The sequence below is a fragment of the Camelina sativa genome, chromosome 12 (genome assembly GCF_030686135.1).
Source record: "Camelina sativa cultivar CO46 ecotype springtype chromosome 12, ASM3068613v1".
Classification (NCBI taxonomy): domain Eukaryota; kingdom Viridiplantae; phylum Streptophyta; class Magnoliopsida; order Brassicales; family Brassicaceae; genus Camelina; species Camelina sativa.
In genome coordinates, this window is record NC_141891.1 from 41054184 (window position 1) to 41126272 (window position 72089).

General features: G+C 37.7%; 2 protein-coding genes and 1 pseudogene across 5 annotated transcripts; 1 reads left to right on the forward strand and 2 right to left on the reverse strand.

Annotated features, from left to right (window-relative positions):
* Positions 1–3702: 3702 nt before the first annotated feature.
* Positions 3703–4513, reverse strand: LOC147933423 (uncharacterized). Its single transcript, XM_087477450.1, has 2 exons — positions 4311–4513; positions 3703–4051 (listed from the first exon to the last, which is right to left on the reverse strand). Exons 1-2 carry the CDS (start codon positions 4511–4513, stop codon positions 3703–3705), a joined length of 552 nt encoding a protein of 183 aa, XP_087333576.1.
* Positions 4514–7815: 3302 nt separating this feature from the next.
* LOC147933424 (expansin-A25-like) lies at positions 7816–8950 on the forward strand (annotated as a pseudogene).
* A 40036-nt stretch (positions 8951–48986) lies between these two features.
* LOC147933425 (putative plastid-lipid-associated protein 9, chloroplastic) lies at positions 48987–51011 on the reverse strand. 4 transcript variants are annotated; one of them, XR_015574357.1, is made up of 6 exons: positions 50875–51011; positions 50557–50705; positions 50178–50460; positions 49806–50020; positions 49339–49431; positions 48987–49203 (listed from the first exon to the last, which is right to left on the reverse strand). XR_015574357.1 is itself a non-coding variant. In XM_087478160.1 (3 exons), the coding sequence occupies exons 1-3, from the start codon at positions 50637–50639 to the stop codon at positions 49886–49888; spliced, it is 501 nt and encodes a 166-aa protein (XP_087334286.1). In that variant the 5' UTR covers positions 50640–50847; the 3' UTR covers positions 49624–49885. The 4 variants fall into 4 exon arrangements, 1 of the variants encoding a protein (XP_087334286.1); XR_015574358.1 differs by lacking the exon at positions 50875–51011 and adding an exon at positions 50790–50838; XR_015574359.1 differs by lacking the exon at positions 50875–51011 and having other exon boundaries at positions 50178–50448; positions 50557–50849.
* Positions 51012–72089: the final 21078 nt, after the last annotated feature.

Below are 72089 nucleotides of genomic sequence, written 5' to 3' on the forward strand. Positions count from 1 at the left end.
CTTTTGTAGTTCATGTATGAAGAATAACTTAGGTAAAATGTGCTTCGTCCGATCTTCCTTGATGTAACCTTCCTTGAGCTGTGCGATTCAGGCGGTATTGTCCTCATACAATACAGTGTGTTCCTTGTCATCGGCCATGCCACAATCTGACCTGATATGTTGAGTCATCGATCTCAACCAAACACACTCACGGCTGGCTTCATGCATTGCTAAAATCTCTGCATGATTAGATGATGTAGCTGCAATGGTCTGCTTCATCGAACGCCATGAAATTGATGTACCACTGTACGTAAACACATAGCCGGTCTGAGACCTTGCATAATGTGGATCCGATAGATAACCTGCATCAGCAAAACCAACTAAACCTTCTTTGTTATAGTTAGTATAATATAAACCCAAATCAGTCGTTCCTTGTAGGTAATGTAATACATGTTTGATACCGTTCCAGTGCATTTGGGTCGGACAGGAACTAAATCTTGCTAGGAGGTTCACGGCAAAACAAATGTCTGGTCTAGTGTGGCTAACCAAGAACATTAACGCTCCTATAGCACTGAGGTATGGCACTTCCGGACCGAGAACTTCTTCATCATCCTTATTTGGACCGAATGGATCTTTATCCAAATCAATGCTCCTTACAACCATTGGGCTAGTCAATGGGTGAGACTGGTTCATATTAAACCTCTTGAGTACCTTTTCAGTATATGTCATTTGATGCACAAGGATTCCATCATTTATGTACTCAAGCTGCAATCCCAAACAGAACTTAGTTTTACCTAGGTCTTTCATTTCAAACTCTTTCTTGAGATATTCAACTGTTTGGGCGATTTCTCCAGAGGTTCCTAGGATATTCAAATCATCCACATACACTGCTATGATTACAAACCCTTTGTTTGCAAACTTCTTTATAAAAATACATGGACTGATGGGATCATTCTTATAGCCTTCCTTGGCTAGGTACTCACTTAGCCTATTGTACCACATACGCCCACTTTGTTTCAATTCATAAAGGGATTTGTTTAGCGTTATGCAGTATTGTTCTCGAGAACCACTCTTATCTTTGAGCTTAATACCCTCTGGTAATCTCATATAAATTTCATTATCCAGTGGACCATATAAGTATGCGGTTACAACATCCATTAACCGCAAATCCAGTTTTTCTTTTATAACCAGACTTATTAGAAATCTAAAAGTCGTTGCATCCATCACAGGGGAGTATGTCTCCTCATAATCTATTCCTGGTCGTTGTGAGAATCCTTGTGCTACAAGTCGTGCCTTATATCTCATGATTTCATTATTCTCATTTCTCTTCCTTACAAAGACCCACTTATGTCCAACTGGCTTTATATCGAATGGTGTCCTTAAGATCGGACCAAACACAATCCTTTTCTTTAATGAATTCAACTTCACGTCAATGGCATCTTTCCATTTTAACCAATCTCTACTCTGAGTGCATTCTAATATAGATGTGGGTTCATGATCCTCATTTATTTCAAGTGCTAGCTTGTATGCAAATATTTCATCGGTGTCGACATCTTTACGGTTCCATTGTTTTCCAGACATGATATTAATTGATTGAGATTTCATTATTATCAATACCTTGAGAACCTTGAGGTTCAGCGTCCCAAACCTCATTTGGTACCTTAAGATTTGCCGCGGCCATGTCTATAATTTCTTTAAACTCGGATTTATTTGCACCTTTCTTAGATTTCTGAGGGTTCTTATCTTTGGAACCTAATGGTCTGCCATGTTTCAAACGTGCCTTAGACTCTGTAGCAACTTGATTGTGTTCCTTTTGAACATCAATACGTACTGGTGCATTACAAGCTGGAATGTACGATTTTGTTACTCTCTTTGGGTCAGCAAAGGAATCTGGCAATTGATTAGCTAGCGTTTGCAAATGTATAATGTTTTGGACCTCTGCATCACATGCTAGAGTCCGAGGATCTTGCCAATTTAAAGATGTTTGATTCCATGATATTTCCTTAACCAGCTTGTTTGTCTCTCCACCCAACATAGGAAATTCGGATTCAACAAACTGACAATCCGCGTATCTAGCCTTAAATAGATGACCCGTAGTTGGCTCAAAATACTTAATAATGGTGGGAGAATCATATCCAACATATATTCCCATCCTCCTTTGAGGTCCCATCTTTGTTCTCTGTGATGGAGCAATTGGTACATAAACGGCATACCCGAATGTCTTGAGATGGGATATGTCTGGCTCATGACCCGTTAATAATTGGGATGGCGAATATTTATGCTCACTAGATGGCCTGATGCGTATAAGCTCTGCTGCATGTAATACTGCGTGTCCCCAAGCCGACACAGGAAGTTTCGACCTCATGAGTAATGGTCGAGCAATTAATTGAATTTATTTAATGAAGGATTCAGCTAATCCATTCTGTGTATGTACATGTGCCACGGGATGTTCCACACTTACCCCCATGGACATACAATAATCATTAAACGCTTGGGATGTAAATTCACCAGCATTATCTAGACGTATGGTTTTAAGTGGAAAATATCTTTAGTTACTTTGACTGGTGATAGCCTTATAATGAGTTTCCCTTGTGTACATGCTACACACATGAGATTTTTGGGATAACTCGTCTCTCTTTAAGAGTGTGCCCATTTGACTTCATAATTAGTTGACGCATCATGTTAGAACCCGGATGGCCAAGCCGGTCATGCCATAGAGTGAATTGTTCATTGAACATTTTATTCATTGCCAAATTAGCCTCTATCATATTAATCTTAGCATGGTAAAGACCAGTGGCTAGTGCAGTTATAGACTCTAGGATTCTCTTAGATCCTTGGGTGATCTCAGTAATATATAGGAACTCTTTGTTTCCTTCACCCTTTGTTTCAACATGGAAACCATTCAAACGAATGTCCTTAAAACTTAATAAGCTTCTCTTTGAGCTGGGTGAATATAAGGCATCACTTATTTCAAGATGTGTGTCTAGCCGTAGCCTTCAATTAAACTTGTTATACCCGCTATTGTGCTAATATTGGCATTTTTCAAAATGAGATTTTGCAAAATATCTCTTATCATTTAAAATTGTGTGGCTTGATCCACTATCCACCACAATTATATTCTTGTCCTCAGCCATTTCTTAATATGGACAAGAATTATGTCTTAGACACAAAAGCATAACAAATGCATATTTTAAGGTAATAATATAATTGAATTTAAACCAAAATTATAATCCAATAAAATTCAAAGTCATAAAACATAGAAATTAAATCAATACAACATTTGAGTTTAATTATCAACTTTTAGGCAATCAAAAGTCTCATAATCCAATTGGTCATCATTCTCATGGTCAGTGGCGGACCCAGGAGAAAATTTTACCCAGGTCAAAAAAAAAATTAAAAGCTAGTTAAATAGAAAAAAGAGACAATTGGTGTAGTAAGGGGGAGTTGAACCGAGGTTTGGGGGGTCAATCTATTAAGGGAAAACCAATTATGCTACTGAAATTTTACAATTTTACATGCAAAACAATACTATTTCAACATTTTACCCGGTCAGTTGACCCACCTAAACTCTACATGGATCCGCCACTGCTCATGGTCGAAATCTCCTTCACCATCAAGATGAATCAGGTTAGCTTCTAGATTCTTTTTCAAACTCTCTTGATAGAGATCAATAAGATGCTTAGATGTCCGGCATGTCTTAGCCCAATGATTCGACATTCCACATCAATGACAAAACGATTTAGTCTTATGTTGCGGTTTGAAGATTCCACGGCCTCTACCACGACCACGACCGAAGTCGGATCGGTTCCAACGGCCATAACCACCAAGTCCTCTTCCACCACGGCCACGGCCATGATGCTTGTCTCTATGGCCGTAGTTGGACTCTTTAGTATCCTTGGGATCTTTAGGCTCTTTCTTAGTCATGTCAACCCTGTGGGCTTCTAGTAATGGATTCGATCCAGGAGGCCTCACAGCACTGTTCATCAACAATAGCTCATTTTTTTGCTCAGCAAGTAGCAAAAAAAGAGATGAGACTTGCATATGTCTTAAAACCCTTTTCACGATACTGTTGCTGAATCAGTATGTTATTAGTGTGAAAGGTTGAGAATGTCTTCTCTAGCAAGTCTTCCTCAGTCACCTCAGTACCACATAACTTCAAAATCGAGACTATCTTAAATAGCTCTGAGTTATACTCATCCACAGATTTAAAATCCTGGATCCTTAAGTTTTTCCAATCAAATTGAGCCTTTGGTAGGAGCACCATCTTTTGGTGTTCATATCTGTTTTTCAACTCTGTCCAAAGGTCAAGAGGATCTTCAATAGTAAGTTACTGGTTCTTGAGACTCTCAGCAAGATGATGGCGTATATGCATAATCGCCTTATACTTATTCTTTTCAGAACAGTCATTATCATCCTCAATGCATTTGCATAGGTCTTTTGATTTTAAGTTGATCTTAGTTTCCAATGCCCATTGCAAGTAATTGTCTCCAGAGACATTAAGGGCAGCATATTGGAGATTGTTGAGCTTTGCCATCTACACAATGCAAAACATGTATCATCCGATCATTAGCATGCGGTATTTGAGACCGAACCATGCCATCGAATTAAACTTAGGCCATGCGGTATTTGAGACCGAAACATGCCTTGCCTTTATACATAATTTCGTGGTTTAACATGCATGAAAACAACAATCCTAGATAAACATATGAACAAGCATGCAAAGTTTTCCTTCTATTAAGTTTTTTCCTTTTTCTCTAGATTGAATTTCCTTTTCTAGTTAGGAATAAGACAAAAGTTTTTAGGAAATATTTTCTAGGTTTTTAGGATAATGTCTAGAATTAATTTGGTAGTTATCCTAATTTTGTGTTTTGATTTTTCATGCAAAACATAGAACAATTCCGATTTTAAGATCTTAGTTTTTAGGGTTTTGATTTCTAGCAAAACAATCAATGAATAATCGGATTCTAACAACTTAGAACAATCAGTTAAATATTTTCATCTTTTAGATTCGAATTTAGGTTTCTAGTTCTTAGGTTTTCATGCAATCAAAATCAAGCAATCAATCAACAATAACAACCGGATTTTAATCATGGTATATTCAGATTAATTTGCAAACAATCTAAGCAACCCTAAACCTCATAGCAATCGATTTTAAATTTTTAGGGTTTTAGGTTTTCAAGGCTTATGAACTTGTTTGTTGATTTTTTACTTGTAGATTTTAGGGTTCTTAATAGATTAAGGTCATATTCGATTATATGTGTCCAATAAAGTTCGATTGTTTTACCTTAACACCGTTTGGGGTTTGACTGGTATTGATCAGGGAGCTAAAGACCTCGGATTTCACTTTGAACTTGACCACAAACTAGAAACGAACCTCAGGCTGATCTCGAACAAGCAACGATCACAAACAGGAGCTGACTACGAACGCGGATTGATCACGAACTGGTCACAAACAGGAACCGATCGCCGAGAGTTGAACGAACAAAGGATGTGGAGCGGCGGTTTAGGGTTTAGGGATTTTCTCAGTGGAGTTTAGGGCAAACTCTTGCTGATAACGTATTGTGAAACTAGAGATACTCGAAGGATGTATTCTCTTATTATTATTCATTATGTTCGATAATCATACATATATATAGTGAAGGACAAAGCCTTATTACTTTAGGAAACACTAAACCGACTTAGTACAAAGGAGGTGGCTGAAGGGCCTTATGGACTTGGACAATAAGTGGGCCGGTTATGGAGATCCATCCTAAGTGATTTACAACAGATTTATGTTTTTCTAATTTAACTATGTTTGTTGTCAGCTTGTGTTTGATTAGCTTATTTATCCAACCATTAGGTTGATGACCTTCTCCTCTTTATCTCCTTCTGAGATTCTACAAATGGTAACAATTATGTTTGCACAAAAAAAAGGACTATGACCAACTAATCAAGGTTGAGAAATTAGAAAAGAATTAATTTGACATAATTAAATAAATAATTGAAAATTATAAGCACGTGAATATATGAATCTCAAAAAATTCAAAGATATATATATAAATTAAATAAAAATATCTAAAACTACTACAATAAATTTTAAAATACAGTATTAGAGAAAGAACATGCATATATTAATCTTCCATTTTTTTGGGTCAACATATTAATCTTACCTATTCCAAACTGAAAAATGAGAAAGTAGAACAATAAGGAAAATTTGTCTTCCCATTTAAAAAAGTTCACCAATTGAACAAAGTTGAACATAATATTTTTGAATAAATTATTTTGTTAGATGAATAATATGAGACGGTCTATGTTTATATAAAACTGATTATTTACAAAATTTAGAATTAATAATTAAATGTATATTTTCCTTAATCTCAATTCTATTTTTTTTTTGAATTAATAACTTAAAATTAAAAATAAGTAAATAATGTTATAATTTCGAATTTTATGAAATATTTTTATATATATATATATAATCTTCTTATAATTATTTTTAAAAAACTTTTAATTTTTGTAATTTTTTTGATAATTATCTTTTTACATTATTAATATTCTTTAGAACAAAGTTTTTTTTTGTTGTAATCTCAAATCCCTCTTATTAAATATTAACTTTTACACATGTCAAAATCTTAGATTGATATAAACTTCATACATGTCAAAATCTTGTTAATGGCTAACTTTCAAAACCCAATTTTATATAATAAGATATAATCTATTTTGTAACTAACTTATAATAATTATATAGTCTAAAAAAAAGATTGTGTACTTATGTTTTATTATATAGGAGATAATTGACAATCCAAACAAAATTATTTTTAACTAAACAAAACAAACAAAATATAAAAATAAATAAAAATAAATATGTTATTATTTTTTTGAAAAATTATTCTGTTGTATTTCGTGGGTTAAAATCTAGTTAATGGCAATTGTTTAAATCGTCTTTGACTCGAATTGATATTTATGCTGGAAAGTATCATAGACAATAAATTAGAGAGTAACTAAAAGAATAACTTATCATTGAATAAACCATTGATAAGTTATTCTTTTAGAGAGTAATAAAAGATTCTGTTTGATTTGATTAAATGCATATTAGCATATGATTTTCTGTAGATATATTCCTTTTACGTTTATTTCGGCATTAATTTGGTGCGAGTTAATAATCGATTTTTGTATTGATTTTAAGCAGGATACGATATTACGATTAGTCAAATCGGGTTTCAATTTTTGATTTAAAACCGATTCGAAAATTAAAAATATAAACACAAAATCCAAAAATGTTAATATAGATTTAAAATACAAAGGGGGCAATGTTTTCACTTCACACGATGCACAGACTCAAAGTTCAATACATGACATTTTACAACCTATTAATTAACATTTTTACTCAAAATACAAAGAAGACCATGGTTTAACTTCGCCGGATTGCAAAATTGACTAAGACTTTATTCACTCTACATTTTATGATTTATCACAACCTATTAACATCTTATCATTTTATTCAAAATACAAAGACAACAATGTTTTCACTTATAAATCATTTTATTCAAAATACAGATTGACTACATAAACTTCAAAGTCTTCAATACATTTAAAAAGATTTTAACAAGTCCAAATTTCATGACTTTTTACAACCTATTATTATTAGCATCTTACAGACAAAAATGATTTTGTCATTTCTCTGGATGCGGCAGATTGACTACATTAATTTCGATACATTTGGAATGATTTTTAGAGATATGACAAAAATCAGTACTATTTCTTTACTTATATAGACCCACCCATATTGTTCCCACCAACATTCATCATCAATTAAAGTTAAAGTGAAAAGGTTATCATAAACGAGGTACACTAATCATGAAACTCTTAGAGAAAATGAAATATGTAGAATGTTTTATGATAATAACGATCACATGGTTCGTGTCCATGAGTCTTGGTGACATTGGTGATGTAGCCAAAGCACTCGGCAACCCAACCAACGGACTCGACACTTCTTGGTATGATGCACGAGCCACATTTTACGGTGATATTCATGGTGGAGGCACTCAACGTAAGTTAAAATATACTCCTTCTGTTTTTATTTAGTTGTTGTTTTACGACTTAAATTTTGTTTATAATAGTTGTCGTTATAGATTTCTAATGCAGATGTTTGGTGAATATTTTAATTTAAAAGTTTTGACCATTTAAAAAATTATAAAATATATTAATAAGGGCAAAACATAAAATTTAATATTTTCTTAATTTTTGTGGAAAACCTACAAGTAAAATGAACCAGAGAAAGTAATATATAATGTCGAACTAATTCTTGAATTGATATTTTTTTCAAAGCCATAATTATTACATAATAGTATAATACATACTCACTATTCTTCCTTATACATTCTATAGAGGGAGCTTGTGGATACGGGGATCTAAACAAACAAGGCTATGGTCTAGCCACAGCAGCATTGAGCACGGCACTCTTCAACAACGGGTATACATGCGGGGCTTGTTATGAGATCACATGTGCAAAGGATCCACAATGGTGTTTGCCCGGATCCATCAAGATCACGGCAACAAATTTCTGTCGATCAGATTACACCAAATCTAGAGACATTTGGTGTAACCCACCACAAAAACACTTTGATCTCTCCCAACCAATGTTGCCAAATACAAAGCCGGGGTTGTCCCGGTTAGATACAGACGTGTTCCTTGTGCGAAAACTGGTGGTGTAAAATTTGAAATCAAAGGAAACCCGAATTTCTTAACAATCTTTTCATACAATGTAGGTGGAGCCGGAGATATTAAGTTCATGCAAATTAAGGGAACCAGGACCAGATGGATAACAATGAGCAAGAACTGGGGACAAAACTGGACCACTGGTGTTGTACTGACCGGTCAGGGTTTATCATTGAGGATTACGACAAGTGATGGGGTTTCAAAAGATTTTACTAACGTGATTCCATCGAATTGGGAATTTGGTCAAACTTTTGATGGGAAATTTAACTTTTAGAAGAAATTATATGTATACTAGGTACATTCCCGTGCGTTGCACTGTTTGTTGTTAGTTATTTTTAAAAATTTTTGTTTTTATAAATTGAATAATTTTAACTCATTTTCTTTTTGTTTATCATATTTAAAAATGAACATTCTCTTTTATTATTATTATTACTATTTTTATGTGTTTTTGTATTTTGGAATTTGTACCTTTTTCATTACCTTTTATTTAAATATATATAAATATATTTGCTCACCCTTTTTGAAATGATCAAAGAAGTAAAAACCAGTTTCGCATTTTGAAATAATTTTATTATTCATGATTGTTTTGTTAGATTTAAAATGTATTAAAGCTTATTGTTGTTTTGTGATTTAACCAGCTTGCAATAGATTCATGATGAAATTTGTGGTGTAAAATCTGTCAAATTTGATTAATATTTGAAAAATGTTTTTGTCGAAATAGTTATTATTCATAAAAGATTGCAAATATTCACATCATATCACTACTACACATACAAATCTTCTTACTATACCATTATAAATTAAACATGTTTACTTTTGGAATACAGCAACTAAGTCATTCTCTTTTCGTAATAATTAAATATAATTTGTCTATATAAATAATTTTGGGAGTTGACTATGTATAAAAATATACTTTTATGTGGTTGGAAAAAAATATACTTTTATGTATTTCAATGTCATTCATTCATCTTATGTGTTCTGCAAAGAAATTAACAAAATAATCATATTTACTTTAAAAAATCAATCGTTATAAAAATACACACTATATATACAAAGAGTTTAAAACATGGCAAAACATGACGACACACACACACACATATATATATATATATATATATATTTGTTCTATCCTAATTAATATTTAATAGCTAATAATAACTTTTTGAGAAGAGGTACTATATTTTGTAAGTATGATATTAGAACACTAATTATATAGGTGATGACCTTTATTTTTGTTTGGAAGATTTTGTTGATAATTTGGGATGTAGTTCAATATCAAATTTAGTTTAAACGTAAATAAATCTTAAGCCCAAATATATGCTTGTGGATATTTAAAAATAAATGTATTCTCCTAATTTGTATTTGGAATGTAATACTTATTTGCAATAGTTTTGGAAGTTAAAATTAAAAGTAGTCATAAAAGTTTGAGCTGAAGGTTTGCATTAAGAATTAATTTAAATAGAGTGATAATTTAATATTTAAGCCTGATAGGACGGATAGTAGGCTTGTTTTGTGTGGTATGAGTGTGCGTAAAGCTTAGATATCTTCTTGAAGCTCACATATAAGAATACAATACAAAGATATGAGGAATTGTTTTATTATTTTTTGAGTAATATAAAAACACTTTTGTTAATTATTGGCGTTTATATTAAAATCCAGGAAAAAACAAAACATCAAATAAAAAGCAGAACAAAGCTGATAAGAAAAGAGGTTTAAAAATTGAATCCCCTTGTGTATTTTCAATGAGAGAGTGCTATGTACATCATCTTCCACGGCACGATCAGACTGTTGGCTACTCACCAAACTCTCATCAGATTCTTCCATAACAACTTTTGGTTATTTTTTGGTGATATTTTAGAAGCAAAAATAGGGATTAGCTGATGGAAGCAGTTGAATATAAGATAATGTAATCTACATATAAAATATTTATCTATGTTTTTTTTTTTTCGGTAAGACAAGCCAATTCATCTATCTATGTTAAATATATGACTAATCACCTAATAGAACGTTGGTTTTTGAGCTATTGGGATTCAAAACTGGATGTGTTGCTCATGTTGTAGGAGAGTTTAGATATTACTACAGTTTATGAAAATCTTTGGTAATTTAGTTTGGAAATAGGAAGATGGTAGGCTTTAGTTAAGCAATAGATGCTATTAGAAAAAAAAAATTAAAATCTAGGCTAGCTGTATATACACGAGTTCTTTATAATATGGGTTCATTTAGTGGTAATATGTGGATTTTGAAATATGGACAAATGACCTGTAAGATTTTATAGGTTCATTTTGAGAATGTTTGTTTTTGGGACAATAGAGATGGATCTTCAAAAAAAAAAAGTAAGATACATATAATATAGTCTCTAAAATTAAAATCAATAATTAAGCTTTTAAAATAATATTTAATTTGTTTTTTAACACATACAACAATAACCAACCAACCAACCAACAAAAAAAAACACAAAAATGTATAATATCTAAGATGAAGTGAAAGAGAATGAGAGAATGAAAAATGAGTATTTATAGGATAGCAAGTGATGAGAGTTACAATTTAGAAACTAAAAAATATGGGAGTTAATTCTAATTTATTGTGTGTTGAATAAAATTGAGTGGAGAAATAAAGTTAATGTATATTTATTTTATTTCAGTTTTAATATTAAAGTGTGAGTTAAATGTATATGATTAAATGTGTTTTATTTATTGTTTTGTTTGAATCTTTTTAGCTTTATATTAAAGGGTGAGTTAAATTTAAATGACTGAATGTGTTTTATTTATGGTTTAATTGGAAATGTTTTTTTTCAGTTTTCTATTAAATTGTGAGTTAAATGTATAAGATAAAATGTGTTTTACTTATGGCTTAATTGAAATTATCGTTTTAGTTTTATATTAAAGTTTAATTTTAATGTGTATGATTATATGTCTTATTTTTGGATTAATTGAAAATATATATTTTTAGTTTTACATTTAAAGTGTGAGTTATATTTATTTGATTAAATATGTTTTATTGGTAGTTTAGTTAAATTTCTGGTGAATAAGGTTTTCGGACAGGTGTCAGTTTTACAGTAGCCACATGTCAAGCTGTGGAAGAAAGTTTTAGGAGGTATCCTACTTTATTATATAAGAAAGTTTAATTTTAAAGTGTATGATTAAATGTCTTATTTATGGATTAATTGAATATATATTTTTTAGTTTTATATTTAAAGTGTGAGTTATATGTATTTGATTAAATGTGCCACGTGGTAGATAGATAGAACTTCTTAAAAGGTGTAACCCTACTTTATTATATTAGATTGTTACTTGTGGCTTACAAATAGGAGGTGTATGGGTTAGAAAATTTTAAATAAATGATTTTCTTTTTATGTTACTTAATTTCGTTTGAACTTAAAAATTTGTTAACGAGAATCCGTAATGAACCCACCCAAAAAGTTAAACCGAACTGAACCAAGATTTGTTTATAAATCATTTGGTTTCATTATATTAAACAAACCAAATAAAACTTAATATATAATTATTTTCTATTTTTCAAATCTAGATAAAATCGAATTAAATCATTGTAATAAATAAATAAATAACACAAACAAAAATTACATCAAATTGATCTGTAACCAAATCGAATTAGAAAGAGTTTTGTATATGATGTCACTTTTTACTTTGCACACAAAAAAAAAAACCTTTTACCAATGAGGAATTGGCAAAAGTAACCAAGAAAAAAACAAAAATTAAGTATCTAACTACACTAACCATACACTTACTATATTTCCTATATAAACTACATTATATACTATATTACCAGGAAAATGGTCATTTCATATCCGTACATACTCTGAAAGTGCGAATTGCTACCTATACAAATAAGGAGTGCCAATTTATACATGTACCCTAAGACATTTCAAATTTCATACCTATACTCACAACATTGAGCCAATTTCACAGTCCATGTTAACGGAATTAAGTCAACTGTTAGAGATGCTGACTCAGAATCTACATGTGTATTGACTGTCATTGAAAATACAAAATGACGTCGTTTTGTTTTCTTGGAAAAAAAATTGTAGAATATCCACACACTTGAGGTTCGAACCCACAACCTCTTCCTTGTTAAGCATAGGACTTAACCAGTTTATCTCACAACAACTCTCAAAAGAATCATACAAAGTTATTGATATAAACCTAAGGTAGCATCCATCGAAATCGAAAAAAACTGTAGAAATCCTCACCCCCGCGGATCATACCCGCATCCTCAGATACAGCCAGTATAGGACTTAACCAACTGAACCCACAACAATACTCGGTTATAACACACAAATTTATCTTTATAAACCTATAAGGTATCTAAGTCCCAATTAAATGAATTTGAATTGGGGGAAAAATAAAAATCCTAGGGTTCTTCTTCTATCAAATATAACTGATAAATATATAAATTTATATTTAAATTATAAATTTATAATTTATAACTGAGAATTAAATATAAATTCATAAATTAAATATAACTGAGAATATATTTATAAATGATCAGTTAAATGAAATGTTTAAAGTTGAAAGTTTAAGGTTTAAGGTTTATAAATATTTCATTTCATTTTTAAATATAAATTAATTTAATTTAAATATAAATATATTCTCAATTATATTTAATTTATAAATTTATATTTAATTCTCAGTTATAAATTATAAATTTATAAATTTAACAGTTATACAAATTTATCTTTATTTCTCAGTTATATTTAATTTATAATTTATAACTGAGAATTAAATATAAATTTATATTTTATAGTTTCAATTAATTTAATTTATAAATTTAAATTTATAAATATATTCTCAGTTATATTTAATTTATAAATTTATATTTAATTCTCAGTTATAAATTACAAATTTATAATTTAAATATAAATTTATAAATTTATCAGTTATATTTGAGAGAAGAAGAAGAACTCTAGGATTTTTATTTTTCCCCCAATTCAAATTCATTTAATTGGGACTTAGATACTTTATAGGTTTATCAAGGTAAATTTGTGTGTTATAACCGAGTATTGTTGTGGGATCAGTTGGTTAAGTCCTATGCTGTCTGTATCCGAGAACGTGGGTTCGACCCGCGGGAGTGGGGATTTCCACAATTATTTTCGATTTCGATGGATGCTACCTGAGGTTTATATCAATAAGTTTGTATGATTCTTTCGAGAATTGTTGTGGGATAAACTGGTTAAGTCCTATGCTCAACACGGAAAAGGTCGTGCGTTCGAATCATCAGTGTGTGGATATTCCACAATTTTTTTCGAAGAAAACAAAACGACGTCGTTTTTGCATTCTCGATGGCAGTCAATACACACGTGGACTCTGAGTCAGCATCTCTAACGGTTGACTTAAATCTGTTAACTTGGACTGTGAAATTGGCTCAATTTTGTGAGTATAGGTATGAAATTTGAAATGTCTTAGGGTACATGTATAAATTGGCACTCCTTATTTGTACAGGTAGCAATTCGCACTTTCGAAGTGCGTACGGGTATGAAATGGCCCTTTTCCCCTATATTACCCCCACCCCTACCACCACAACTACTCTCCCCCTCTTACCACCACCATCCCACCTCCTTACCACAACTACTCTCCCCCTCTTACTACCACCATCCCATCTCCTTACCACCACCATCCTCACCCTCATACCAGCACCTCTAGCCGCCGGGATGATGGACCTCCGGCCACCGACACTACCGCCGTCACCGGTCGCTAGACCACTGCCAGAGAACCGCCGGAAACCGTCGGATCAATGCTGGAGAACTGCCAGAGAACCGCTGGACCACTGCCGGACTAACGCCGGAGAACTGCCGGACCACCGCCGGACCATCGGCGGACCACCGCCGGACCACCGTCCACCACCACCGCCGTCAATCCCTATCCACCACTACCCTTAACCCACAAAACCCAAAACTGTAATTTACTCTACCCTTGATCCAGATTTTCTAATTTTTTCAAATATATGGTTATATTATCTGTTAATTTTTTTTTAGGTTATTCAGCAAATTCACCCTTTACCAATCCGGAAAAAAAAATGTCCAGCTGAATCAAAACCCTTTTTTTTTGTTAGAATCAAGAGGTTTAGAGAATTGTTCTTTTGTTATTCCTTTATTCCATAATCATATATATAGTAATACAATATTAAGATTTTAGGTTATATACTAAGTCTACTAGTGGGTCGATAATGGGCATCCACATAATACAATATATTCATAATACTATCTCTTGGATGATCATTATAAAAATGTAGTATCAAATGTGCATGTAAAATGCTGACTCATTAAAAACCTTACCAAGAATAACCTATGGGAAAAACTATGGTTAAGGGAAAAAGAGTGCGGAGCGCTTTTACTCCCCCTCATGAATACATCACTTGAAATCTTTGAGATAACCGATCTAATATAATGAAGTAGCTTCTTGAAAGTAGTTCTGAGAAATGCCTTGGTAAATGGTTCGTCAAATCTTCACTTGAACGAGTCTGTAGTAAACGTGTATCGCCATTCTTCTATTGGTCCTGAGTCTCGCAAGTTAGTCATCTTTATAATTATCTTTGTTTCTTACGATATCATCAATGTAAGTCAAAGACTTTGAAGATGATAGTCTTTCACCATTAGAATCATAATTAATCTCTTCAGATATTTATCTTCCGCGTGTTCTTTGTTGTCTCGTTAAAAAATCTTTCATAGAAATACTCCATGGAAAAAAAACCATGATAAGCAAAAAAGAGTACAATCTTCCAAACAATCATCTTATACATATGAGTTATTCATACGGTCTCTTTCAACTCTTCTTCTTAGTATGGTACTATATGACCATTTTCTACGTAAGAGTACATTCCGATTTACGTAAGCAAAAAAACTACAATCTTCCAAACAATCATCTTATACTTTCTCTTTCAACATTTGTTTCATCACATGTCAAATTTGTAACCTCAAGAAATTTCATGAAATATCTGATCTTATACAATCCGATTTTTCCATATTTCAGAAGTAATATTTCATCATTGTTTATTTCTTAATATATTCCTTGGTATGTTAAATCTCTACCAAAGATCAGATAATATTTTCATCATCAACATAGTTTGCACTTCTTTCTTGTAACTTTCATTTAACAAGAACGACTTGTAAGTGAAATAGAGACAAGAGACACACAAATTTTTCTTTTGACGAGGTTCAGCAAATGCCTACGTCTTCAAACTTTGTTGAAAATACTTCTTGAACATAATTACAGTTAGTGTTCAATCTCGGATTTACACATTTCTAAGATCTTCTCTTAGCTTATTTCTGATCTATTTTCAACTCACTATGAAATCCCTTAGATCAACAACAATGATCTATACCTAGGATTTTTTCAAAGAGATAAACTCTCAACCTTTTCTCCCCAAAGAATTTTCTCGCGAAAAGTTCTTGAGAGCTATAAAATATTGCTTTTAGCAATAATCAGTTTAAGGGAAACTTCTGACAGTCTGAAAACCTTCTGACTAGATTGAATCAAGTCTTGCTCATATTGTCAAACTCATAAGGGATCTAAATAGTTGCTTCCACCAAAAGATAGTACATCTCTCATAAATATTTTCTGAGAATCATTGTACTACTACATGTACTTTATCTCTCATACATATCCACTTATGTTTCACTAGTTTTTTACACATTCAAGTGTAGGGACTATTAGTCGAAAAACTTTCTCTTCTCTTCTCTTCAAGAGACTTTAACTATTTTTCTAGTGACTTCTTTCTATGTTTGGCCAATCATTCTTTAATAAAAACTCCTCTATTAAAAACGGATTAACGATCCTCAATTTTCATCCATAACATCGTCAACTGTAATACTGCATGCAAACATATTTATGATGTTGATTTGCTTTTTAGTTCCTTTTCATTCTAGACATGACTCAACTTGTTGAGATTTCTTTCATTATTATTCTCATGTACCTGAATCTCTTTCTTACTCATGTCTAAGTCTCTAGATCTCTTCTAGAGATTTTTCATAACTCTCTGCTTCCTAGGTGTAACACCCGTAAACAAAAACTGTGCGTTTTGGGGGAGGGTGTCGATCGACACCATGGTGGTGTCGGTCGACACCAACGTTATCTGGTTCGATCAGATTGATATAATCATCGATTTTGGTCGGTTTGGTTTAGGGAAAACCACAGAACCAGACTATTAAGTGAGAAAAACGACCTAGGTCGTGTTTTGGTGTTAGTCTTGCCGTTTTTAGAGAAAACAAAGAGAGAAAATTGTTCTTGAGGTTCTAGAGAGAGATTGTGAGATTTCAAGGCTTTGTGGGTGAGATCTTGCTGTGGGAGTGAGGATTCAAGGATAGGAACGTGTGGGAAACTTGCTGGGAGTCTGGATTCGTTCATTGTTGGTCAGAATCTTCCTGCAGAGAGGTGAGTGCATGACCATGGCTGATCTAAGCCTGTGATTCCTTGTTCTTGCTTGTTTGTTGCTGTGTTTGTGTGTTTTTCTTGCTGGGATTGGTTGCTACAGGTTCCTACGGAGGTATATGGCTTGGCTTTTGAGTATTGGACGATTTGGTGGAGTTTGGGAGCAAAATTCGACTCTCGGCTTCGAGTGGATCGCGGTTGCAGAGGGAGTGTCGATCGACACAAGTGAAGCAGCATCGATCGAAACTGTGGGGTAGTGTCGGTCGACACCAAGAGCTAGTGTCGATCGACACTTGGCTGGTGTTGGTCGATACCTCCCTTCCAGCGAGTTGATGTTCGTTTTCCTGGTTTGTATGCTTTGTTTGTTGATTGTTTGGAACATTGGAATCACTGTTTCTTGTGTGTATAGCCCAGTAGATGAGAGGATTGCCTCACTGAGTGTTTATAAAATACTCATGCATCTCAATTTGTGTTTGTGGTGCAGGTAAAGGCAAAGTGTGATCGTGGAATCAAGGCATTGAAGAGGAGGATGTTCTATGGACTCGATTGGTTGTTGTCTGGCATTGCTAGGTTGCTAGAGTTGGGTCATTAGAAACATTGCTAGGTTGATGGTTCTATGTTTCCTGTTGGTTGATTATTGGATATTGTTTAAGTTGTAATGTTGGTTTTATTATTGGATATTGGTTTTGTTATTTCCACTGTTGTTTGTGATTGTGGTTATGTGGCTAGTGGTTATGGAACCACTAGTTGTAGTTTATTTATTATTATTATTATTATTATTATTATTATTATTTATTATTTAAAAAAAACTCAATTTGTGGCAACTTGTCTTGTGGGAAGGTTGTTAAAGGGTGGGGACCAGGATTCGAGAAACGCCTGGCGCACCAATAACCTACTGGTGGATTGGGATATCCACAGTGATGGGCTAGGATCGATGCCCTGCAGGGCCAGCTTGGGGTCCGTTGGGGCGGCTAGCAGTGAAGCTAGTGGGCCAGCAGTGAGGCTAGTGGGGTCCATGGGACGGGTTGTTACAATAAAAATTGATTTTTAAATTGGGTCATGTATTACATCTTAGACCTTTTTAACTTTGAGATTTGGGAGACTATAACACATTAATATCAAATTGTGTTCCCATAAACAATAGTATATATATATTCTTCCTGAGCTTTAAATACTTTTCTACTACTTCTTAATATTGTAATAGAATAGTGAAAATTGTCTCACACTAGCTTTTTTCATGAGATAGGTACCTCTTGTACTTATTATTCACTTCTAGTCGAAGAACTAGACGAAGTTGATCGCCACTTTATATATCTTATCCACATTCATGGCCACTTTTATAGCAACTTTCGCAATGACCTTTTTCTCTTTTATAACATAAATTCATATTCATTTCAGTGAATAAACAAGTCAATCGGATGTGATTATTCATCAACATCTCATAATTTTACTAAGTCAAAATAACAAGATTATAATATATTATTTTTAAAATATTTTTCACTATATTATGTCTACATGAAAACAATATTTTGTGACTAATAAAATATATATTTCTAATATGTTTCTATCAATGATACATTTCTATATTATATCAACTTGAAAGTAATTATGAATTTAAATACTTCTAATTAATTTTTTTAAAGATTGTTCCAAAGAATTAGCGGATATTATAAAATCAAATATTAGATCTTGAAACCCTTATAAAAATTAATATTTTAAAATATATGATCAAATAATATAATTTATGAATAAAATAATCTTATAATCATCACTAGTTGTAACATCCGCGAACCAATTTTTTTAAGGTTTTGGTGTGGGTGTCGATCGACACCCTTGGTGTATCGATCGACACCATGTTTTCTGGTTTGGTCCGGTTCGTTTTAATTGCTGTTTGGATCGGTTTGGTTCAAGGAAAAATCCCTAAATCGTGTTATAAGTGGAGAAGCGACAAATTTAAGGGTTTTAGGGTGTCTTGTCGCCATTTTCAGAGATAGAGAGAGAGGAGAGAGCCTATTGTCGTTTGAAGGAGATTAAAGGAGAAAGATCAGAATCGTTAGGGTTTGGGAGGAAACAGTTTCGGCATATCAAATCGTTCTCAAAGGTAACGAAATTTGGTAGATTTATTTCCAAGTCTTTCATCGTCATTCGCCTTTTTACAGAAGTAGATTTGGATTTAAACTCGATGAGTTATTGGCAGTTTCGTGAGACACGTTTTCTCAGACGTGAGTTGGGACCATCGGAGATTGTAACTGAGATCGTGGTCTCGTGTGGTGCCTGATCGTGCTGAAATTTTGTGGGAAGCTTCGTGACGTATAGGGGTAGCTTTTCACCGGAGCGATTTGATAGTTAACGGTTGGGTTTTATTTTAGGGTTTCGTCTTTGAGACTGTTCTTTTCTGATGTTTCTGTCCAGTTTTGTTATAAGTCGTTTTTGGTTGTGTGGCTTATTGTAGGGCGTTTCTGGGCTGTTTCAGACGTTAGGAGGGTCTCAAATGGTTTTATTGGTTGTTATAATCAGTTGATAAGGTGAGTGCATGACCATGGCTTATCTAAGCCTGAGAATCCTTTGTTGTTCTTGCTTGATTGGTGGTGCTTTGTGGTGTTGTTCTTGCTTGATTGGTTGTGTTAGTGGTGTTGTTCTTGCTTGTGGTGGTTGTGTTATGGTTCATATAGGTTCCTGAAGGTTTTGGGTGAGGTTGGAATGGATTGGAGATGATTGGAAACGGAGGTTCGTCGTTCGGATTCGTGCAGTTCGCGTTTGCGAAGTGAGTGTCGATCGACACCAGTTAGGTGTCGGTCGACACCATGTTTGGTCAGTGTCGATCGACACCTCTCTGGTGTCGGTCGACACCAAGTTGCTTGTTTCGTGATTTTTCCTGGTTTGTTTGTGTTTGGTTGTCATTTGTTAAGCATTGGAATCTCAGTTGCTTGTGTGTATAGCCCAGTAGATGGGAGGATTGCCTCACTAAGTATTTGTGATAATACTTACGCATCTCAATTGTTGTTTGTGGTGTGCAGGTTTGTGACGTGGAATCATGGCAATGAGGAGGAGGATGATCTAGGGTCTCGTTTGTGTGTTATTGGATTTGTTGGTTATGTTGTTAGAACCTTGGTTAGTGTTATGTTAGGTTGCCGGATAGAATGGTTAGGAATGTTATTGTATTGATGATGTTGTTGGTTTTGTATTATTGGAATGTTTCCGCTGTGCTTAATGTTATTGCTGGTTTAATGTTGAGTTGTGGTTTAGGTTGGTTAATTAAGTAGTATGGGATGCTTAATTATATATTGTTTTCAATTATTAAAAAAAAAAAAGGGGTCGGGTTGTTTCATTTTGGTAGCAGAGCCTTTACGGTTCTAGGATGGTTAAATGGATGGTTAGAGCGGTTAGGAATTTAATTGGGTGAATTATTTTCCTTTTGCTTGATGCATGATGTTGTGTGATGGAATTGATTATGAGTAGTTAGTAAATTTGTCTGTGGTATGGAGTCCTAGTATCATCCTCTTCGAGCCTTCAATGAGATTCCACGGTGAGTTATTGTTATGTTTCTTTGTGTGGTATTAATTTGTTTTCTGCTTGTTAGCCTCTGTTCTTGGAAGATCAGTGGTTAAGGTGTTTTAGTAGTTGGGCGTGGACGGGGACGTGGTCGTGGTCATTGTCGGGCGGGTCCCGAGGCCAGCGAGTGTGTGGTCCAGAGTTCCACGAGGAGGTACGTCAGAGGGTCACAAGCGTATCAGGAGGGACCAGAGGGGATTAGCCGGTGAGCGTGCCGGGGGTGCTGGGAACCCAGGTGTGGGGTTGCAGCAGGTGGAGCCCAGGGTCAAGATGATCGCTTGGCGGATCTGTTGGCGTGCTGTTGGAGCGGTTACCGAGAGGTGTACCAGTGTAGGCTCCAGTTGTGCCGCATGTGGCGGGGTGCAGTCGAGGGCTGCGGATGTTGAGGACTTTCCACCTTATGTTAAGAGGATGGAGCGGTTGTAGATTACCGGTATGAGATTATTCTCAAGAGGTATCAGGCCTAGAGAGGCGGATAGGTGGACATATGCAGTTGGAGCAGATATTTCTCTGCTTGGTGGTTAATCCAGTTGGATATAAGTTGAGTGGGTAGGTGTAACATTGCAATGTTATACTCGGACCACAGGAGGTAGTTGTGTCGAGAGATGTTTATAGTCGTTAAGGATTGTTGCTCCTGAGGGGATGGTGATTCCCCTGAATACCGATAGCTCGAGGGGCTGAGGGCTCCGAGAGTGGCAGAGGGGATGTTGTTCTCCTGAGGGGATGAGTAGTTCCCCTGATACCGAGATCTTGAGGATTGTGGGCCAAGAGTGAGACGGTATAACTCGAAGACGCTGGTCTGAGAGTGAGATCGGTATGACTCGAAGGTTACGACCTAAGAGTGGAAGAGTTGGGAGCAAGCAATTCCTAGGACGTGAGTATAAACATAACGATTGAATGTAGACCTTGAGAGATTGACGGTGGTTTAATCTTGGGTTTTGGATGTATTGACCTTTGGGACAAGGTTTTATGACCATAGCGGTTATGAATATTTGGCTGTGCGCCAGGATTGTGAGGCCGGTGGTGCCGGAGTCCCGGGAAGGGGAGTTACAACAGGATTGAGCCGGGAGAGGCATGTTTGCCAGATACATAAGTTCACGAAAAGCCTTCATGGCAGGATAAACTAATCGTTGTAACGATGCTGGACGAAGTTCATTGGAGATGGACAGGGTTGCTAGATCCAAGGTTTTGGTAAGCTTGTTGGAGGGAATAAGTCAGGTGGTTTGAGTTAGCTGCCTGCAAAGCATTTGACGCGGTGAATCAGAATATGCGAACGTATGGTACTTGTTTGTTTTATTACGCTCGTATTGATGATTTACTGTGGAGAATTGCCAAGTGGAAAAGCTATTTCTGGAATAAGTTATCTTGGGGAAGTTTCCCTAAGTGGCAATTTACTAGAGGTTCTTGGACGAACAAGAGGGTTGATATTTATGTGGCGGCGAGTTGATGTCGGCATACTTGAGTATTTGTTTAGTTGAGCTGAGGAAGCAACTAGAGGATTTATGGAGCAAGGGATTTATACGTTCTAGTGTATCACCGTGGAGAGCACTGGTGTTATTTATTAAGAAGAAGGATGGGAGTTTCCGCTTGTGCATTGACTAATGGGGTTTGAACCGGGTCACTGTCAAGAACAAGTACCCTCTTCCCAGGATTGATGAGTTGTTGAATCAGCTGGGAGGTGCTACTCGGTTCTCTAAGGTGGATCTGGCGTCGGGTTATCATCAGATACCGATAGATGAGGCAGATGTGAGGATGACTGCTTTCAGGACGAGGTATGGGCACTACGAATTTGTGGTGATGCCTTTCGGATTGACTAACGCGCCAGCAGCGTTTATAAGATTGATGAACAGTGTGTTTCAGGAGTTTATGGATGTATCTGTCATCATTTTCATCGACGATATCCTGGTTTATTCTAAGAGTCCTGAGGAGCATGCAGTGCATTTGAGGGCAGTTATGGAGAAGCTGCGGGAGCAGAAGTTGTTTGCTAAGTGGAGCAAGTACAGTTTTTAGCAGCGTGAGATGGGCTTTCTGGGTCACATTGTTTCTGCATAGTGAGTTTCTGTAGATCCGGAGAAGATTCAGGCTATCAGGGATTGGCTTAGACAACAGAATGTCACTAAGATCAGGAGTTTCCTTGGTTTGACAGGTTACTCCAGGACCATGAGATGTAGTCTCTGGTAGGAGAGGTCAGTGCGTTGAGCTTGTGCGTGGTTTCTCGAGAACCATTGGGTTAGGAGGCGGCTTATGGAGCGGATCTTCTGAGCAGGGTGTGGTTGGCTCAGGAAAAGGATTTGGGGCCGGTGCAGAGTGAGGAGCTATGCTACGAGAGCGGAGCTGGTTGAGGTTGCAGCTGGGATAGAGGATGACTTGAGGACACAGTTGGTGGTGGTCAGTTCAGCGGCACAGACAGAGAAGACATTGGAGCAGGGCATTCCAAGCAAGGATAGGCAGTCGGAGCAAAGGCGTAAGAGGAGGCGGGAAGAGACGACAGTGGCAAACCAGGGTGGCCAGGGAGGTTTTGGGCGCGGGAGCATGGATCACGTGTCGGCAAGCGGGCCCAGGGGAGGTGATTCGCAGGAGTACCGTCGAGTGTGTTATCATTGCGGGGAGGAAGGGCATATCAGGCCTTTCTGTCCTAAGAGGAGGCAGATGATGGAGGTTGCGGCGCAGCCGAAGGGAGGACCGGGTGTCCATTCCGGCGCTTAGTTTTAGCTTTTGTTTTCTTTCGTTCATGATGTATTTTCATTTGGAGTTGTAAAAGTTGGAGTTATTTGGTTTTGGGATTGTGAAACCAGTGGAAAGGAAATAGCTCGGGAATTCTATAAATGGAAAGTTTCCATAAATAGAAGGTTGCTACAAATGGAAAGTTTCCGTAAATAGAATGTCATTATAAATGGAAAGTGTTATAGGAGTCAGAGCTTTTCTATTTTTGAAAAGTGTATGGAAATACCTTGAGGGTAGGGTGTTCCAGGGTGACCGGGTGGTGGTCATGGTGGTGTTCGGGTTATGAGTTTTCGTGAAGGCGCAATGCTAAAAGAGGAAAGTTTCTAAAAGTAGAAGTTTCTAGAAATGGAAAGTGCTGAGGTAGATCTAGTCGGGAGATACTCGTTGACATCAGACTTGTTTGCTCAAGATTGTGTGAGCCCAACTCATGTGATACCGATAGCTCGATGGACTTTGTGGCCAGAGAGTGGGAGTGGTATGTCTGCTTAGGATGACGATCCGAGAGCGCGCTTTAGGGTGACGACCCAAGAGCGGGATATTTGAGACTCCCTGGATACCGTAGCTGTGAGCCGTGGCTCGGCAGTAAGCCGGTATGTCTCGAGGGTTGCGACCCGAGAGCGGGGGGAGTGGGCGTGTGAGACTCCCTGGATACCGTAGCTGTAGGCTATGGCCTGGCAGTGAGCCGGTATGACTCGAAGGTTGCGACCTGAGAGCGGGGGGAGTGTGAGTGACTTCCTGGATGCCGTAGCTTAAGGTGGTTAGCCTGATAGCGAGCCGGCATGATTCGTTGGTTGCGACCACGGACGGGGGAAGCACTGAGTTGTGAGCAAATAATGTCTAGGATGTGAGTATATTGACTAGAGGGAGACCTCATGGTTTAGTCGGAGGTGTGCGGGCTGTTGAAACAGTGCACGAGAAACCTTGGCTGATGGTATTTAGTCCGATCGGGGACATGCGGGCCGTGTTGACGGTGGCACGGAGGTCCTTGACAGTTGGACGGTTTTGCGGGATTCGAGGATGAATCCTTGTTGGTGGGGGAGAATTGTAACATCCGCGAACCAATTTTTTTAAGGTTTTGGTGTGGGTGTCGACCGACACCCTTGGTGTATCGATCGACACCATGTTTTATGGTTTGGTACGGTTCGTTTTAATTGCTGTTTGGTTCGGTTTGGTTCAAGGAAAATCCCTAAATCGTGTTATAAGTGGAGAAGCGACAAATTAAGGGTTTTAGGGTGTCTTGTCGCCGTTTTCAGAGATAGAGAGAGAGGAGAGAGCCTATTGTGGTGTGAAGGAGATTAAAGGAGAAAGATCAGAATCGTTAGGGTTTGGGAGGAAACAGTTTCGGCATATCAAATCGTTCTCAAAGGTAATGAAATTTGGTAGGTTTATTCCCAAGTCTTTCATCGTCATTCGCCTTTTTACAGAAGTAGATTTGGATTTAAACTCGATGAGTTATTGGCAGTTTCGTGAGACACGTTTTCTCAGACGCGAGTTGGGACCATCGGAGATTGTAACTGAGATCGTGGTCTTGTGTGGTGCCTGATCGTGCTGAAATTTTGTGGGAAGCTTCGCGACGTCTAGGGGTAGCTTTTCACCAGTGCGATTTGATATTTAACGGTTGGTTTTTATTTTAGGGTTTCGTCTTTGAGACTGTTCTTTTCTGATGTTTCTGTCCAGTGGCCTCGGGACCCGCCCGACAATGACCACGACCACGTCCCCATCCACGCCCAACTACTCAAACACCTTAACCACTGATCTTCCAAGAACAGAGGCTAACAAGCAGAAAACAATGTGACCCAGAGTTCCACGAGGAGGTACGTCAGAGGGTCACAAGCGTATCAGGAGGGACCAGAGGGGATTAGCCTGTGAGCGTGCCGGGGGTGCTGGGAACCCAGGTGTGGAGTTGCAGCAGGTGGAGCCCAGGGTCAAGATGATCGCTTGGCGGATCTGTTGGCGTGCTGTTGGAGCGGTTACCGAGAGGTGTACCAGTGTAGGCTCCAGTTGTGCCGCATGTGGCGGGGTGCAGTCGAGGGCTGCGGATGTTGAGAACTTTCCACCTTATGTTAAGAGGATGGAGCGGTTGTAGATGACCGGTATGAGATTATTCTCAAGAGGTATCGGGCCTAGAGAGGCGGATAGGTGGACATATGCAGTTGGAGCAGATATTTCTCTGCTTGGTGGTTAATCCAGTTGGATATAAGTTGAGTGGGTAGGTGTAACATTGCAATGTTATACTCGGACCACAGGAGGTAGTTGTGTCGAGAGATGTTTATAGTCGTTAAGGATTGTTGCTCCTGAGGGGATGGTGATTCCCCTGAATACCGATAGCTCGAGGGGCTGAGGGCTCCGAGAGTGGCAGAGGGGATGTTGTTCTCCTGAGGGGATGAGTAGTTCCCCTGATACCGAGATCTTGAGGATGGTGGGCCAAGAGTGAGACGGTATAACTCGAAGACGCTGGTCTGAGAGTGAGATCGGTATGACTCGAAGGTTGCGACCTAAGAGTGGAAGAGTTGGGAGCAAGCAATTCCTAGGACGTGAGTATAAACATAACGATTGAATGTAGACCTTGAGAGATTGACGGTGGTTTAATCTCGGGTTTTGGATGTGTTGACCTTTGGGACAAGGTTTTATGACCATAGCGGTTATGAATGTTTGGCTGTGCGCCAGGATTGTGAGGCCGGTGGTGCCGGAGTCCCGGGAAGGGGAGTTACAACAGGATTGAGCCGGGAGAGGCATGTTTGCCAGATACATAAGTTCACGAAAAGCCTTCATGGCAGGATAAACTAATCGTTGTAACGATGTTGGATGAAGTTCATTGGAGATGGACAGGGTTGCTAGATCCAAGGTTTTGGTAAGCTTGTTGGAGGGAATAAGTCAAGTGGTTTGAGTTAGCTGCCTGCAAAGCATTTGACGCGGTGAATCAGAATATGCGAACGTATGGTACTTGTTTGTTTTATTACGCTCGTATTGATGATTTACTGTGGAGAATTGCCAAGTGGAAAAGCTATTTCTGGAATAAGTTATCTTGGGGAAGTTTCCCTAAGTGGCAATTTACTAGAGGTTCTTGGACGAACAAGAGGGTTGATAGTTAGGTAGCGGCGAGTTGATGTCGGCATACTTGAGTATTTGTTTAGTTGAGCTGAGGAAGCAACTAGAGGATTTATGGAGCAAGGGATTTATACGTTCTAGTGTATCACCGTGGGGAGCACTGGTGTTATTTATTAAGAAGAAGGATGGGAGTTTCCGTTTGTGCATTGACTAATGGGGTTTGAACCGGGTCACTGTCAAGAACAAGTACCCTCTTCCCAGGATTGATGAGTTGTTGAATCAGCTGGGAGGTGCTACTCGGTTCTCTAAGATGGATCTGGCGTCGGGTTATCATCAGATACCGATAGATGAGGCAGATGTGAGGAAGACTGCTTTCAGAACGAGGTATGGGCACTACAAGTTTGTGGTGATGCCTTTCGGATTGACTAACGCGCCAGCAACATTTATAAGATTGATGAACAGTGTGTTTCAGGAGTTTCTGGATGTATCTGTCATCATTTTCATCGACGATATCCTGGTTTATTCTAAGAGTCCTGAGGAGCATGAAGTGCATTTGAGGGCAGTTATGGAGAAGCTGCGGGAGCAGAAGTTGTTTGCTAAGTGGAGCAAGTACAGTTTTTAGCAGCGTGAGATGGGCTTTCTGGGGTCTCGTTTGTGTGTTATTGGATTTGTTGGTTATGTTGTTAGAACCTTGGTTAGTGTTATGTTAGGTTGCCGGATAGAATGGTTAGGAATGTTATTGTATTGATGATGTTGTTGGTTTTGTATTATTGGTATGTTTCCGCTGTGCTTAATGTTATTGCTGGTTTAATGTTGAGTTGTGGTTTAGGTTGGTTAATTAAGTAGTATGGGATGCTTAATTATATATTGTTTTCAATTATTAAAAAAAAAAAAGGGGTCGGGTTGTTTCATTCTGATACCAAAATGAAACAACCCTTCCCGTTTTTTTTTTTTAATACCTTAACTTACTAGTGGTCCCATACCCACTAACATCCTAACAACAATCAATACCCGCGGAATAACCAAATAAAACAAATTCCATTAAACCAAAAGAATTCCAACAACAATAATCCAATAATTCAACAATGACATAGCAAGGTTCCAACATCCTACAATGCTCTATCAACTCAATACTAGCAACCTAACAATAGCTAGACCACAATCAATCAAGCCTCTAGAACATCCTCCTCCTCATCGCCTTTGATTCCACGATCACACTTTTCCTTTACCTGCACACCACAAACAACAATTGAGATGCGTAAGTATTATCATAAATACTTAGTGAGGCCGTCCTCCCATCTACTAGGTTATACACACAAGCATATGAGACCCTCAAGTTATGCAAGCAAACAAAACACAAGCAATACATCAAACCAGGAAAACAAGTCTCGGTTGAGACTAGTGTCGACCGATGCCACAAGAAAGTGTCGACCGATACTGAACCAACAGGTGTCGACCGATGCCACTAGAGTGTCGACCGATGCCCCACCAAACGGTGTCGACCGATGCTCCTTGAGTGTCGATCGATACCCCTTTGACAGACACGATCTGCGCGAACCCGAACAAAGAACTCCCCTTCCAAATCATCACGAATCCGTCCCAAACTCACCCAATTACCTCAGAAACACTGGGAATCACAAAAGCAACAAACCCAAGCAACAAAACAACAACAAACAGCAAAGAAAACACACAAACAAGAGAGATCTCATGCTTAGATCAACCATGGTCAAGCACTCACCTCAAGAACAGGAAGATTGGATTGAGAAACGTGGAAAACAACACCTCCAGAAGCTCCCCCTTCGTTTCCAGCAACAGCTAACCCTCCTACAGCCTCAGATCTCTCCAAAAACTCCAAGAACAAGCCCAGAAAGTCACAGAAACGTTTTCTCTCTTTTCTCTCTTTCTTTCTCACACAACGGCGACCAAAAGAGACTTTCTGAAACCCTCAGTTCGTCTCAGACACTTAACAACACGATTAGGGTTTTAATTGAACCAAACCGAACCAATTCGGCAATTAATCAAACCGGCCGAACCCAGAAATAAGTGGTATCGATCGATGCCACTAGGGTGTCGATCGATGCTGCTTCCAAAATCACAAAATCTGGTTCGCGGATGTTACACACACACTCCCCCCGCTCTCAGGTCGCAACCTTCGAGTCATACCGGCTCACTGCCAGGCCACAGCCTACAGCTACGGTATCCAAGCGCTTGAGGGTGACGACCCAAGAGCGGGATATGTGAGGCTCCCTGGATACCGTAGCTGTAGGCTGTGGCCTGGCAGTGAGCCGGTATGACTCGAAGGTTGCGACCTGAGAGCGGGGGGAGTGTGTGTGTGAGTGACTTCCTGGATGCCGTAGCTTAAGGCGGTTGGCCTGATAGCGAGCCGGCATGATTCGTTGGTTGCGACCACGGACGGGGGAAGCACTGAGTTGTGAGCAAATAGTGTTTATGATGCGAGTATATTGGCTAGAGGGAGACCTCGAGGGTCAGTCGGAGGTGTGCGGGCTGTTGCGACAGTGGCACGGGAAACCTTGGCTGACGGTGTTTAGTCCGGTCTGGGGACGTGCGGGCCGTGCTGACGGTGGCACGGAGGTCCTTAGCAGATGGACGGTATTGCGGGATTCGGGGACGAATCCATATTGGTGGGGGAGAATTATAACATCCGCGAACCAGATTTTGTGATTTTGGAAGCAGCATCGATCGACACCCTAGTGGCATCGATCGATACCACTTATTTCTGGGTTCGGCCGGTTTGATTAATTGCCGAATTTGTTCGGTTTGGTTCAATTAAAACCCTAATCGTGTTGTTAAGTGTCTGAGACGAACTGAGGGTTTCATAAAGTCTCTTTTGGTCGCCGTTGTGTGAGAAAGAAAGAGAGAAAAGAGAGAAAACGTTTCTGTGACTTTCTGGGCTTGTTCTTGGAGTTTTTAGAGAGATCTGAGGCTGTAGGAGGGTTAGCTGTTGCTGGAAACGAAGGGGGAGCTTCTGGAGGTGTTGTTTTCCACGTTTCTCAATCCAATCTTCCTGTTCTTGAGGTGAGTGCTTGACCATGGTTGATCTAAGCATGAGATCTCTCTTGTTTGTGTGTTTTCTTTGCTGTTTGTGTTGTTTTGTTGCTTGGATTTGTTGCTTTTGTGATTCCCAGTGTTTCTGAGGTAATTGGGTGAGTTTGGGACGGATTCGTGATGATTTGGAAGGGGAGTTCGTCGTTCGGGTTCGCGCAGATCGTGTCTGTCGAAGGGGCATCGATCGACACTCAAGGAGCATCGGTCGACACCGTTTGGTGGGGCATCGGTCGACACTCTAGTGGCATCGGTCGACACATGTTGGTTCAGTATCGGTCGACACTTTCTTGTGGCATCGGTCGACACTAGTCTCAACCGAGACTTGTTTTCCTGGTTTGATGTATTGCTTGTGTTTTGTTTGCTTGCATAACTTGAGGGTCTCATATGCTTGTGTGTATAACCTAGTAGATGGGAGGACGGCCTCACTAAGTATTTATGATAATACTTACGCATCTCAATTGTTGTTTGTGGTGTGCAGGTAAAGGAAAAGTGTGATCGTGGAATCAAAGGCGATGAGGAGGAGGATGTTCTAGAGGCTTGATTGATTGTGGTCTAGCTATTGTTAGGTTGCTAGTATTGAGTTGATAGAGCATTGTAGGATGTTGGAACCTTGCTATATCATTGTTGAATTATTGGATTATTGTTGTTGGAATTCTTTTGGTTTAATGGAATTTGTTTTATTTGGTTATTCCGCAGGTATTGATTGTTGTTAGGATGTTAGTGGGTATGGGACCACTAGTAAGTTAAGGTATTAAAAAAAAAACGGGAAGGGCTGTTTCATCAATAACATTCCTAACCATTCTATCCGGCAACCTAACATAACACTAACCAAGGTTCTAATTGTAACACCCGCAAACCAATTTGAGTGTTTTGGGTGAGGGTGTCGATCGATACCAAGGGGGTGTCGGTCGACACCACTGATTTTCTGGTTCGACCAGATTGAGTTTTTAATCGATTTGGACCGGTTTGGTTTAGGGAAAACCATTAAACCGTGATATTTAAGTGGGAGAATGACCTAGGTCGTGTTTTCTTGTTGCCTAGCCGCTGAAAACAAAGAGAAAAAGGAGAAGGAAGAGTAAACTTGATTTTGGTGTTCAAAGCAAAAAGGAACAGAATCGTCAGGGTTTGGGAGAAGGAGGATCTGTATACTCAAATCGTTTTGAAAGGTATTGAGTTTTGGTAGGGTTGTAGCTAAGAGATTTTCGTACACTCTCCTTTTTACAGAAGTGAATTTGGGTTAATATTCTAGAAGATATCGGCAGTTTCGTGGGACGTTTCTTCTCAGTCGCGGATTGAGACCAGCGGGAGTTTTGGGATCGATTGCGGTTTCATCTGAGATCCGATCGTGCTGAAATTTTGTGGGAAGCTTCGTGACGCCTAGGAATAGCCTTTCACCGGAGGGATGTGATAGTTAACGGTTCATTTTCATTTTAGAAGGTGAGTGCATGACCATGGCTAATCTAAGCCTTTGATTCCCTTGTTCTTGCTTGTTGTTGCTTGTTTGTGTGTTTTTCTTGCTGGGGATTGGTTGTTACAGGTTCCTATGGAGGTATAAGCCTTGGGTTTTGAGTATTGGACGATTTGGAGGAGATTTGGGAGCGAGATTCGACTCTCGACTTCGCGCGGATCGCAGTTGCAGAGGGAGTGTCGATCGATACCACTTGGTGTCGGTCGACACCAGCAAATTGGGCATCGATGGACACTGTGGGGTAGTGTCGGTCGACACCATTGAGCCAGTGTCGGTCGACACTTGGCTGGTGTCGATCAACACCTCCCTTCCAGCGAGACGATGTTTGATTTCCTGGTTTGTGTGTTTGTTGTTGCTTGTTTTGGAACTTTGGAATCATTGTTGCTTGTGTGTATAGCCCAGTAGATGGGAGGATTGCCTCACTGAGTGTTTATCAAATACTCATGCATCTCAATTTGTGTTTGTGGTGCAGGTAAAGGCAAAGTGTGATCGTGGAATCAAGGCGATGAAGAGGAGGATGTTCTAGGGACTCGATTGGATGTTATCTGGCATTGTTAGGTTGCGAGTTGAGTCATTAGAAACATTGCTAGGTTGCTGGTTCCATGTTTCTTGTTGTTTGGTATTGGAATATTGCCCTTGCTATAATATTGGAATGTTATTGGTTATTATTGGTCTACTATTGGATATTGATTTATGTTATTCCGCTGTTGTTTGTGAATGTGGTTAGGAGGCTAGTGGATATGGGACCACTAGCTGTAGTTTATTTATATATATATATATATTATTTATTTATTATTAAAAAAAAGGGTCGGTCGTTTCATTTTGGTATCAGAGCCCTTACGGTTCTAGGTTTGGGTTCGCTAGGTTTCTGTTGTGATGTTTGGATTGCATGTTTTGATTGATTATGTGAGTTAGTGAATTGTGTGTGGCATGGAGTCCTAGAACATCCTCTTTGAGCCTTCAATGAGATTCCATGGTGAGTTATTGTTATGTTTCTTTGTGTGGTATTGATTTGTTTTCTGCTTGTTAGCCTCTGTTCTTGGAAGATCAGTGGTTAAGGTGTTTGAGTTGTTGGTCGTGGACGAGGACATGGTCGTGGTCATTGTCGGGCGGGTCCTGAGGCCAGCGAGTGTGTGGTCCAGAGTTCCACGAGGAGGTACGTTAGAGGGTCGCGAGCGTATCAAGAGGGACCAGAGGGGATTAACCGGTGAGCGTGCCGGGGGTGCTGGGAACCCAAGTGTGGGGTTGTAGCAGGTGGAGCCCAGGGTCGAGATGATCGCTTGGCGGATCTGTTGGCGTGCTGTTGGAGCGGTTACCGAGAGGGGTACCAGTGTAGGCTCCAGTTGTGCCGCATGTGGCGGGGTGCAGTCGAGGGCTGCGGATGTTGGGGACTTTCCACCTTACGTTAAGAGGATGGAGCGGTTGTAGATGACCGGTATGAGATTATTCTCAAGAGGTATCGGGCCTAGAGAGGCGGATAGGTGGACATATGCAGTTGGAGCAGATATTTCTCTGTTTGGGGGTTAATCCAGTTGGATATTAGAATTTTAGTGGGCAGATGTAACATTGCAATGTTAGACTCGGACCACAGGAGGTACTTGTGTCGGGAAATGTTTATAGTCGTTAAGGATTGTTGCTCCTGAGGGGATGGTGATTCCCCTGAATACCGATAGCTCGAGGGGCTAAGGGCTCCGAGAGTGGCAGAGGGGACGTTGTTCTCCTGAGGGGATGAGTAGTTCCCCTGATACCGAGATCTTGAGGATTGTGGTCCAAGAGTGAGACGGTATAACTCGAAGACGCTGGTCTGAGAGTGAGATCGGTATGACTCGAAGGTTGCGACCTAAGAGTGGAGGAGGTGGGAGCAAGCAATGTATAGAAGGTGAGTATAAACACCACGACGGAATGTAGACCTCGAGAGTGATGGTGGTTTAATCTTGGATTTTAGGTTTTTGTTGGCCGTTGGGCCAGGGTTTTATGAACCAGAGCGGTTATGAATGTGTGGCTGTTTTGCCAGGATTGTGAGGCCGGTGGTGCCGGAGTCCCGGGAAGGGGAGTTACAGCAGGATTGAGCCGGGAGAGGCATGTTTGCCAGATACATAAGTTCACGAAAAGCCTTCATGGGAGGATAAACTAATAGTTGCAACGATGTTGGATGAAGTTCATTGGAGAAGGACAGGGTTGCTAGATTCAAGGTTTTGGTAAGCTTGTTGGAGGGAATAAGTCAAGTGGTTTGATTTAGCGGCCTGCAAAGCATTTGAAGCGGTGAATCAGAATATGCGAGCGTATGGTACTTGTTTGTTTTATTACATTCGTATTGATGATTTGCTGTGGAGAATTGCCAAGCGGAAAGCTATCTTTGGAATAAGCTAACTTGTGGAAGTTTCCCTAACTGGCAAGTTACTAGAGGTTTTCGGAGGAACAAGAGGGTGGATATTCAGGTGGGGGCGAGTTGATGTCGGCATACTTGAGTGTTGGTTTAGTTGAGCTGAAGAAGTAACTAGAGGATTTATGGAGCAAGAGATTCATACGTTCTAGTGTATCACAGTGGAGAGCGCCGGTGTTGTTTGTGAAGAAGAAGGATGGGAGTTTCAGGTTGTGCATTGATTATCAGGGTTTGAACCGGGTCACATTGTTTCTGCAGAGTGAGTTTCTGTAGATCTATAGAAGATTCAGGCTATCAGGGATTGGCCTAGACAACAGAATGTCACTAAGATCAGGAGTTTCCTTGGTTTGACAGGTTACTACAGGACCATGAGATGAAGTCTTTGGTAGGAGAGATCAGTGCGTTGAGATTGTGTGTGGTTTCTCGAGAACTATTGGGTTAGGAGGCGGTTTATGGAGCGGATCTTCTGAGCAGGGTGTGGTTGGCTCAGGAGAAGGATTTGGGGCTGGTGAATGTCTCTAAGGATATTGATTCAGAGTATCAGGTCTCAGCTAATGGTACTATCTTGGTGCGCGGTCGGATTTGTGTGCCCAAGGATGAGGATTTGAGATGGGTGATCTTGAGGGAGGCTTATGCGAGCATGTTTTCTATTCATTCAGGAGCAACTAAGACGTACCGTGATCTCAAGAGGTACTATCATTAAGTCCGGATGAAGAAGGTTGTAGCTAGTTGGGTCGCGAGGTGCGACGTGTGTCAGCTGGTGAAGGCTGAGCATCAGGTTCCAAGCGGATTAATAAAGAGTCTATCCATTCCAGAGTGGAAGTGGGATATGATCACGATGGATTTTGTAGTAGGATTGCCAGTGTCACGGACCTTTGATGCTATCTGGGTCATTGTGGACTGATTGACTAAGTCAGCACATTTTCTGGCCATTAAGAAGACTGATGGAGCAGCGCTAAGAAGTATGTGAGGGAGATAGTCAGATTGCATGGGGTGCCAGCAAGCATTGTGTCTGATAGAGATTCTAAGTTCACTTCGGTGTTCTGGAAGGTATTTCAGGCAGAGATGGGCACTAAGGTGCATATGAGTACAGCTTATCATCCCCAGACAGATGGACAGTCTGAGAGGACAATCCAGACACTGGAAGATTTGCTGAGGATGTGTGTGTTAGATTGGGGTGGCCATTGGGCAGATCACCTGAACCTGGTAGAGTTTGCTTACCAGTTATCAGGCGAGTATTAAGATGGCTCCTTATGAGGCTTTGTAGGGGAGACCATGTCGTACACCATTATGCTGGACTCAGGTGGGGGAGAGGAGCATGTTTGATGCTAGTATTGTTCAGGAGACCTAACAGAAGATTTGGGTTCTCAAGCTGAACATGAAGGAGGCTCAGGATAGGCAGAGGAGTTATGCTGACAGGAGGAGGAGAGATCTTGAGTTTCAGGTAGGAGACAGAGTGTACCTCAAGATGACCATGTTGCGGGGTCCGAACAGGTCATTGTCAGAGACTAAGTTGAGTCCGAGGTATATGGGTCCATTCAGAGTGACTGAGCGGGTTGGACCAGTGGCATATAGATTGGAGTTACCTGAGGTTATGCGTGCATTCCATAAGGTTTTCCATGTGTCGATGTTGCGGAAGTGTCTCCGTGAGGGTGAGCAGGTGTTGGCTAAGATTCCTGAGGATCTTCAGCCTAACATGACTGTGGAGGCGAGACCAGTGAGGGTTCTCGAGAGGAGGATCAAGGAACTTCGGAAGAAGAAGATTCCTTTGATGAGAGTCATGTGGGACTGTGATGGTGTTGAGGAGCAGACTTTGGAGCCTGAGGCAAAGATGAAGGCAAGGTCCAAGAAGTGGTATGAGAAGCAAACCGCGACTTGAGCTTGTTTAGCCTGGTCCCATCTGTAATCCGTGGCTGGAGCGGAAATGGAGTATTCCAGCCCATCTCTCTTGTTACTTAGTCGCTTGGGGTGGTTGGTTGTGCGACTCAGTAACAAGATGAGGTGGTGCTCAGGGTACAAAGTTTCCGTGAGGCGGGATTTTTTTGGAGGGATGTTTTCTGAAATGGAAGTTCTTAAAGTAGAAAGTTTCCAAAAAGGGAAAGTGCTAAATATGGGAAGTTTTACGGGAGTTAGAATTTGTCCATTTTAGCGGTGTGAAGCCTTTGAGGGGCTTGTGTGGCTTTTGTGGCGGACTTTCGAGTCAGTGTGCCCGTGTGTGGCGGTCTTTTTAGACATTGTTTGGCCTTTGTGGCGGGCTTTTTAGCCAATTGTTTGGCCTTTGTGGCGGGCTTTTTAGCCAGATGGTCTTTGTGACGGTCCTTCGGGACAGGTGGCCTTTGTGGCGGGCTTTTTAGCCAGAGTGTCTTTGTGACGGTCCTTCGGGACAGATGGTCTTTGTGACGGTCCTTCGGGACAAGAGGCCTTTGTGGCGGGCTTTTTAGTCAGAGTGTCTTTGTGACGGTCCTTCGGGACAGATGGTCTTTGTGACGGTCCTTCGGGACAGATGGCCTTTGTGGCGGGCTGTTTAGCCAGAGTGTCTTTGTGACGGTCCTCTTTAGGACATTTGTTTGGCCTTGGTGGCGGTCCTCTTTAGGACAATTTGTTTGGCCTTGGTGGCGGTCCTCTTTAGGACATTTTGTTTGGCCTTTGTGGCGGCCCGTGTGGCGTGTATATGATCCTTGTGTGGTCATGAGGTATACCAGTGAGGGGATATGTGGTTGGTAGGACATTGAGATGTTTTTACGCGAGCCACGGGAAGGAAACCTGGATAGGGATAGGACTCAGACGTGTTCAGAATCGTTTGCTCGCGACTCTTGGGGGACTTAGGTTCTCCTAGTACTGCCATATTCAGAGACTTTGTGGCTCGGGGGTATGGTTGGTATATCGACTTCGGATGACGATCCGGGGGCGCGATGTAGGGTGGCAACCCGAGAGACGAGTTTGGATTTTCCTTATATATTATGGCATGCGGGCTTCAGCCTGATGAGGAGCCAATATTTGGCATGCAGACTTAGGTCTGATGAGGAGCCAATAAAACTCAAGGTTTAGGCCTATGAGTAAAGGAAAGTCCAAAAAGTCAAGAGCAAATGACGCCTGGAGCGTGAGTCTATCGCCTAGAGGTGACCTTCTGTAGATCAGTCGGAGGAGTGTGGGCCGTGGAGACGGTTGCACGGGAGTCCTTGGCTGATGGTTGTTCGAGATTCGAGGATGAATCCAGTTTGGTGGGGGAGAATTGTAACACCCGCAAACCAATTTGAGTGTTTTGGGTGAGGGTGTCGATCGACACCAAGGGGGTGTCGGTCGACACCACTGATTTTCTGGTTCGACCAGATTGAGTTTTTAATCGATTTGGACCGGTTTGGTTTAGGGAAAAGCATTAAACCGTGATATTTAAGTGGGAGAATGACCTAGGTCGTGTTTTATTGTTGCCTAGCCGCTGAAAACAAAGAGAAAGAGGAGAAGGAAGAGTAAACTTGATTTTGGTGTTCAAAGCAAAAAGGAACAGAATCGTCAGGGTTTGGGAGAAGGATGATCTGTATACTCAAATCGTTTTGAAAGGTATTGAGTTTTGGTAGGGTTGTAGCTAAGAGATTTTCGTACACTCTCCTTTTTACAGAAGTGAATTTGGGTTAATATTCTAGAAGATATCGGCAGTTTCGTGGGACGTTTCTTCTCAGTCACGGATTGAGACCAGCGGGAGTTTTGGGATCGATTGCGGTTTCATCTGAGATCCGATCGTGCTGAAATTTTGTGGGAAGCTTCGTGACGCCTAGGAATAGCCTTTCACCGGAGGGATGTGATAGTTAACGGTTCATTTTCATTTTAGAAGGTGAGTGCATGACCATGGCTAATCTAAGCCTTTGATTCCCTTGTTCTTGTTTGTTGTTGCTTGTTTGTGTGTTTTTCTTGCTGGGGATTGGTTGTTACAGGTTCCTATGGAGGTATAAGGCTTGGGTTTTGAGTATTGGATGATTTGGAGGAGATTTGGGAGCGAGATTCAACTCTCGACTTCGCGCGGATCGCAGTTGCAGAGGGAGTGTCGATCGATACCACTTGGTGTCGGTCGACACCAGCAAATTGGGCATCGATCGACACTGTGGGGTAGTGTCGGTCGACACCATTGAGCCAGTGTCGGTCGACACTTGGCTGGTGTCGATCGACACCTCCCTTCCAGCGAGACGATGTTTGATTTCCTGGTTTGTGTGTTTGTTGTTGCTTGTTTTGGAACTTTGGAATCATTGTTGCTTGTGTATATAGCCCAGTAGATGGGAGGATTGCCTCACTGAGTGTTTATCAAATACTCATGCATCTCAATTTGTGTTTGTGGTGCAGGTAAAGGCAAAGTGTGATCGTGGAATCAAGGCGATGAAGAGGAGGATGTTCTAGGGACTCGATTGGATGTTATCTGGCATTGTTTGGTTGCTAGAGTTGAGTCATTAGAAACATTGCTAGGTTGCTGGTTCCATGTTTCTTGTTGTTTGGTATTGGAATATTGCCCTTGCTATAATATTGGAATGTTATTGGTTATTATTGGTCTACTATTGGATATTGATTTATGTTATTCCGCTGTTGTTTGTGAATGTGGTTAGGAGGCTAGTGGGTATGGGACCACTAGCTGTAGTTTATTTATATATATATATATATATTATTTATTTATTATAAAAAAAAAGGATCGGTCGTTTCATGGCTCAGGAGAAGGATTTGGGGCTGGTGAATGTCTCTAAGGATGTTGATTCAGAGTATCAGGTCTCAACTAATGGTACTATCTTGGTGCACAGTCGGATTTGTGTGCCCAAAGATGAGGATTTGAGATAGGAGATCTTGAGGGAGGCTCATGCGAGCATGTTTTTCTATTCATCCAGGAGCGACTAAGATGTACCGTGACCTCCAGAGGTACTATCATTAGGTCGGGATGAAGAAGGTTGTAGCTAGTTGGGTCGCGAGGTGCGACGTGTGTCAGCTGGTGAAGGCTGAGCATCAGGTTCCAAGCGGATTACTAAAGAGTCTACCCATTTCAGAGTGGAAGTGGGATATGATCACGATGGATTTTGTGGTAGGATTGCCAGTGTCACGAACTTTTGATGTTATTTGGATCATTGTGGACCGGTTGACTAAGTCAGCATATTTTCTATCCATTAAGAAGATTGATGGAGCAGCGGTCTTGGCTAAGAAGTATGTGAGAGAGATAGTCAGATTGCATGGGGTGCCAGCGAGCATTGTGTTTGACAGGGATTCTAAGTTCACTTCGGTGTTCTGGAAGGTATTTCAGGCAGAGATGGGCACTAAGGTGCATATGAGTACAGCTTATCATCCCCAGACAGATGGACAGTCTGAGAGGACGATCCAGACGCTGGAGGATTTGTGTGTTGGATTGGGGTGGCCATTGGGCAGATCACCTGAACCTGGTAGAGTTTGCTTACAACAACAGTTATCAGGCAAGTATTAAGATGGCTCCTTATAAGGCTTTGTATGGGAGACCATGTCGTACACCGTTATGTTGGACTCAGGTGGGGGAGAGGAGCATATATGGTGCGGATTTTGTTCAGGAGACCTCAGAGAAGTTTCGGGTTCTGGGGCTGAACATGAGCTATGCTGATAAGAGGAGAAAGGATCTTGAGTTTTAGGTTGACGATAGAGTGTACCTCAAGATGGCTATGTTGCGGGGTCCGAACAGGTCAGTGACAGAGACTAAGTTGAGTCCGAGGTACATGGGTCCGTTCAGAGTGGTCGAGCGGGTGGGACCAGTGGCATATCGGCTGGAGTTTCCTGAGGTTATGCGTGCGTTCCACAAGGTATTTCATGTGTCGATGCTGAGGAAGTGTCTTCACGAGGGTGACCGGTTGTTGCCTAAGATTCCTGAGGATCTTCAGTCCAACATGACGTTGGAGGCGAGACCGTTGAGGGTACTCGGGAGGAGAGTCAAGGAACTTCGGAAGAAGAAGATTCCTTTGATGAGAGTCCTGTGGGACTGTGATGGAGTAGAGGAGCAGACTTGGGAGCCTGAGACGAGGATGAAGGCAAGGTTTAAGAAGTGGTTTGAGAAGCAGGCCGCGACTTGAGCTTGTCTAGCCGGGTCTGAGTTGTAGTCCGTGGCTGGAGCGGGTACGGAGTATTCCAGCCCATCTCTCTTGATACTTGGTCGCTTAGGGGTGGTTGGTTGTGCGACTCAGTACTAAGATGAGGTGGTGCTCGGAATGCGGGTTGATGGATTGGATTGTTGTATCTTATTGTTTCTGTTGTATTTTCATTGAGGTTGTAACGATTATGACATTTTGAGATTAATAAGATGAGTATTTTTCTTTATGTTTGACTGTTGTCGTCATGGGAAAAATAGAAATAGCTCGGGTTTCTATTTTTGGAAGTTTCCATAAATAGAAAGTTTTCACAAAAGGAAAGTTTCCAGAATTAGAAAGTTTCTAAAAGGGGAATTTTTGTGGGAAGTGTTGAGGTAGATCTAGCCGGGAGATACTCGATGGCATCAGGTTTGTTTTGCTCAAGGCCGTGTGGGCCCAACTCATGTGATACCGATAGCTCGATGGACTTTGTGGCGAGAGAGTGGGAGTGGTATGAGGCTTCGGATGACGATCCGAGAGCGTGCTTGAGGGTGACGACCCAAGAGCGGGATATTTGATACTCCCTGGATACCGTAGCTGTGAGCCACGGCTTGGCAGTGAGCCGGTATGTCTCGAGGGTTGCGACCCGAGAGCGGGGGGAGTGTGTGTGAGTGACTTCCTGGATGCCGTAGCTTAAGGCGGTTGGCCTGATAGCGAGCCGGCATGATTCGTTGGTTGCGACCACGGACGGGGGAAGCACTGAGTTGTGAGCAAATAGTGTCTTTGATGCGAGTATATTGGCTAGAGGGAGACCTCATAGTTCAGTCGGAGGTGTGCGGGCTGTTGCGACAGTGCACGGGAAACCTTGGCTGAAGGTATTTAGTCCGGTCGGGGACGTGCGGGCCGTGTTGACGGTGGCACGGAGGTCCTAGACAGTTGGACGGTTTTGCGGGATTCGAGGACGAATCCTTGTTGGTGGGGGAGAATTGTAACATCCGCGAACCAATTTTTTTAAGGTTTTGGTGTGGGTGTCGATCGACACCTTTGGTGTATCGATCGACACCATGTTTTCTGGTTTGGTCCGGTTCGTTTTAATTGCTGTTTGGTTCGGTTTGGTTCAAGGAAAAATCTCTAAATCGTGTTATAAGTGGAGAAGCGACAAATTTAAGGGTTTTAGGGTGTCTTGTCGCCGTTTTCAGAGATAGATAGAGAGGAGAGAGCCTATTGTGGTGTGAAGGAGATTAAAGGAGAAAGATCAGAATCGTTAGGGTTTGGGAGGAAACAGTTTCGGCATATCAAATCGTTCTCAAAGGTAATGAAATTTGGTAGGTTTATTTCCAAGTCTTTCATAGTCTTTCGCCTTTTTACAGAAGTAGATTTGGATTTAAACTCGATGAGTTATTGGCAGTTTCGTGAGACACGTTTTCTCAGACGCGAGTTGGGACCATCGGAGATTGTAACTGAGATCGTGGTCTCGTGTGGTGCCTGATCGTGCTGAAATTTTGTGGGAAGCTTCGTGACGTCTAGGGGTAGCTTTTCACCGGAGCGATTTGATAGTTAACGGTTGGGTTTTATTTTAGGGTTTCGTCTTTGAGACTGTTCTTTTCGGATGTTTCTGTCCAGTTTTGTTATAAGTCATTTTTGGTTGTGTGGCTTGTTGTAGGGCGTTTCTGGGCTGTTTCAGACGTTAGGAGGGTCTCAAATGGTTGTATTGGTTGTTATAATCAGTTGATAAGGTGAGTGCATGACCATGGCTTATCTAAGCCTGAGAATCCTTTGTTGTTCTTGCTTGATTGGTGGTGCTTTGTGGTGTTGTTCTTGCTTGATTGGTTGTGTTAGTGGTGTTGTTCTTGCTTGTGGTGGTTGTGTTATGGTTCATATAGGTTCCTGAAGGTTTTGGGTGAGGTTGGAACGGATTGGAGATGATTGGAAACGGAGGTTCGTCGTTCGGATTCGTGCAGTTCGCGTCTGCGAAGGGAGTGTCGATCGACACCAGTTAGGTGTCGGTCGACACCATGTTTGGTCAGTGTCGATCGACACCTCTCTGGTGTCGGTCGACACCAAGTTGCTTGTTTCGTGATTTTTCCTGGTTTGTTTGTGTTTGGTTGTCATTTGTTAAGCATTGGAATCTCAGTTGCTTGTGTGTATAGCCCAGTAGATGGGAGGATTGCCTCACTAAGTATTTGTGATAATACTTACGCATCTCAATTGTTGTTTGTGGTGTGCAGGTTTGTGACGTGGAATCATGGCAATGAGGAGGAGGATGATCTAGGATATCGTTTGTGTGTTATTGGATTTGTTGGTTATATTGTTAGAACCTTGGTTAGTGTTATGTTAGGTTGCCGGATAGAATGGTTAGGAATGTTATTGTATTGATGATGTTGTTGGTTTTGTATTATTGGTATGTTTCCGCTGTGCTTAATGTTATTGCTGGTTTAATGTTGAGTTGTGGTTTAGGTTGGTTAATTAAGTAGTATTGGATGCTTAATTATATATTGTTTTCAATTATTAAAAAAAAAGGAGTCGGGTTGTTTCACTAGTTGTGTTCATGAAAAGAGAATTTGAAATTTATTGAAAATCATAAAACAATAAAATCATAACAAGATCATGGTTAAAATGTCACCGGATTAACAGTTAAAATATTTTACCGTAATTTTTTTTTTACTGCAACAACAAATGACTTGGTAGTTCACGATTTAGATTGGTTAGTTAGCTAATTATTAATCTTTAGATTAATATACATGCAACACAAATACACGTTCAACATGTATGCAAGTACAACTTGCATATTCACATAATCAAGTCAAAAGAAAAGATCAATCAATCATTACCATTTACTATGTTTAAATTATCATCATATTGAACTAGATGTTTAATTAAGGGTGAATTACTCAAATGTTACTCATTTTAGGTAATATTACCAGAATCTACGAAAAACTTTTTTATTACTAGAATGTTTCGGGTATTTTTAAAATACCCAGCGTGCCCCTGTTTTATGTTACCGGAAAAAACGTTATTACAAAAATACCATTGCCACGTCAGACGCCACGTCAGAAATCGCTGACGTGTACCATAACTCAGCCGTAACGCGATACAGAGTATGTTGCGGCTGAATTATAGGTATGTTGCGGCTGAGTTACTCAAAAAAACATTTGAGTAAGAGCGGACGGCTGACTTATGAAAATCTGGCTGAGTTACGCTTATAAGTCAGCCAAGAGTTATGGCTGACTTATTAAATTTGGCTGAGTTATGCGCATAACTCAGCTGTAGTAATGGCTGAGTTTTCACCTGATGGTTGAGTTGTCAAGATTTTGGCTGAGTTATCGCTACGACACGGTTGAGTTGTCAAAATTTTGACTGAGTTATCACAACGACACGGCTGAGTTGCCATTTTTCGACTGGTTGAGTTATGAAAAATGGCTGACTTATGAGATGTAGTTACGGCTGAGTTATGGTAAAAAACTATAACTCAGCCGTAATAGGCTGACTTATCGACAAGTCAGCCGTTTGACGGCTGACTTATTGGCAAAATATTAATTACTAGAATGTTTTTCAGTTACGGCTGACTTATCAAACGATACGGCTGAGTTACATATTTTCAGTTCATGAAGCGGCTGAGTTTGGCAGCAATTTTTTTTGCTTTTTAATTACTGTAATGTTTTTCGTGTTGTGGCTGAGTTACATTGTTAACTAAACTTCTTTGTTACATTCCAAATTAAAAAATTAACTACATGCATGCCATAATATTTAAAATCTTATCATATTTAGGTCTATGTCTATTTTCATTTCAAATGATAATAAAAATAATAATTTAGGAGAAATAAAATAACTAATTAAAAAAGTTATTAAATAAAAGAAAAACAGTAAAAATTATTTTTCTTGATATATGAATTAAATAAAAACGAAAAAAATAATTTTTTGTATTATATAACTGAATTTTCGTTTTTTTTAATTTAAAAAAAAATAGATAACTCAACTTACCACATCTTTAACTCATGAAAATTTCCATGATGTTGAATAATCTTTTGAGTTAACAATTTTACAAAAGATATACCTCAAACTTGTACATCAAACATAACACATTATTATTCAAACTCAACTTCAAAAAAATTAGTTTTGTTAGTGATTGGTAACATTTTTGAATAAAATTTAGGTCTATGTCTATTTTCATTTCAAATGATAATAAAAATAATAATTTAGGAGAAATAAAATAATTAATTAAAAAAGTTATTAAATAAAAAAAACAGTAAAAATTATTTTTCTTGATATATGAATTAAATAAAAATGAAAAATAATAATTTTTTGTATTATATAACTAAATTTTCGTTTTTTTTAATTAAAAAAAATAGATAACTCAACTTACCACATCTTTAACTCATGAAAATTTTCATGATGTTGAATAATCTTTTGAGTTAACAATTTTACAAAGGATATACCTCAAACTTGTACATCAACTATAACACATGATTATTCAAACTCAACTTAAAAAAAATTAGTTTTGTTAGTGATTGGTAACACTTTTGAATAAAATTTAGGTCTATGTCTATATTTATTTTAATATGATAAAAAAAATAATAATTTAGGAAAAATAAAATAACTAATTAAAAAGGTTATTAAATAAAAGAAAAACAGTAAAAATTATTTTTCTTGATATATAAATTAAATAAAACGAAAAAAATAATTTTTTGTATTATATAACTAAATTTTCGTTTTTTTTAATTAAAAAAAATAGATAACTCAACTTACCACATCTTTAACTCATGAAAATTTTCATGATGTTGAATAATCTTTTGAGTTAACAATTTTACAAAGGATATACCTCAAACTTGTACATCAACCATAACACATGATTATTCAAACTCAACTTAAAAAAAATTAGTTTTGTTAGTGATTGGTAACACTTTTGAATAAAATTTAGGTCTATGTCTATATTTATTTTAATATGATAAAAAAAATAATAATTTAGGAGAAATAAAATAACTAATTAAAAAGGTTATTAAATAAAAGAAAAACAGTAAAAATTATTTTTCTTGATATATAAATTAAATAAAACGAAAAAAATAATTTTTTGTATTATATAACTGAATTTTTGTTTTTTTAATTAAAAAAAATAGATAACTCAACTTACCACATCTTTAACTCATGAAAATTTCAATGATGTTGAATAATCTTTTGAGTTAACAATTTTACAAAGGATATACCTCAAACTTGTACATCAACCATAACACATGATTATTCAAACTCAACTTCAAAAAAATTAGTTTTGTTAGTGATTGGTAACATTTTTGAATAAAATTTAGGTCTATGTCTATTTTCATTTCAAATGATAATAAAAAATAATAATTTAGCAGAAATAAAATAACTAATTAAAAAGTTATTAAATAAAAGAAAAACAGTAAAAATTATTTTTCTTGATATATAAATTAAATAAAACGAAAAAAATAATTTTTTTGTATTATATAACTGAATTTTTGTTTTTTTAGTTAAAAAAAATAGATAACTCAACTTACCACATCTTTAACTCATGAAAATTTCAATGATGTTGAATAATCTTTTGAGTTAACAATTTTACAAAGGATATACCTCAAACTTGTACATCAACCATAACACATGATAATTCAAACTCAACTTCAAAAAAATTAGTTTTGTTAGTGATTGGTAACATTTTTGAATAAAATTTAGGTCTATGTCTATTTTCATTTCAAATGATAATAAAAAATAATAATTTAGCAGAAATAAAATAACTAATTAAAAAGTTATTAAATAAAAGAAAAACAGTAAAAATTATTTTTCTTGATATATGAATTAAATAAAAACGAAAAAAAATAATTTTTTTGTATTATATAACTGAATTTTCGTTTTTTTTAATTAAAAAAAATAGATAACTCAACTTACCACATCTTTAACTCATGAAAATTTTCATGATGTTGAATAATCTTTTGAGTTAACAATTTTACAAAGGATATACCTCAAACTTGTACATCAACCATAACACATGATTATTCAAACTCAACTTAAAAAAAATTAGTTTTGTTAGTGATTGGTGACATTTTTGAATAATATTTAGGTCTATGTCTATTTTTATTTCAATATGATAATAAAAAATAATAATTTACGAGAAATAAAATAACTAATTAAAAAGGTTATTAAATAAAAGAAAAACAGTAAAAATTATTTTTCTTGATATATAAATTAAATAAAAACGGAAAAAATAATTTTTTGTATTATATAACTGAATTTTTGTTTTTTTTAATTAAAAAAATAGATAACTCAACTTACTATATCTTTAACTCATGAAAATTTCCATGATGTTGAATAATCTTTTGAGTTAACAATTTTATAAAGGATATACCTCAAACTTGTACATCAACCATAACACATGATTATTCAAACTCAACTTCAAAAAAATTAGTTTTGTTAGTGATTGGTAACATTTTTGAATAAAATTTAGGTCTATGTCTATTTTCATTTCAAATGATAATAAAAAATAATAATTTAGGAGAAATAAAATAACTAATTAAAAAAGTTATTATATAAAAGAAATACAGTAAAAATTATTTTTCTTGATATATGAATTAAATAAAAACAAAAAAAATAATTTTTTTTGTATTATATAACTGAATTTTCGTTTTTTTTAATTAAAAAAAATAGATAACTCAACTTACCACATCTTTAACTCATGAAAATTTCCATGATGTTGAATAATCTTTTGAGTTAATAATTTTACAAAGGATATACCTCAAACTTGTACATCAACCATAACACATGATTATTCAAACTCAACTTCAAAAAATTAGTTTTGTTAGTGATTGGTAACATTTTTGAATAAAATTTAGGTCTATGACTATTTTCATTTTAAATAATAATAATTTAGAAGAAATAAAATAACTAATTAAAAAAGTTATTAAATAAACGAAAAACAGTAAAAATTATTTTTCTCCTAAATTATATGAATTAAATAAAAACGAAATTTTTTTTTTTTTGTATTATAGTCATAACTCACTTTAACTCAGCTGTCACATGACCTTTCGTTTTCCCGTAAATATTATAACTTAGCCGTAAAGTCATATATATCATCTATTTACTTTCAGATTTTTCTTGTGATAACTCGGCCATAACTCACTATAACTCAGCCGTCACATGACCTTTCCTTTTCCCGTAAATATTATAACTCAGTCGTAAAGTCATATATATCATCCATTTACTTCCAGATTGTTTCTTGTGATAACTCAGCCATAACTCACTATAACTCAGCCGTCACATGATCTTTCGTTTTCCCGTTTTTCATAACTCAGCCGTAAAGCGATATTTTGGCGGGAAACCATCAGTTAACCTAATAATAGACATATTTTCATTCTAAATTTAAATTTTGAGTTATAATAATTTTAATATTCAATTGTTGGAGAAATACTTTTAGAAAAATAAAATTCTAAATTCGAATAATAATTATTTAATTATTTGCAATAATATCTTGTGATAAAAAGCTCACTTTATGAATTTATTATGCGTGTGGATTTGAGCAGGCACAGAATTAGTTATTTTTTGCGCTTCCCTAACAACACTTTTTGTAATATCGAGAGACATTTTAATACTTTTAGAAAAATAAAATTCTAAATTCGAATAATAATTATTTGCAATAATATCTTGTGATAAAAAGTTCACTTTATGAATTTATTATGCGTGTGGATTTGAGCAGGCACAGAATTAGTGATTTTTTGCGCTTCCCTAACAACACTTTTTGTAATATCGAGAGACGTTTTAATACTTATTAGGAATCTGACAGAACAAAAGACCCATGAAAGAAGAATACGTTTTCATATTATTGAGAAGACCCTAAACGATAACTCAACCATAACTTTACCATAACTCAGCCAAACCTCAAATTAGAATGACTAAATAACCGACCAAACCGAACCAAACCGGAAACTATTTTTTCCATTATTTTCGGTTAATTACGGTTATATTCGGCTTGTTATCGGTTATATTAAGTTAATCAACCTAATTTGGGTAACATTTGGATTATTTATGGTTATATATTCATCTAATCGACCCATAACCGGAAATAACCGAAAAGTAATTTCAAAATTTTTTAAATTTTCAAATGGTTATCATATTAGTATATCCAAATTACCACCTTAAACCAAACACAATATAACCAAAACCAAATTGTTATATTAAAACCCATAATGTTGGAAATATGAACCCTACACCTCAAACCCCAACCCTAACCCTAACCCTAACCCCTAAATGTCATGTTTTGAATGTTTTACACATTTTGATCAGACTGTGTAAAAATCAATCTTTGTCTATAATTATTACTTTTTATTGCTTATAATGATTGTAATATTCATCTTTTCATTCTATATTTTAATTTTGAGTTATAATAATTCTAATTTACAAATATTTCATAAGTCAGCCGTTTCTGTCGATAACTCAGCCATATCAGTCAATTGTTTGAGAAATACTTTTATTAAAAAAAATTTAAATTCAAATTTTGAATTCCTTTTAAATAAAAAATCGCTAAAATCTCATTTATTACGTGTGTGGTTCTTAACAATAAACATAATTATTGTTTGTGTCTCCCCAACAACACTTTTTGTATTTTCGAGAAGGTATATAATAAATTAATATATCCGTTGCATAACTCAGCCATAACTTTACCATAACTCAGCCAACCCTCAAATTAGAATGACTAAATAACCGACCAAACCGTACCGAACCGAAAAAAATAATTTTTCCAATTTGGTATTTTTGAATTGGTATGTTTGGTTAATTTCGGTTATATTCGGCTTACTTTTGGTTACACTAGGCTAATCTACTTAATTACAATATATTTTGAGTTATTTATGGTTATATTTTAATCTAACCGACCCATAACCGAAAATAACAAAAAATGTTTTTGATTTTCTAAAAATATATTCAAATGGTAATAATATTAGTATATCCATTTACCACCTTAAACCAAACACATTAAAACACATTAGAACCAAAACCAAAAAACAAATAATGTTACTCATCTAAACCCTACATCTCAAACCCTAAACCCCAACCCTAACCCTAACTCCTAAACGTCATGTGTTGTATGTTTAACACATTCTGGTGAGAATGTGTAAAAATCAATCTTTCTTTGTAATTATTACTTTTTATTGATTATAATAATTGTAATATTTATATTTCAATTGTACATTTAAATATTAAGTTATAATAATATAAATTTACAAATATTTCATAAGTCAGCCGTGTAAGTCAATAACTCAGCTATCACTTAGTCACTTCGTCGGAATTTTTTTATTTTTTATTCGAATTTTGAGTTCAATTTTTTAATTATTTGTATAATATATTGTGAAAAAACTAACTTTATAAATTTATTACGCGTGTGGATCTGAGCAGGCACAGAATTGTTGTTTGGATTTCTCCAACAACACTTTTTGTAATATCGAAGCACTACACGAAAGACCAAACGAAGCCGTACCAAGTACATAACTTAGCCATAACTCAGCCGTACGAAGTACATAACTCAGCCATAACATATATGTTTTTTTAATATTTATCAATATTATCATATGGCCTCAATTCAATGTGTATCATATGGCCTCAATTTACAGAGATATGTATCATATGGCCTCAATTCAGTGTTATATAGAAAGATGGCAATTTGTATAAGCTGTGTTCTTAATTAATTTATGGTTTTATACATACTCTATACAAGCACAACTAGCATGATGATGATACATACTCTATACAAGCACAATTAGCTTTCGCGAAACCGACCCAAGCAACGACACCAATGGCTAGAATCACCCATCCCATCAAATCGGACTTTGCATCACTGTTTTTCTTATTCTTCACTACCTGTTTTGGGGAATTTACATCAACAACATGATATATCATGAGATTCAAACGTATATTCTCACATTATCTTATAAGGTGGATGCATTCTGGAAAAAAGAAATGTGATGATGAGAATGAAATATAAAAAGATAATACCTTTGATGAGCTAGACGCTGCAGCAGCTTCAACAACACCCATTGGTTGTGAGCCTAGGCCATGTTTGTGAACCTCTGCGTGCAGTTGTGGAGCCTGTGCGTAGCATAAAATAGAAGGAGATTCGGTTAAAGAACAAAACTTTGAGATCAGGTTTAGAGGCACAATGCACAATTCAGCTGCAACATTCCCTTTTTATGATTCGATATACAACTCAAATATTTACAGTTTTAGAGAGAAGAACTTCGATTAAAGAACGAAACTTTGAGATATGGTTTAGAGGCAAAATGAACATGAATTTAACTGGCTGATGGTTTCTACTGATTTCAGGTAGTGCGGATTATATGGTTGCTGTAAAGATCAAAGACCTTAACTTCTACTTTCTGAGAGTTTGACAGAAATCAGAATCCTTTGTATAGAAATGATATACAAATAAAAGTTGGAAAGAAGAGAAGCAAAGATGCACTCACACTTGCATCTCGTGGGTTGCTTCGTTCTTGGCTATGGTAAGTTACCAGATATTTCTCACCTGGCGAGAAATCAATTAGTTTTACCTAAAACGGAATCTCTCAAGTGAAGTTGGATTAAGCCGCTCAAGTGAAGTTATTCTCTCATTCACATCAATCCTTTGTATATCAGTGATCTTCCCTGTAACTAAATCCTCAAATCCTCCAGCATCATTGAACTGTAACAGAGAGAAATCAAAAAACACAAACTTTCACGTATCTAAGCAATCTAAATAATCTCAAATACCAAAATACTAAAACTCAAACCTAATCTTCACCAATTTCTAAGAAAGTTTCAATTTTTATAAGACATTCGAAGAAAGGAGAGAAACTTACGGCGAGAATCAAAGACTCCTTAGCAGAGAGACGTTCCATTTCCCTAGCGTAAACCAAAGGAATCCCTTGAACAGCTTCTTGAACCATAGCTCTGCATATCATTCTCCGGTTTCTCCAACTTTTCTTCTCCGGCTGAAAACTGAGGGAAACCTTCGTCGTCAATGGTGGTGATACGGAGGATAAGAAGCTCAATTGAACCGCAGAGGTCCCAGAAACCGAACCAAGTTGTATCAGTGCCATTTGAAGATCAAAGATTGATTCTTTTCTTTTGCTGCGTAGAAATCTGAAGTATGAGTTAGGTAGCAGAAGACGAGAGAGCAGAGAGATTCACGAACTAGATTCATACCAAATTGAAATACGGTATGATCAGGAAGCTAACCTGAGTTTTGGAAGATGAACCAAGTAGGGCGTTGGTAAGGGCTCCGAGAGGATTAGAAGAAGAAGAAGAACCGGGAACTGCATAAGCGGCTCCGCCGTTAACAAGGTCTCTCATCGCCATGTTTCCGCCGTTAACTTGAAGTAGATCTCCTGATTTTATAAAATCGATTGGGTTGAATAGTTTACAAGTTCAGACCAAGAATCGTATTGTATTAGAGAGTAAACGAGAAATACCTAATTACATAAAACTTGAAAAAATTGAAAGGGAATATGAAACGACTCGAAGAAGCGAGAAAGAGAACAAAGTCTTAACTTTTACCAACGGGAAACAATAATTAGATCTCTGTGTGTGGGATTCATACGAAGAAGCTTTTCTTTTTATTTGTCCGCTCAAGAACAATGACAACAAAATCAAGGAGAGACGACGAGAGAGGTGTTTTTTTTTCCTATGAACAGTGGAAACTGTTTGTTTTCCTCTTTGATATAAACAAGAAAAAACAAATGTGGATCTTAAAAAAACTGCTTAGTGACGTGTTAAATCATATATGATGTGTATTTTAATTTGCTGATGTGTATTTTTTTTTTAGTTTTTTACTCCAATTTGAAAAACAAATCCCAAGGGGTAAATTGTAATTACACCCAGGGCACTAAACATTCTAGTAATTTTCAAAAGATTTATAGATTTGGGTAATAAACCAACTTTTGGATAACATTTCAGTAATTCTTTCTTTAATTAATCACAACATCATACAGTGATCAATCATCATTTAAGTTTTTATTAATAACGTGAAATGATAAGAAATCAAACAATTGTCACAACTGTAGAAACAATAAACTTAGATCAAATACACACTAATTTATTTATATCAAACCATTTAACTAGGTTCTCAATAAATTACTTTAATTTACCAAACGAGATGACAAATATAGTTTCATATATTGTGAAAAAATATTTTTTTTTATGTTGTGAAAATTCATGATTAATCTAAAATCTTATTATATAAAGTTGAGTTTTGAAAGTTAACCATTAACTAGATTTTGACATGTGTCAAGTTTATACTAATCTGAGATTTTGATATGTGTATAAGTTAATATTTAATAGGAGAGATTTGAAATTACAACAAAAAAATAAAGACCCAACGAAAATCTAAAGCAATAGTTTTATAAGGACCCGCCCAATGTGCGGATTTAAAGTCTTATAAATAACGTTATTTATATGTTCTATTTTTGCTATAAAGATTAATAAAGTTTTGTTATTTATAAAGTTTTATGTGTTGGGTTTTGTTATCTTATTTACTATCAAAATATTTTGTGACGGTAGAAAAGGATCTTTAGTTTCATTGGTTGTTGGAGCAAACCATATTGAGATACCTAAAAGACGTGAACATGTTCTCTCCACACATGAAGAGGACAGAGCCGAGGTTTCTATCTATGATGGAAGAGGTTGGACACAAAGTTATCTCCCTAAGGAAGGAAGGTGGAGGAGGTTGGACGCAAGTTATCTCCCATAAGGAGGAAGGTGGAGCCAAGGTTCTCTCCATAGTTGGTCATACACTATCGTGATGATACATCATTGATTAGTACACTATGATATTTTTTGAGCCAATAATTTTAATAATTAAAAAAAACTATGCCAAAGAGAAAATAAAAAGACATAATAGTTGGTTTAATGTGCTCATACAAACATTTTCTAGGTGGTGGTCAAGAATATATTTGTAACATATAGTATATTTAGATGTAAAAAAATACATTTTTAATGGTAACATACATAAAAGATTTGTAAATGGATATAAATTATTATATTATAGCGAAAATAAAACTTATGAATAACGTACAACAAATTTTAATATATTTTTGTTAAATTTAATTTTATTTATAAACTTTAAATCCACACATTGGGCGGGTCCTTATCTAGTACTCCGTCCGTTTCAAAATATAGGATGTTTTAAGCAAAGCACGCAGATTAAGAAGTCTTTACTTTTAACAAGTTCAACCAATCAGAAACAATACTGCATAATATAAAATACTAAACTTATCTAAAAGTTGCATTGAAATTTGAAAACATCCTATATTATGAAACAAGAAAACTCTCCAAAACATCTTATATTTTGAAACGGAGGGAGTATATCTTACTATATAAAGCTTGGTTCTTAAAGTTAGTAACTCACCAGATCGTGACACGTGTTAGTTTTAACGATTAGAGATCAAAGTTAAAAACTCATCAGATCGTGACACGTGTTAGTTTTAACGATTAAATATCCAAGTTAGTAACTCATCATATCGTCACACATGTCAATTTTAACGATGAGAAATCACATATCAAAGTTAGTAACTCATCAGATAGTGACACATGTCAATTTTAACGATCATAAATCATAGTTTTCAAGCTTGGTAAAACGATGCATAAGATAATTGTAATCGTATTATATTAAAAAAAACTTCGTTAATCCTAAAAGGAAAAGGATTATAAATACACCCCTCTATATAAGCAAATATATGATGACATATTTTTCACCAAACAAAATAATTTCGACTAGCTTTGTTTTTCTTGGTAAAATTTTATTCTTTATTTTTTATTAACCTTTTGTTTGACACATCATTGTTCTTGAACAAGTCTCTAAGGCAATTTGTTTGTTGTCTAATCGAAGCAACTATATAAAAAGATTCATAGATATTACCACGTGTTTTCGTCGTCGTTTCTTTGAATTTTGTTTTGTTTCTCAATTTCATAATGCATACTACGCATTCTTTGACTTTGAAATGTTCACAAAGTTTCTTATGCATAATAACTAAGGTTTTTGGGATTAATAAATTTCTCATGGTGTTATTATTGTTTCTATTAATTTGCAGGACATGTAGCATAAAAAAAAGATGAATACACAAATGCAAGATAACAACAGAGATTAGATAACACTAGATCAACTAAATAGAAAGCATTCTCATCGTCGAACGATAATACATCTTACAAGAAAGTGGGAAGCAAGAAATGATAAAAAACAATGAGCTTATTGGAATAAATTTTCTCATAAAATAGAAAAGGCATTACGGAAAATATACAGAAAATTATTAATTCTAAAAACTGTAAATACTCACTTCTATATAAACATAGATCATCTCATATTATTCATCTAACAATATCATTTATTCAAAAATATTGCTTTCAACTTTGTTCTATCGGTCAAACTTTTTTAATGGGAAGACAAATTTTCCTTATTTTTTAAACCAAAATATAATCCTACTTTCTATCTTTTCAGTTTGGAATAGGTAAAATTAATATGACATGAGTCAATTAAATACTAGATCGGATCATTGGTAATTAGAACGATGCCAAACATAAATAATCAATTAATATATGGTCTAGCGCCTGGTAAAGCATGGCAACATTGACTAAAGAAGTTGAGTCGGAGATTTCACCTTATAGAGTATTTGATAATTTTTTGCTGACGTGGAGGGCGAAAATTTTGGCGTTTAGGTTTTTTTTGCTTGGTTCGCAAGTTCGACGGTTTCTGCGGATATGCCGCCTCTGTCGGGGTCTCCGATGGTCTCTGTGAGTTTGGATAGTGTTGGGAAGGATGATGGAATCAATATGGTGCAGTCTACGAGGGGTTTGGCGAAGGAGCCCTTGCTCCTAGAGAATGATTTCCCTGCTCTGGGGAACTCACAATCGAGCCAAGCTGCGACGGTTGACCCTAAGCGATGGGTGAAAGCAGTTCAGAAGCACTCTTTCACGAAACAAGAATTTGTGGTAACACACGTAGATGGGAAGGATAGAATGGTGGTTCCTAGAGAGGTTTTTGTTGATGCAAAGCCACTATGGGATGATTTCTTAATCGGAAAATTTTTGAGCGCATCGGCACCCCATGTGGGAAAGATTCACATGATTGTGAATAAGATCTGGCGACTAGAGGATAAAACCTCACTCATCGACGTTTTTGTAGTCAACGACACAACAGTGAAGTTTAGGGTTCGCTCTGACTCCATGCGACAGAAGATATTGACCAGAGGGATGTGGAATATCGTGGGAATCCCCATGCTTGTACGGAAATGGACTCCGTTTGCAGAAGAGGCACAGCCTGCACTACGATCGGTTCCACTGTGGGTAGTAATTAAAAACTCCAACCTCCATGTTCACACATAAGGGTTTGGAGTTTTTAGCTAGTGCAGTTGGGAAGCCTTTGAAGCTGCATCCCAAAACAGAGCCCTGTGTGAGTTTTGACGAAGCTCAGATTCTGGTTGAAGCAGACCTGACAAAAGTCTTACCAGTCGAGTTTCATTTAGCTGGCGAGGAGGAGGGAGAGCTGGATATGGTGGTGAAATACTCCTATCCCTTGTTACCTCGCCAATGTAGTAGCTGCCACAAATAGGGCCACTTAAAGTCAGCATGTTTAGCAGCAGACCATGAGGAACCCATGGGAAAGGAGGTAGGTTCGATGATTCAAACTGGGAGTGCTTCTGCGGCGAAGCAAACTATAGATTCAGTGTTACCTGTTACTACTTTAGAGAATGATAACAATCAGAGCACGATAGAGGAGAAGAATGAGCAGGGTTGGATAACTCCTCAAAAATCTACTCATAAATCGAGCCCCAAATATGGAGCTAACAAGCGAGAGAGACGAATGGATGAATCTTCCATCTTGTCTAACTCTTACTCAGTGCTCAATGGGCACATGGATGAGGATTTAGCAGACATTGATGAAACTGCAATGGCGGTGGAGGAAAAGACTGTTAATGGAACGTAGACAGAAGAGGCGGCTGATAAGTCTGGAGTTGATGAAGCAGTAGTGCTACCAACCGACCGCACCGCCTCAACGGTGCAGGGAACGCCGGTTGCAAACACTGAAACTCTGCAACAGAAGAAAGGACGGGGTCAAAAGGCTACGGTCCAACTTCAGGAATCTATTCCTCGGGCCTCCAAAGAAGCGAATAAGCTTGGTTTTAATCCTCATACTCAACCCCCTCGGGATCAGAGTAGGAGGTCCTCCCATCAATAGTCATTTATGTCGAACTTCTTTTGAAATGTCTATGGTTTCAACAAATATTCAAAACATTCTGTAGTTTGACAATGGTTGCGAAGTGAAGAATTCCAATTTGGTTGTTTACTTGAGATAAGGGTAAAGGAAAGCAAAGCCGACAGTATTGTCGACTCTATTTTTCCGGGTTGGTATTTTTTATCTAATTATACTTTTAACCGAAGAGGAAGAATTTGGGTATTGTGGAGCCCTCGAGTGCGTGTTACTCCGTTCTTCATTAGTGCCCAAATAATCACCTGTTCTATCTTGGCAGATGGTTTCCAAGAAGAGTTTTTTGTCTCGTTTATCTACGCTTCGAATAGTGTGGAGGAGAGAAAGGTTTTATGGGAGGATCTGAAGCATCATCAGGACTCACCAGTGATTCTCTCAAAACCCTTGATGATCTATGGGGACTTTAACGATATTTTGGAGGGAGATGAGCATTCCCTTTATGTTCAAAGTCAGCTAACACTTCCAGGAATGAGAGATTTCAAAGATGTGGTCCAATATTGTTGACTACAGGATCTGCCCTCCCATGATCTGTTGTACACTTGGTGCAACAAACAGGATGCAGGGCTTATCTGTAAGAAGCTCGACAGAGTTCCGATTAATTCTGCCTGGCTACAGGCGCATCCTCAATCTTATGGTGTTTTTGAGGCGGGGGGTTGCTCCGACCACCTTTGTTGTAGGATTAAACTGGGGGTGACACCACTAGACCCAGGAAGCCATTCAAGTTCACCAACGCTTTGGTTACAGATGCAAATTTCAAACCTATGGTCCATGAATTTTGGGAAGACACTGATGCACTCTTCCACTCCACTTCTGCTATGTTTCGATTCTCCGAAAAAGCTTAAGGCCCTCAAACCAAAAAAAAAGGCAGCTATGTAAAGAGGCATTGGGTGATCTGACAAAGAAAACCAAAGAAGCGTTTAAACACATGTGTCTTTCTCAGTTGGAGACACTCAACAACCCCACAGACTCAGCGATGTCGAGAGAATATGTTGCTTATAGTAGGTGGCTGCATGTTTCCGGGCTTGAAGAAAGCTATTTGAAACAGAAATCCAAACTCCATTGGTTGCGGGTAAGAGATGGAAATAACAAGGCATTTTATAATGCTGCAAAAGCCAGGGAAACACGTAATGCAATACGCGATATCAGGTGTCCGGATGGTTCCGTAGTGGACATACCAGAGTAAGTTCAGCAAGAGGCTGAGCGATTCTTTAAAGATTTTCTAGGACACCAGACGACTCATCATACGGGCCTCCCCGTGGATGATGTCCGCAACTTACTCATGTACCGTTGCTCCGAGAGGGATCAGGCATCTTTGCATGCTGTAGTAACAGAGGAAGAAATACGAAGCGTGTTGTTTTCTATGCCTAAAGAAAAGAGCCTAGGACCCGATGGTTTTTCAATGGAATTTCTGAAAGAAACATGGCCTATCATCAAGAAAGATTTTGTGGTCTCGACCCAATCTTTCTTCACTTATGGATTCCTTCCTGAGGGAGTCAATGCGACTATTCTGGCACTCATCCCAAAGAAAAAAGTTGCAACTAAGATGAAAGATTACCGCCCTATCTCATGTTGCAACGTGATTTATAAGGTTATTTCAAAGCTTCTCGCCAATCGGCTTAAGAAGCTCTTACCGCATTTTTTATCTCCCCAAACCAATCAGCATTTGTCAAAGAAAGGTTGTTGATGGAAAACGTCCTCCTTGCATCGGAAATTGTTAAAGACTACCACCAAGAAACAGTCTCCCCGCAGTGTGCTGTTCAAATAGACATTTCAAAAGCTTTCGACACTGTTCAATGGACTTTCATCATCAACATTCTCAAAGCTATCGAGATCCCCTTACAATTCATTCAATGAATTGTGCTCTATATCACCACTGCTTCTTTCTCGGTTCAGGTCAATGGTGAACTCTCCAGTCTGTTCTGCAGCGCTCGAGGCCTAAGACAAGGCTGTTCCCTCTCCCCATATTTGTTTGTCATTAGTATGCAGGTGTTGTCTGCAATTCAGGATAAAGCAGCCTTGGATAGACATATCATATATCATCCAAAGTGTTACAACCTGAATCTAACTCACTTATGCTTCGCTGACGATCTGCTTGTTTTTACTAATGGCACTAAACGGTCACTAGAAGGAATCCTCCACACTTTTGATAAGTTTGCAGATTACTCTGGTCTACAGATTAGCCTTGAGAAATCCACTTTGTACATGGCAGGAGTTCTTGAGGGGAACAAAGATGAGATCCTTAGCTCTTTCCCTTTTGCTACTGGCACACTACCGGTCTGTTATCTCGGCCTCCCACTGCTAACAAAACGGATGACCAAGCGTGACTATGCACCTCTCTTAAACAAAATCAGAGAAAGAATTAGTAGCTGGACGGCTCGCCACCTATCTTTCGCCGGTCGATTGCAGCTGATTAGCTCTATTATCTACAGCCTAACAAACTTCTGGATGTCAGCATTTTGATTGCCAAATGCCTGTCTTAAAGAGATTTGACAGTCTATGCTCCTTACAAGCAAATTCTTGATATTATGGGAAGACAACCTATCCCTCCTCACCAACGAGACATTAGGCTCTGCTACACTATACCTACTGCGCTATGCTTTTCAGGCAACCATTCACAGGCTGTGGCGAGAACGGAACCGACGAAGGCATGGAGAACCGTTAATCACAGCCCCTCTCCTACTCAAAACAATTGACAGGAATATCAGAGATAAGCTGTTGTCATTCCACTCTCAATGCAACAGCAATTCTAATGCTGCAATGACGCTGTGGCTAGCCACAAGATAACGTAAAGTTTTCAGTTTGTTTTTTACTTAGATGCTCTGTTTTAAACCAAATCTGAACAATCGCTGATGTAAAAAAAAATTTCGAATAAATTTTACATTTTATTCAAAAGAAAAGAAAAAAGAACTTGAGTCAAACAATAAAGCATAATTACAAGCCATGTGTCGATCAAAAGCAATAAACAAAATAAGATATGAGCCAATCGATTATAAAGAACGAGGTTACTTATCTTTATTGTAAACGAGGATGGTGAGATTGGCAGCAGAGGCAAAGACGGCACAATTTTGTGTTTGGGTTCGATGGAATTTTTTTTATAAATTGCTAGGGTTTAGAGCATGCTGATAACACAAGAATTGTAATATAACATTAGGATTTTAGGTTATACACTAAGTCTACTAATGGACATCCATATAAAACAATATATTCATAACATTTTTTTTTTCAAAGAATTTTTCTATTTAATTTTTGTTTGTGTTTCACGTATCTGACTTTCTTCCATCTACTTTGCCAATAGCCAAGCCACTATGACCACAATGGTCTTTGCCCGACCGATCAAGACCACAGCTACAAACTTCTGTCCACCACATTACACAAGGGTTATTTTATTGAATGTTTGTGCACCCAAAACAACATGAGTTTTATCTATGCAACCAATGTCACTTAAAACCGGCACATACAAAGCCGCGATTGTAATGTCACTGTTAGATATATACGAGTTCTTGTGAAGAAATGGGAGGTATCAGCTTTCAAGTCACGGGAATTGCCTATTTTCTTTATGATCTCACTGTAAAATGTAGGAGATGCTGGAGATGTTAAGGCCATGGATGTTAAGGTAACGAATTCCTAGTGGATAATGACGAAGAAGAGTTGGGGACAGATTTGGACCAGTGGTGTGGTGTTGGCCGGACAATGTTTATCGTTAAAGGATCACAACAAGTGATGGAAATAGACCATCTCCATATTCATTTCCAACACAAAAGACTTTTATTGAGGTGACACCACCAAATTTTACATGGGCAGACTTTTGATGGGAAGATTAACTGTAAGGGAAATTGTTTGAGTTTTGCTAGCTAACGCTTGCAACGATCAAAAAAGAAGTGGGAATTATTGGTAGGTCTATTTGTAAAATAATCAAGAAGTGGAATTTTTAGAGGTACTTGTCTACGAATTCCTATATTCTGTGTGAATTCTTGTGATATTGGTTTGATGATCTTTTACTTTCTATTTAGGGGGAGAGTTACTAAATTAATCCAAATTAAGGGAACAATTGTTAAAATTAACTCTTAAAATATAAAAGTTAATTGGGTTATTTTAATGTCTAAAATACCCTATATTACTTTATTAGAAAAAAGTATACCAAAATATTCTTAATATTTTTTTTTCCAGCGGTTGGGAGAAAAAATTACAAAAACTGTGGTAAGTGGTGACATATTTATTCGACCGTCACAGTTTTTTTTGTTAATGGCAGATTTTCTTTGGCAGATTTATTTTGGTCCACAGACTCATAAAATCAGTTATGACAGTTTTTTTTTACGGCAGATTTTTTTCCACACGACTGACTTTTTGTAACGAGACAACAGACTTGTTATTATTTCTACCGATTTGTTATAATTTGTGTCCAAATTAGGTTTTTAGTGATTGCAGATTTTTTTGAAAAAATACAATTCTGTTGTAACGTGGCAGATTTGTTGATGAAAAACAAAAATCACTAGTTTGACGTTTAATGATAGCAGATTATTTTTTAGTTACAACATAAATTAATAATTTTATCAAAAATCTGCCGAGAGATAGCAGCTTTTTTATCAAAAATTAAAATTGCTAGTTTGACCTACATTGTATAGCACGTTATGGCAGATTTATATTATGTTATGGCAGTTTTGTTTTTGTTTTCAAAAATCTGTCATTTGTTAACATATTCATTTTAGAAAAAAATAATTGCTAGAATGACCTTACAAATTTCTTTAATGTTGTGACAGTTTTTTTTTTTCGACACAGTTTTTTGTTATCATATAGTGACAGCTTTTTTTTAACTAAATAATGACAGACTTGTTTTATATTTCCAGATTTTTTTTTGAATTAAATAATGACAGACTTGATTCATGGAGGAATATGTTAAGCTTTATTACGACAGACTTATTATAGGTGGGGCAGATTTTTCATTTTAGTTTCCATATTTGTAAGGTAAACATTAAATTCTTAGGGTTTTCCATAAACGGTTTCCTATTTTTTCTCCATCTTCATCAGCACGACGGGTCATCGAACATTGTTTTTTCCTTTTGGGTTTACTGTCAATTATAATTTTTTCTCTCCTTTTGCGATCATCTAAACGAATTTTTATTATTTGGGTTTGGGATTTATAGTTACGTTTTCGGTTCAATCTCTTTAATAGTCACATTTTCGGAGTAAAGCAGGCAGAGACAAATTAAAGTCACGGATTTTGCATGGATAGCGTAAATGTGGTCTGTGGCAAATGGAAATATTATGAAGCCAAGTGGTTGTTTGTTGTTGATAATAAAAGAAGTTGTCGAATTCTAGACTGTAACAAGCAAACGAGTTACGATGATTGTATCCAAATGGTGTATGAAGATTATTGTTTGGATGAGAAAGTATATGATATTGGGTTGAGCTACAAAATTTCGAAAGTGTTTTTACATAAATTACCGAGCGATACACCACCATTATTTATCACCAATTCTTGACAGTTTCACGGTTTGTAAGGCAATTGAAGAGAGACACACTTCGACTTTGTGTTGAGGTGATGGAGAAAGTTAGGAGTGGATCGAGAAAACGAGCCAGAGATGATAATTTTTTGGTTGAAGGAGATACTGAATTGGCCGACGGAGACATTAGTAAAGAAGATTCAGAAGTTGAAGATTAAGAAATAAGATTTGATTACTGTGACGATTCTCACGGAACAGATTCTGATGATGAAAATTTTAGCTTGTGAGGAATTCCACCAGAAGAAGAAGAAAAACCTACTGCTATTTCACCAAATAAGAAGACGAGTTCAGGTATATTCATTGAAGAACAAAAGGAAGATGATAATTATGCAAAGTTAGAGTTGTCTTCTATTAATTTGGTTGTTGGTCAATGTTATGAAACAATGGAGCATTTGGAGACACTATTGCAAATACTAACCATCTTTGCTAATTGTCAAGTGATTGGTAAAAGGATGTACGTAGAGGGTGAGAGCTACAACATTAAAAGACTATCCAAAGTTTCATGTGTGTGTGTTTGTTTCAAAATATACATGTTCAGTAACAGAGTGTTCTTCACATGTCCGACAAGCAGCTCATGAGATTCTTGGAGCGCTGTACAAGGATTTTGTTGGTGGAGTTGGGCCCAAGGTATTGCCAATGCACGTTGTAGAAGCATTAAATAAATGCTTTCAGATTAAGGTACATTGCTTGGTTAATATTTAATATTTTTAACACAGATTTAGTTTCTATTACGTTATCCTTAATAATTCATTTTGTATAGATGGAATATTGGAAGGCGTATCGGACACTACGATATACTCGTCAATTGGTCAGGGTAGTCCAGAGAGTGTTATTTGCAGCTAAATACTTACTTGTGCATGTTAAGGAGGGAAAATCCAGGAACATATATGCAGTTTGAACTTGATGAAGCTGATAGATTTAAGTACTTGTTTCTAGCATTCCATGCAAGCTTGAATGGATCTCCATTCATGAGGAAAGTGTTGGTTTTTGGGTACATTTTTACAAGGAAAATACAAAGGGTCACTTCTGACGGTAACAGCTCAAGATGGCAATTTCAGATATTTCCAATAGTGTTTGCCGTGGTTGATACAGAAAATGATGAATCATGGGACTGGTTTTTCAAGCAACTCCGGTGTGTGATACCAGATGATGAAAGTCTTGCCACAATTTCTGATAGGCACAAATCTATTTGAAAAGCAATAAGGAGGTTTATCCAAAGTCTAGTCGGGGAATATGTACATACCATTTGCGCAAAAATATATTGGTTTGATTTAAAGGTTGGGAAGCATGTGGTTTGGTTAAAAAGGCGGCAAATGCTTTCAAACTAGTCGATTTTCAAACCATATTTGATCATATTGAAGCTTTGAATCCTGCACTTCATAATTATCTTGTACAAGCCGATGTGCGACTCTGGACACTATACATTTCCCTGGTGATAGGTACAACTTGCTTACTAGCAACATTGCAGAATCAATGAATAAGGTGATGTCACACGCTAGAAGTTATCCTATTGTGGAACTGTTAGAAACAATTAAGTCCATGATGACTAGATGGTTTTCAGATCGAAGGAATGACGCATTAAAAATGACAACATCTCTAACACGTGGTGTAGAGAAAGTTCTACATGTATATTTTCTCATCTTATTGATCATTCAATGCTATAGAGACGTGTATATATGCTAAACTAATAATAATTTTTTTTTGTTTTACACGGCCGTGTAGAGTATGCTAAGCTACTTACTGTATAAGATATAGATGCTAATCAAGTACAAGTTACAACTGGATCATCTCTCCACGTCGTAAATTTGAAATATAAAAGGTGTACATGTTGCTGGTTTGACTTGGAGAAGTTGCCTTGCGATTGCGGCTTATGAAAAGAGGAAAATATCTCAAATATCGATGTGTCATCCTTATTTTCGTAGAAGCTAGTTGTGTGATTCCTATGCAACTGCCATCATGCCAAGAGATTTTGCTACACCAGTTCCTGAACAAGTTGTGACCAAGTTTGCTTTACCACTGATACCTAAAAAGCAACCTGGAAGGCTAAAGGATTCAAAAATGAAGTATTTATTGGAGATTGCAATGACAAAGAAAAAGCCAAGAAAACAATACACTTATGGTAATTGCAATCAACCAGGACATAATCGAAAGACATGTAATAAGTAGAGTTTCAGTTTTAGTTTTTTGTTGCCCTTTGTAATAACTACTGAGATGCATTCAATATTTTCTACAATCACTCTTGCTTTTTAAAAAAAATTAAGTTACTCAAACAACACATAAAAGTTGTGCATTTACTCTAACAGCAAGTCCAACCAAACTTTTAACACATATAAGTTGGAAAAAACTATAGTGGAATCTCTATAAATTAATAAATTCTTCCGATCCCGAGTTGGGCCGGTGTAAAAAATGACACATTTCGATAAAATAATAAAATAATAATTTTTTAGAAATCCTATGTAAAAATATGATCCCATTAATTTCATAAATTAATAATCAATTAAACTTATATATATATACACATATATTTCTAAGAAAATTTAGTGAGATATGACTCTATTGTTGTTTGCTTATGTAAGAAAATCTAGTGAAATATGACTATTGTTGTTTGCATATTCCTGAATTTGCATTCTTGTTGGAGCTCATCAATAATTTTTTTTCATTGTTATCTTCTCAAATTGCATCCAAAATTTTTGGAGATTCCTAGATAGAGAATTGCTTCTTTAGTAACTGGTTTCAAAGGTACAACAATATCTTCTTTGACTTCATCATTACCATGAAGAATAGTAGTAGCAATTTCTTCTAAACTCTAAACTTATAACATTTATTATTTTTACCTAGATAATCTAGTAAACAATTGACATTCATCCTATTACGATAGCCAAGATTTTAATTTACATAAATTTTTTAAAAATGTGAATGATAACAAAAGTATCTTATTTTGTAATAGAATTTTTCAAAATTATGAAAATGAGAAAGTTTCTTCATAAATTAGTATTTTATTAATTTATCGATAAATAAATTAATAAAATTTCATGGTCCCGACCTAATTAATTTATAGAGGTTTTACTGTATAAAGCATTTTTCTATGATTTACTATCATGCCATAACAGTTGAAAAATAAATAAAAAACAAATAAAAGGTAAAAATCACCTTTGTCTTGTTTTGTCTACAGTGGATCTTCGTTCCGTTAACATTGACGGCCAGCTATATTTCCGACATCGGTGGTTTTGTGTTGGCTTTGTCTTGTTTTTATCTCTGATGGATCTTTGTGTGAATTTATTTTGTTTAAATTTAAAGATCTGAAATTTAGAGGGCTTTTGTTTCTACTATTGTCTCTTCTTCTTCTGATCCTCAGAACATTCCCTGGCTTGTCAACCCTTAGGCCTTAGCCATCCTTGGCTCTTAGATCTTACGGTGGGTGGTGAATTGGTTTGAGCTGCCTAGGTTTAGGTCTCCTCCACTAAAATTAACTTTTAGATCTAGGTGAGATCTGGTAAGCTCTTGGATCCGAATCTGTGTTGTTTTGTTTTGGATCCAAGAACTTACCGACTTAAAAAAAATACGTATGTGTTAAAATCTCGAATTTAATTGGCAAAAAAAAAAGAGTCGGAAACAGCTGTGGATTCATGAGTTTAGATCTTTCATGTATGTGTGTATCGATGGTGGACGGTGGCTTCAAAAGAGGAGGTTTTTGAACTTTTTCAGTAAATAATTCGGCGAAGCCAGCTAATCTGAACTTGTTCCGGCATTGACGTTGCTAATATTTCTGGAAGTGGGGATCGTTAATTGACGTTAACAAAGATCCAAAACGTTATTTTTCATAATCTGCTTTGATGTGTACGATCTGGTTTGAACTAGTTTTGGAGGATAGTGATGGCGGCGGAGGCAGAGGTTAGTCGCTGCAACCAAGTCAATATTTGCTATAAAAAATCAATGTTTGGCTACTGCTAAGCTTCGAACCGTAGTCATGAAACACATTTAAAACACTTTAACCACTACACTACTTTGTCTTAAAGTTTAATCACGAGTTAAAATAGTCTATAAACCCAATAAAAAAAAACAGCATATTTCTTTTAATGCTTTGTTTTGACCTAAAACAGCAATAGTATAAATCTGTCTTACCAATTTACTCTATCACGACTATTTGTTTAACTCTACCTACTTTTTGTTATTTCATTAAGAAATTTATCTACCATCGCGTTTAACTATATCTGTCATATAAAACTACCTAAGTGTATATGTCTGCCATAATAGACTATATAAATCTGTCAAACAAAACTGCTACCCGACATAAGCCTATTATATCTGTCACCATTGTACTAATATCTCTATCCAAAAATAATAATTCTATCGTCATTCGATATATCTATCCAATATATCTACCGATAACCATAATTCTGCCAGCTTTTTTATGTATGTCATCACTAATCTTTCTCTGCCAAAATAATCTATTTGATTATAAAACTCTATCGAATAAGTCTGCCAATATTTAAATAATTCTATCGTAAAAAATATATCTATCGTTAAATAGATTATATGAGCGGAAGTTCCCCCCCCCCTCCAAAAAAAAATCTTTGAATGGTCCGTGGTTGTCCGGCGCTGGTCTGATGGTGGTACGGCGATGGTCAGACGGTGGTCCGGCGGTGGTTCGGCGATGGTCCGGTGATGGTCATACGGTGGTCAGGCGATGGTCAGACGGTGGTCCGGCGGTGGTCCGGCGATAGTCAGGCGGTGGACCGGCAGTGGGTCCGGTGGTCGGAGTTGGTGTGAAGGTTGTAGAAAGTGGTTGTTAGGAAGCGGGGGGGTGTGGTTTGTGGTGGAAGAAGTGGGTATAGTAGGGATAAATATGTATATATTATATATTATACAGAGAATATAAAAGGTATATGGTTAGAGTAGTCAGTCAGTTAATACTGGTTTTTTTCTTAGTCATTCTTGCCAATTCCCCTTACAATAATGTATGAAATGAGCCCAAACAAAAGACACGTTCACGTAAGGTTTAGAACAGAAGGAAAAAATTAGATACAAATATCCACATATAAGTCTATAAAAACACAAACTATCCCTCACTCATCAATGAGGTGAGGGATTATAAAATCTTTAGCACGAGGCAAAGTATTAGACACATGATGTGCGAGACCTTCACCAACTTCATCAAATAATTCACATGCAAGTTATATCCGAATCACTGGCAGAGCCGGCTGAGAGGCCAAGCTAATGAAGCATCAGCTTGCGGCTGTATATATTATATACAAAATTCGGCCCTAATTTCTCAAAAGTGTCTTTAGTCTAGTGGTGTTAGGAGTGTTAGTGAACTCTCATGCATCACGAGTTTGAACCGCCAGTAGCACATTTTCTTTTATTTTTCGTCTTTGTTTTAGTAAACATTAAAAAAGTATATATATTATTGCACATAGTCACAAAAATTCAGCCCATTTTTTTTTATTTGATTGTGGCTCTCCAAAAGTTAGCGACGGCTCTGATCACTGGGATGTTCCTATCAGATATCCCATCAAATTTTTCTCAAGAACCAAGCATTCAATGTACTTTAGAGAAAACACACCACAATCACCTGGATCTTCCTTCAATGGCAAATCTTGTGTCACTCGTTTCAGCTCTAAGATGGCATAGCTTTTCTTACGAAGCTGTGGAGGAATTGCTTGATTTAACAATGCAGGGATCATTCGCCTAAGTGCAATGCATTCTTTAACCAAATCAGAATCCTTCACCAAGGTTAGAATGTTATCATACACGTATATTGTTTTAGCTGGCAAGTCAATATGCAGAGCCACCCAATGATTGTGGTTAACAAAAATACAAGCAAATTAATGATCAACATGAATGTGCCACTTCTTGTTTGTCTGCAAGTCAACAGGGGCTCTACAATTGAAGTGATCCAAGTACATGTCTCTGATCAAGAAATTTCTTCGTGAAAGTACAAACTGGTTGTAATCTTTCAATAGTGTTGAGAGCATATCTTGATCTAAGAAGGCTATGCGTTGATCAGGGTACTGAAACGGATCACGAATAAACCTTTTGCGGAACATAGTCATGGCAGCGCCCATGTGCTACATGCAACGTCTGCACCCGGATTTCCAGTCCTCGCACAGGATACACGGGAAACAAGTCCACCGGAACCCCATAATTCTAGCGAGACAACCGGCGTAGGAATCGTTCCTTACAAAAACTTCCACAAATACAATAACCACACATTCGTAGACTCTAATCACCCTGCATCATACTCCTTCAACGTCTGATCGAACAAGCCACTAGACTTTACCTTCAAAGCAAACTTTTCTTATTCACGTATTACCAAACACCACCACTAGTTACTGAGTCGCACAACCAACTACCCCTAGCGACCGAGTAACAAGAGAGGTGGTTCACTAACGACCAAACCCCTTTCCGATGAACCCTTTTATTCACTAACTTAGCTTGAACCCTGCACTCTTGAGCTATAACTTGGTTCTCCAACCACTATGACCTAACACCATAAGCCATAAACACTCCTGCAAGGTTACAACAATATAAACCATACAAAACCTCCAAATCAACACTCGAATAAAACCCAAACTAACCGTTCAATTCGCGGTCCCACCGTTGGATATGGAGCTAGTACTATCAAGAGTCTCTCCACCAAATTGCGTCCCGATCGGACTAGTTTTGGACCTCCAAACATTGCCTAGAAAGAACCATCTCGGAAGAGTTTCTAGGTTCATACTTGACCCAGATTTCACAGTTTCCAGCAACTGCTTAGCCAGGAAGCAACGCACATAACTCTTCATGGTTAACTCAAAATGAAGTTATCTCTGTTTCTTTGGAATCTTGGCTTGATAGAGATTACCTTAGTATCATCATCTTACCGGAACAATGTCGGATACGGCACCGGAAAGCCTCCAAAGGCGGCTTCTCCACACTGCATTTATCTCCATGCTTCTTCCACTTTACTTCTCCTCTTCACCTCTGTCAACTCCGGCTTTGTTCTTTCACCACTAATGAAGCTTCCCACAGCCACAAAATGACCAACCAGATCCATAAGAGGCTTCCCCACCTCTATCATGTGTCTCTCTCTCATCTCCGCACATCTCGTTCTCTCTCATCGCTTCTCCTCACGGGTTGCACGTTTCCCTTCCTCATATCCCTTGTCCGATAAGAACAGACCCAACCACGATACAGAAACGCTGGATCTAAGACTGGAACATAATTACGACATCGGTGACTCAACCCATACAACGATGCCTCACTCTCCCTTTTATATAAGAACAACGTAAACAACACAATCGTACGATAACCTCAAATGGAGAAGGAGATGCTTACATGTATACATATACATGGCTCACTCCTCTCCTCCTTACACCACCTCGACCACAACCAGCCATTTCTTCTTCAACCACCAAACTCTCTCTCTCTCTCTCTTCCTCTCCGTCACGGCTCAACATCCCGCTCCGTGTCGTCTCGCTCTCTCCGCTATCCCCCGTCTCCCTCTTTAATCCGATACCAAATCACAGCCACATCACAATCAAGGTACTCCAAGGCCCATATTGGTTCTCTTCCTCACGAGTCCGACAACAACACCACCACACAGCCTTTCCTTTCCTCTCTACTCTCTCGCCACTACCGAGCTATCCCCACAACTACAACGACTTGATCCCTTTTTCCTTCCGTTTGTGGCTGCGACCTCCGGGGTGAAAGAGTAGAAGAAATCCGCGTGAAACCTAGCCTTTTGGTTTAACTAGGTATTGTAGCGTGGGTTGTTTCATAATAACTATTATATATTAAAAAATAAAATAAATAAACATGTTATTATTATTTTATTTTTAGTGTACATCAAAATTTAAAAACTATGTAGTATGAGTTTAAAATTAAAGAAATAAATTTTTCTTTTGACAATAATATATTTGTGTTAATCGATAATTGAGTTTGTAATGTATTAAGTTAATTATTAGTTAAGAGTCGTGATGTTTCGATGATGTCGTATTGTCTAAACGTCACAAGTATTTGCGTCTGTTGTTTATCTATTTAAAGCATCGAAACTATGATGTAAACATATAAGTTTTTATCAATAAAAAGGTATGTTTCTGTTACTCTGCTTTGTTCTTTACAAAACAGCAAAACAGAACAACAAAGTAAACACTTGCTCTGTTCTGTGAAAGAAGAAGAAGCTGTTGCTTCTAACATGGTATCAGAGCCCTACTGATTCAAGGGCCTATTCAAGTAAAAAGTTCAAGCAACGAAACAGAGAAGATGGAGACGACATCTCATCAAGTAATTCCGATATTTGATGGAGAAAATTATGATTTCTGGAGAATCAAAATAAAGACGATTCTGAAGACAAAGAAGTTGTGGGAAGTAGTGGAGAATGGTGTTCCAACAGAGCCAGAGAATGTTGATACAGCATCACGAAGACAAACCATGGAGGACACATCATTGAAGGATTTGATGGCGCTGCAACTGTTACAAACGGCAGTATCGGATCAAATATTTCCGCGTATAGCACCAGCAGTTACTTCTAAAATCGCTTGGGATGCATTGGAATCTGAGTTTCAAGGATCTTCCCAAGTTCGATTGATCAAACTCCAGTCCCTGAGAAGAGAGTATGAAAACCTGAAGATGAACGATAGTGAAAACATCAAAGTTTTCACGGGAAAATTAATTGATTTGGCAAATCAATTAAGGGTCCATGGTGAAGAGAAAACTGATTATCAAATCGTTCAAAAGATATTCATCTCTCTCCCTGAAAGATTCGACAGTATCGTAGCCGTGATGGAGCAAACAAAGGATCTACAAACTTTGGCTGTGACAGAGTTAATTGGTACTCTTCAAGCACAAGAAAATCGTGTTGTTTCACGATATGAGAGTTTGACCGAAGGAGCATTCAATGCACAACCAAGAGGGCAAAAATTTGTTTTCAAAAGGGAAACCAAATTCGGAGAACGTCATGTAAAAGGCAAAAAATGGTGTGGTTTCTGCAAAAAGGAAAATCACACAGAGGCTGATTGTTAGAAGAAACAGAACAAAGGTGTTCAACAGAAGGTTTCCAAAAGTAAGAAGAAATGTTACAACTGTGGTGAAGCAGGACATTTCTCAAGAGATTGCCGTTCAAAGAAATATGAACGTGCAAATATGAGTCTTGAAGAAGAAGACGAAGAAGATGAAATTCACATGCTGTTCAGTGCAAGTGAAGAAACACCAACAATCACGCGAGAATATATTTGGTTGGTAGACAGTGGCTGCACCAATCACATGACAAAGGAAGAAAAATACTTCACAACATTGGATAGAAGTATTAACGTTCCGATCAAAGTCGGAAACGGAGCGGTCGTAATGACAGCCGGCAAAGGAGACATCACTATCATGACTAAAAAAGGAAAACGAGTCATCAAAGATGTTTTTCTAGTACCAGGATTGGAGAAGAATCTACTAAACGTTCCACAAATAATATCTCATGGATACCGTGTCATTTTCGAAGACAAGCGGTGTATAATCTTAGATCCTATGGGGAAAAAGATTATGGAGATTCAGATGGTTCGAAAAAGTTTTCCAATAAAATGGAATTCTTCTCAAGAAGATGCCATGACAGCTCTTGAAGCAGAAGAAGAAATGGAGTTATGGCATAAAAGATTGGGTCATGTGGGAAATTCGAGAATACTACAAATGCAAAAGAAGAAGATGGTGGATGGCTTACCAAAGTTGCAAGCAAATCGAGAAGTATGTGGAGCATGTAAGCGTGGAAAGCAAGCAAGAGATGCATTTCCAAAGGAATCCATAACAAAGACAACGGAGAAACTTGAGATTGTTCACACCGATGTCTGCGGACCAATGCAAACAGAGTCACTCAATGGAAGCCGATACTTCTTATTGTTCATTGATGACTACACTCACATGTCTTGGGTATACTTTCTTAAAAACAAATCCGAAGTATTTGTGATCTTTAAGAAGTATAAGTCCTTGGTGGAGACTCAATCGGGAAACAAGATAAAGATACTTCGATCCGATGGTGGTGGTGAATTCACATCAAGAGATTTCAATGCATATTGTCATGAATGGGGAATCGAGAGACAAGTAACAGTTCCATACTCTCCACAACAAAACGGTGTTGCAGAGCGTAAGAACCAGTCTCTAGTGGAGATGGCACGAACCATGTTTGCTGACCAAGGACTACCTCAAAAGCTTTGGGCTGAGGCAGTATATACATCAACATATCTGCAGAATCGTTTACCCACCAAAGCCATAGAGGAGGATGATATCACACCAATTGAGAAGTGGAGTGGTCATAGACCAACGGTCACCTAAAGATTTTTGGGAGTCTATGTTTTGTTCATGTGCCAAAAGAGAACAGAAGGAAATTAGATGAAAAAGCAAAACGTGGGGTGTTCATTGGTTACAGCAGCAAATCCAAAGGATATAGAGTGCTCATTCTAGAAAATGAGAAGGTGGAAATATCGAGAGATGTAGCATTTGAAGAAGGAAAGAAATGGGATTGGAAAAGACAAACAGAAGTGAAGAAGAACTCTTGTCTTCCTCTCAATATCCTTCCAGATCAAAGAGATGAAGAAGATCAACAACAAATAAGCGACAGTCCAGTTTTGCCTCAACCCGGTGATCTAAATCACGATGAAGAACAAGACGCTCCAACATCTCCTCAAACGCCAGAGAGATACAAGTCCATCACTGATATAATGCAAATCGCACCTAGGGTGAATCTAGAAGAAGCGATTCCAGCATATGAAGCATGTTTTTTTACAACAGAGGAACCACAGACATATGATGAAGCCTCCGAGATCAGAGAATGGAGAAGTGCCATGGAAGAGGAAATCAAGATGATAGAGAAAAATGGAACATGGCAACTTGTGGAGAAACCAAAAGAGAAAAACGTTATTAGCGTGAAGTGGATCTATCGTATCAAGACCAATGCAAATGGAGAACCAATCAAGTATAAAGCAAGGTTAGTGGCAAGAGGATTCTCTCAACAATATGGTGTTGATTATCTTGAAACATTTGCACCTGTTTCA

Excerpts from the sequence above, each read along its gene's own strand:
- LOC147933423 (XM_087477450.1), bottom strand. The coding sequence starts at position 4,513 with ATGGCAAAGCTCAACAATCTCCAATATGCTGCCCTTAATGTCTCTGGA. Across the intron at positions 4,052-4,310 it reads GCTGAGAGTCTCAAGAACCA|CAACAGTATCGTGAAAAGGG; the intron begins GTAACTTACTAT and ends ATACTGATTCAG.
- LOC147933425 (XM_087478160.1), bottom strand. The coding sequence starts at position 50,639 with ATGCAGTTCCCGGTTCTTCTTCTTCTTCTAATCCTCTCGGAGCCCTTA. Across the intron at positions 50,461-50,556 it reads GTTCATCTTCCAAAACTCAG|ATTTCTACGCAGCAAAAGAA; the intron begins GTTAGCTTCCTG and ends CTCATACTTCAG. Across the intron at positions 50,021-50,177 it reads AGGAGTCTTTGATTCTCGCC|TTCAATGATGCTGGAGGATT; the intron begins GTAAGTTTCTCT and ends TCTCTGTTACAG.